This window comes from Hyperoodon ampullatus, assembly GCF_949752795.1.
Source record: "Hyperoodon ampullatus genome assembly, chromosome: 3".
Classification (NCBI taxonomy): domain Eukaryota; kingdom Metazoa; phylum Chordata; class Mammalia; order Artiodactyla; family Ziphiidae; genus Hyperoodon; species Hyperoodon ampullatus.
In genome coordinates this window covers 137,159,836-137,227,640 of record NC_136916.1, presented here as the reverse complement: position 1 = coordinate 137,227,640, position 67,805 = coordinate 137,159,836, and the positions used below count along the sequence as shown (strand labels likewise).

Sequence of the window (67,805 nt, the reverse complement as noted above, 5' to 3'; positions counted from 1 at the left end):
TACATACAGTATTTTCTGTTTTTTTGCACTGTTCTTTTAGGATTGATTTAAAAGGTCATTGTATGAACATTTTTATGACTCTTTGAAATGTTGCCATGTTGGTTCCCAAAAGAGTTATAATTTACACTACCTTCCCTGTGAGTTTAGTTACCAACATTGGGTAGCCTGTAATTATAACTTTTGCTAAGTTACTAGGTACAAAATATGTTGAGCTCTCTTTTTCTCTGTAATATTTTTGTTAACTTGTGAAGTGGGACCTCTTTCCATAATTTCAGTTACTGATTCTTAGTAGTAGACAAGTTGCCTATTCAAGACTTTTGTCTATTTATATATTAAAGTTCTGATATTCCTTAATTTTTTGAGCTTATTATATAATATTTAGTAGTAATTTGCTGCAGATATTTTTCCATAAAGACTTCCCTTTTGATTTTCATTATTTGTGTTGAGGGTTTTTGAATAGACAAAATGTATTCCTGGAAGATTACTTGGAAATAGTGTCCAGTATGACTGAAGAAGTGACACAGGAATTGGAGGTGGGGAGACAATTAAGATACTCTTGCAGTGGTGTCAGCATGAGGTGAAACTAGAGTGAGTAGGGCCTGGAGGGAGGGTTAGGAAGGATAGGTGAGCAAGAGACTATGAGAAAAAAAGAGTTGATAGCATTTGATTTCTAATTGATTATAGAAGTAAAGAAGAAAGAAAACTCAAGATTTTTAAAAATGGGAAATAGATTGTGCCATTAATCAATTTGGAAAGTCAGGAAAGGCTACTGGTTGGTAAGGAAAGTGAAATCAGTTTTAAACATGCTAGTTAGAGCTTGAAATGTCCGGTAAGCATCTGTTCTTACTTTTGTGAAAATTCCTATAAGGTCCCTAATTGGGTTAAGACATATGCTGGACTGTATACTGTTTTCTGTATTCCAGCTTTTGTGGCTGTGCGGCGTGGCATGTGGGATCTTAGTTCCCCGACCAGGGATTGGACCCAGGCCCTTGGCAGTGAAAATGTGGAGTACTAACCACTGGACTGCCAGGGAATTCCTTGTATTCTGACTTTTAATTCCATTCTTCCATTAGACTTTTTGGGGCTTTTATTAGGGCTTTCTTATTTCTTGATTTTAACTTGAAAAGTTAAAGTGGATTATAAAGTAAAATAAATGCAGGAAAACCAGATGATTCCTGAACTAAGTTAAAGAAAGGTTAGTTTTTCATTCTTTTTTTCTTCCAGTTTTATTGAGGTATTAACATATAGTAGTGTATAAGTTTGTGTACAGCATAGTGATTTGACTTACAGCATGAAATGATGACCACAGTTTAGTGAATATCCAGGGAATTATTCAGGGATAGCAAAGAAGATACTTCAGCTTTAGAATGTGTGGGTGTGGCCAGGCTTTTTGTGGGGATGGGTGATTTAGGGCAGATTTAATCTCTGCCTCATCTGTAAAATAGGGATAGTAATAGAACTGACCTGGTTAGGATTAGTATTAAATGAATTAATATATGTAAAGTGCTTAGAATGATTCCAGATATTATGTGGTGTTGTTAGTATGTATCGTGCTGTTTCATAATGTCTGTCATTCAAGAGAGTTTTAAAGAAATGTTATATTTATATACAGAAATAAAGCACCTAGACTCTGCCTCTCCCTTCCTGAAGGTCATATCGACCTCTCTCCAAACTTATTTCATACTTCTGTTCGGGTATTATTTGCTGCAGTCACACTAAAACTATCATGGCTCTACCACACAAGCTCTGTATTTTCCCAGTTCTTTGTTTTTATTCACACTTTTCCCACCATCTGGACTGTTGCCCTATTGCCACATATTCAAAAGCTGCTTTTTAAGTGATGCTTTCCTTGATACCTCTGCAACTATAGGTAATCTGTCCGTATGAATTTCATATATTTCCTTTTATGTGATTTCTGTCACTTTCTGTATTGCATTTTAGCTTTTTGTCCACTAATACGTCCTTCACTAACTTATGACATCTTACAGACAGAGAACTGTACCTTATTCACTTTTGTAGGTTTAGAACCTATCACAGGCCTTGGCACTTAGTACGCACTCATTTGTGGAGTGACAGTTTATAAAAGGTATAGCAAGCTAAAAGGTGACATTTAATGGACAAATGCATGCCAGTAAAAATGTGCTTTGTCAGTTTTTGTACAAGAGGAACGTCTTGCCTGATGAGTTGCTTAAAATGAGATCGCTTGAGGTTTAGGAATTGGGTCAGATTCCCGAATGTGTAGTGGGGATAGATCACTCTGGGGACTATCCACAGGTCAGGAATTTTCATTAGAATGATTTCCTATTGTTTTATAAAGGCTAGTATGTCTAATTAACCACCAGAGGGATTGTTCTTCTATCAGCTGATTTTTCACAGATCTGCCCGCCCTCCAATCTTCTCATCTTCAGTGGTCCAAATTTGTGAAAAGTTGGGCCAGTACTAAGGGTACATCTGCCAATAACAGAATCTACAAACCGCCTGGCTCGACTGGTTATTGAACCCATAATCTCACTCTGTACGTACATTTTTCTTTTCACAATACTGTAATGTCTCTAGGCATGAAAATAGGAGTAGGCTGAAAATAGGAACTGGGTGAAACATTTCATGAGGACACTTACTTGATCTTTAGTTACTGTAAGATTGATGGGGTCTATGCCTCTAGATTTAGAAGAAATGGAAATGTTGGGAAATGGAGAGATAAGTTAAAAAATCAGGCTCATAGTAGGCATTTTTAGAGCTAAAGCAGCAATTATGTACTCTTAGCTCGAAAATTCTCAGAATTTTTACAATAGTTTAATGGGATGTTGATTTGAGTAAGTATCCTACTGTAGAAACACTGAATTTGAAGACCAGGTGTTCTGTGTTCTGATCATAAGCCTGTTCTCATTGGTTGGGATACATTACTCTACATGAGTGTTTGCTTTTAAAGTATAAGGGACATGGGGCTAGGTATTTACAGCTCTTAATACTTAATGGTTCTAATCCAGCACAGTGCTTTTCTAATAAGAATTCCTAAGCATATTTCTAATATTTATGTATCCCTGAAAGGTCAAGTGATACTTAACTTCTGAAAATCAGAAGTATCAGACACTGACTTGATAATTTTAGCACTTACGGAAGTTGCTGCTATTATCAAATTGACAGAAGCTTTAATGTCCTTACCTACCTCACTGTTTCATATAACAAGTGTTCTAGTAAAACAGATATTTGAAATAATAGCTAAGGAAGGTCATTGATTAATTTCTTTATAGTGAAGTTTCTATTCTGTGTATGTGTGTGTACTGCTCATACACACAACAAATGAAAGTACGGTGCCCTCCAGTATTTTCTCCTGTAGTTCACTTTTTAAAAAAATCTGTTGTGACCCACAAATTGATTTTATGACTTACTGTGGGTCTGAACCTGCTTTTTTTTTTTTTTTTTTTTTTTTTTGCGGTACGCGGGCCTCTCACCGCTGTGGCCTCTCCCGCTGCGGAGCGCAGGCTCAGCGGCCATGGCTCACGGGCCCAGCCGCTCCATGGCATGTGGGATCCTCCCGGACCGGGGCACGAACCCATGTCCCCTGCATCGGCAGGCGGACTCCCAACCACTGCGCCACCAGGGAAGCCCTGAACCTGCTTTTGAGGGGTAGAAAAATGGACTAGATAACAGTGCTTTACATTTGTTTGGTAGTTTTTAACATTTACTGGGCACTTTGATATACTGCTGTACCCTTAAGTGTGATAGCTTAAAAGTGAAGATAAAAACTAACTGTTACCTGAAAATGCTTCTAGTTGTTTCAACAACAGTAGAATTGGGGCTGGGGGTGGCAGCTGGAAGGAGTCATGGGGGAGGGATTCTTTTTTTCCTTAGTATGTTTGCTAGTGTGTTACTGACTCTGCTAATCCTAACAGCCCATTTAAGGGTGTATATTTATATTTGTATTTATTTGTAGTTAGGATACTGTATTTATACTCAAATCCTTCAGCAAGCGTAGACCAAAGATTTTCCCCAAGTAGGTTCTCTCAAACAAGACCAGAAATCTTTGTTTTATTTTGTTTTGAATCTTTGTGTTTCTTAGTTTTTATATACAGTCACAAAACTCCTTTCAGTGTTTGTATAATTTTGGTGGCTTAGATCTTGGTCAGACAGGGTAGGGAGAGGGATTCTTACATGAAGTACCATAACAAAAAGAAAAGCCATCTTCCTGTTTCTTATTCCTCTATGTATCATGTGATATACTATCTTTTTAAGGCCTTTAAATTGCCAAGGGAAGCTTGGTAACCAAGGCAAGTTTTTGCTGTTTTCTTCTCAAATTTGTAGTTCTGCATTTTATTACACAGTCACGAAGAACTTAGTCTGTTACTAGTAAATACTTAAGCCGCAAAACTTGCTTCTCTATCCTACCAAGTACTTCCTGTTTTGTCAGATTTCCATTTAGGGAAAAGAATGGATTTAGAGTAGACAAGCTTGAGTTTCATGTTTAAAGCATCTCTTCTGAAATTCTGTTTGGAAGCTGTCCAAATATCTAGATTGGGGGATGGGGGTGGCACGTCATGTCTTCACATGAAGTCATCTGTCAGAAAGTTTCATTTGGCTTCGTATCATGAAAGCCAGGGTTGCCGACAAGGAAGGAAAAACTTAGTTGCCAGAAATAATTACTAATGTATGACTTGCCAACATTGGTGGCTTGCCTTTTAGACTTGCCCTGTCAAACGTGTTTCAGTTTGTGAGTGAATCATTGTATTGCCTCTGAAGGAAGTGTTATCTGTGTTCACTTCTAGTAGACCTTTCCTCTAGAAATACGAAAAAACTGCATTCAGCCACATTTACTCCATTTTCAGTAGGAACAGGTGAAAAGTCAAATGGTGATTAGAATAGAAATGGGCTACCTTGTGAATATTGAGTATCTTTGGGGGAAAGTTTGCAGTAAAATTATGTTACTCTTTTAGTAAAATAGTGAGTAAATACAACAATCTAAACAATGAATTATCTGTCACTTATTTTTATCCTATGAAATGAACTTCGAATTAGGTGTTAGTAGAACGTGTCAGTAGAAGATACTTTCAGTGTAAACCTGAATCCCTTCATATTGCTGGTAAGGGAATCTTATGTTAAGGTTCTTTTGCAGTGGCAGAACTGAGCCCTTAATGTAAAATTTTCTTTGGCCATATTGACCTGGCCTGTCGTAAATCAGAGCTATTTTTCTCTCTCTTAACCTGTCAGTAAAATATAAAAGATGCTTTTTAATCTCTGAATTCATATGCATTCTTTTTATCATCTAGTTATGTGCTCCTATTTCTGAGACATGTATTTCTTTAAAAATCCAATGGAAAAAAAAAGGTTTCCCAAGTACCCATCATGCCCTACAGCTTCATCCTCCATTTTGCTACATATCAGAAATCTCTTTTCTTGAAACCCTTTAATAACCATTCTGTTGCCATATTCTTGTTTTAATAAGCTGTGTCCAAATCAGTGATTCTCAAATTTTAGTGTATTCATAAGCATTACATCAGTTGTTTGTTCAAAATACAGATTCCTGGGCCTCGCTTCAGATCTGGTGAATTCAGATCCATGGAGAATTCTTATGTGGGTGGTCTCTGAACAAGATGGAGAAACAGTTATGTACTTACGTGCACGCCCATCTAAATTCTGTTCTTCATATTTTTATATGGATTAGTCTTTTTACTTTGTTTCAATTATTGACATCTCAGATTTTTTCCTATTAATTATTATCATCCTTAGTTTTTCATCCAGTTCACTGAATTGGAGAGCTTATGCACCAGATATCCAGGAAACTGTCCAAAATTCCTTACTTGTCAGGATTTATCTCCTCCCCTGCTCCCCCCTTCTCAGAGTACACATTTGTAGGTCAGTATATACATACAAGCTATGTATACTTAATAATACATGAACATGTATTTCTTTCTTTTAATGGATATGAAATATAGTATTTTTTAAAATTTTATTATTTATTTTGGTTGCGCCGGGTCTTAGTTGCGGCCAGCAGGCCCCTTAGTTATGGCATGCGAACTCTTAGTTGCAGCATGCATGTGGAATCTAGTTCCCTGACCAGGGATCAAACCCACGTCCCCTGCATTGAAAGGCAGATTCTTAACCACTGTGCCACCAGGGATGTCCCCATGTATTTCTAATATACTTTCCTAGTGATTTTTAAATGTGTCTCTTTTTCCCACTGGGGAAAGAACTGCATATTATTTAACTTTTTTTTTTAATCTTTCCTGGCAGTATGATCCATTGTAGACATCTAAAGTTTTGCATTGAATCTTTACTATCACTTGGTTGCTGCTGACTCTTAAACCAATCGGTCTACTAAAGGTAGGTTATCATGTTTATATGTCACATTCTCCCATATTATATCAGTCTTGAAGCCTATTGGCTTTTCCTAAAAAAATTTAAAAGCTTTAATAAATCCCATATGGATCATATAGTTCAACTTCTTATTTAAATGACTTTTTCCTAAAATTCCACTTCATGGTTCCACATAGTAAAAATCAAATCAAATTCCAAATCATACACTTCAGACACAGACTAAAGGTGTGTGAGGACCCTTGCTCTTCAACATCTTTATAATTACACCAGCATTTACTCTTGTAAAGAATTGTTATTTATTGGCTGGAAGGATATACATAATATGGTGATTACCTCTTGCAGGGTTAGGATGGTTAAAGAAGGAACATTAGTTTTATTTGTAGTGTGAATTATCTGAGTCTTTTGCCCATTTTTAAATATTGGGTTGTTGAAGTTTGAGAGTTCTTTATACATTCTGGACAAATATCCTTTGTCAAATATGTGATTTGCAAATACTTTGTCTAGAGTTTTTTTTCATTCTCTTAAAGGAGAGCAGAAGCTTTTAATTTTGGTGAAATTCACTTTCAGTTTTTTTCATTTATGTATCATGCTTTTGGTGTAGTATCTGAGAGCTCTTTTTTAAACCAGGGTCACAAAGGTTTGCTGTTTTCATCCAGAAGTTTTAGACTTCGAGGTACATTTTTTTTTTTTTTTTTTTTTTTTTTTTTTTGCGGTACACAGGCCTCTCACTGTCGTGGCCTCTCCCATCGCGGAGCACAGGCTCCAAACGCGCAGGCTCAGCGGCTATGGCTCACGGGCCCAGCCGCTCCGCGGCATGTGGGATCTTCCCGGACCGGGGCACGAACCCATGTCCCCTGCATCGGCAGGCGGACTCTCAACCACTGCACCACCAGTGAAGCCCTGAGGTACATTTTGACTTATCACTTTGAGTTAATTTTTGTATATGGTACAAGGTATGGTTTGGTGTTTGGTGTCCAGTTGTTCAAGCACCATTTGTGGAAAAACACTATCTTGGTGCATTGATTTGCCTCTGCATCTTTGTCAGTCAATTAACCATATATTTCTATTTCTAGACTCTATTCTTTTCCATTAATAATATTACATTAATTTTATAGTAAGTCTTGAAATCAGATGGCATAGGCCTTGTAACTTCTTCTCTTTTGAAATTGTTTTGGCTATTCTAATTTCTTTTCCCAAATAAATTTTAGAAATAGCTTGTTGATTTCTTTCCACAAACACACCCCTCCCCCCCCAAAAAAAAACCTTGCAAATTTGATTGGGTTTTACATTGAATCTATAAATCAGTTTAAGGAGAACTGATGACAATACTGAGTCTTCTGATGAGTTTACTTAGTTCATTTTCTCACCAACATTTTATAATTTTCAACACAAAATCTTATACAAATTTAAATTTGTATCTAAGTATTCCTGTTTTTGATGTCATTTTAAGTGGTACATAATCCTCATTTTATAGACGAGGGAATAAGTAACTTGCCCAAAGTGACACAATTATTAAGTGACAAAGCCAGTATGAAATCTACGTTAGCTTATAAACCACTGTCCTGGTTTTAATTATGTTGCTGGTTTTCTTATTCTGAAATTGTGGTTACAATGGTGACAGAGAGGAAGCCCTAACTTTAACAAGAAAAATCCCATTATCATGATGGTATAAAAGAATTGATTCCCCCAAAGTTTATATATTTCCTGAGCTTAGGTTTTCCAGATCTGTTCAAATCATAAACCACGCTTGTCTTAATTTAGAAGCCTCTGATCAATACAGTAGTGAACCAGTGTTTTTAAATATATTGAATATCTTGCCCTGTAGTTAACTAGTATGAGTTATTTTAGTTTTAAAAATACATACCTTTAGCATTTGATTACATACTGTGTGCTCACCAGTAGAGATACAAAGATGATTTCTTGAACAACTCCCATGGGAGGGTGGGGGAGGAGGAATACATTTATATTATTATAGTAAATTTTACTGTAGTAAACACTGTAATAGATATACACATGGTCAGTGGTGGAACAAAAGCTTCTACTTGGTTGGGGCCAAAGAGTAGGCTGCACTCTTATTTCATATTTCGGAGTTCCTTTAAAAAAAAATAGTTTGAAAACTATTAAGTGGGAAACGTGTGAAGAGCTTTGAGAGGGAGAAATCTGTCAATCATTTCAGAAGGCTTGCTTTTGCAGGTGGTGGGAGTCCTTCAGAAAGACCGTTAAGAGATAGCCTACACACAGTAAATACAATATGGATGTGGTAGAGCGCAGGAAAGTAAAAGGTTCAGCCTAGGTTTCATTTCCAAGGTGAGGAACAGCATTAGAATTGTTTTACATTAAGACTTCATTTTTTTCATTTGTGGATTTCTTCTGATTTCTTAGTAGCATTTTGATAATTTTTTAATGAGAAATACTAATTTGTAATCTTAATTTGCTTTTCAAATCGTAATTTGAAGAGTATTTTAAGGTTTCAATCGGTTAAACATATTGAGGACCTACAACTTTATTTTTCTCATTTATTTTTCAGGTTCCTTTGAGAATGATAGTAATGAAAGCAAAGGGATAGTCTTATCAGATAAGTGCATTTTTATCTGAATGTATTCGGTTTTTTCCATAAGATGGCTTTAGTAGCACTTAGTTGTCTTTAACTTCATTCGAAACAATTTTGTTAGAGATTGTATCGTGACAGCTGTTGTATCGTGTACATTTTTTTAAAAAGCATCAAAATTGGTGAATTTTTGTGTAGCCATTTTAATATTGAAGATGGAAGGAAAAAAAGCAACAGCATATTATGCTTTATTATTTCAAGAAAGGTAAAATCACAACTGGGAAGGCAAAAAAAGATTTGTGCAGTGTATGGAAAAGGTGCTGTGACTGAACGTGTCAAAAGTGGTTTGCAAAGTTTTGTGGTAGAGATTTCTGGCTGGACGATGTTCCATGGTCTGGGAGACCAGTTCAAGTTGATGGCAATCAAATCGAGATGTAAATTTCAGAACAATCAACGTTAAACCACGCAGGAGATAAGCCCACACTCAAAATCTCCAAATCAGGTGTTGAAAATCATTTGCACCAGCTTGGTTATGTTAATCGCTTTGATGTTTGGGTTCCACGTTAAGCGAAAGAAACCTTCTTGACCATATTTCTGCACTGCAATTCTCTACTTACGTAACGAAAACATTCCGTTTTTAAAAACAAATTGTGATGGGCAATGAAAATTGGATACTGTACAATAATGTGGAATAGAAGAGATGTTACGGAAGAACCCGAACGAACTTTTTTGGCCAACCCAATATTATTTGTAATCTCTAAACCAAAACTTTATTCTTTAAAACGTTTGTAATTTTCTTTCCTAGGTACCAGTATCGAGGTTTACAGTAATAAGGTATTCAGTCTTTGCTGAAAATAAATTTGTTGTCTTGTCAAAGTAAAATGTGCCGGCCATTTTTTTCCCCCAGAGGCTAATCATGCCTCAGTGGTGCAGTTACGAAGTGCCCCTACAGTTGAACCTAGATTATTTATTAATCCTTTGTATAGTATTTATGAAAATCAATTGCTTTTCTTTTCTAATAGCTGAGAAGCTTAGTTTTATATTTATCTGATAAATGTTTTTGAGGTGGCTTAGCTGCTCAGATTTAAGTTTCTTTAGAACCATTGTCTGTTCTTTTAAAGAGGATTATTAGCTATTCCAATGTGAATTTAAGAACAGAGGTACACACAGTACAATGAAAATAGAAGATTCATGTGCCATTCATACTTTGGAAGTTGGAAAAGTATAGAATGGTCAGATTGGCTTAGGGATACTCAGCTTATTATCCATCCAGCTTAAGTTGTTTAGGTGTCTGCCCAAGGCCACTGGTGTCATTCTGAGTTAAATATATGAGTTGTAAGATGTAGCAGGTAATTTTACATAAAGGCAGCCATGGTAATGAGATACTGGTCTGGAGTTGTTTGTATAGTAGTTAAGTATTCTGGTATAATGATTTGCTGTTTAAACTATACAGATGCTCAAAGTCCGGCAACACCCTGCTGCTAAACTCAGTGACCTCAGGAAAGCATGACAGTTGAAGGGAGTGATACTGGCATGAGGCCAATAAAGGGTGTGTGTATACCTGGCATGCTTGGCCTGAGTTCAGACTGTTTCTTCCAATACTCATTTTTCCACTCAGTATCAGTTCTGTTTCCACATGTATTCTAATTTATTTTTAAGCATAAAATGTGGGTATTTTTATTTCAACTTTACAGATGAAGAAATTCTTTAAGTGACAGGATAGGGACTTTGTGAATCCTTAAATCCACTCCTCAAAGTAAAAAAAAAAAAAAATTCTAAAGGTTAAGTGTCTGATGACCAACAATCATCTCACTAAATACAAAACTGGGCAGTGGCATCAATTGCCTACAAAGTTGTTAGGTACTTTTTGCACAACAGCCCAGCAGGATATGATCTTTAGGTTATAGATGAGTGAAGAAATGGAGTTTTGAATTAATCTGATTCCAACGCATCTGTCTGCAGTATTTTAACTAAGGAATTTTACAACAGGCATAAAGCAACATCCTAATGCTGAATAAATATGTGCTCAGCTACCCCCACCAATTTTGTCAAGCAGATATTAACCAAACTTCAGTCCTTACAAGACAAAAATTTAATGAAAGTTGGTCAGTGGGTATGTATTAATCCAAAGGGCTAAACAGTTATTAAATAGAAGTAAATGAAGTAAATGTTACATGTTATCATCATCTGACTCGTCTTCTTCCTTCAAAGATTCCTGTTAAAGAGAAAAGTGTTTAAACTCAATTTTTAGCATTGCTATAACAGCCTGAATCTAATTATTAAGCACTTGTCATTAAAATTCTTTGTAAGTGAAAATGAACACTGGTTTAGAATAAGACATTCAAGTAAAGAAACGGGTAACTAAGTACATCTTGCTGTAACAATCAATGACTATATTCTTGATAGGATACACACAGTATGAAAGCATTAAATGTCCTGAAAAAACTTTGCCATTTTCACAAGCACACAAAAAAATTTTTTGGAACCAGGGCAACTTTATCCCCATTGAGGATAACCTAGAAAGTTTTCATCCTTTAGTTCAGCTCAACTCTTAAGGGTTATTTAATAGAATTCAACGTATCTCCGTATCTTCAGCTAGAATCGTTTTCATGCTGTGGCTTACCTTGGCATATTTCTCTGCCTCTTCCCTTATATCTTTTGGAACAATTTCATGTCTTCCGTTAGTTACTGTAAATTAAGCCATATATTTAAATGAATTAAAAACGAGGACTGTAATTGTGATTTGCAAATACCATATAATCTAGCCAATCTACAAGTGTAATACCAGATTCTTTGAACTCATCTTTGTGTGTTTTCCCTACATAATATATTAAATCTGCCCAAATTTAGCTCTTATAATAAAGAATACATTATGCTAAGATTTATCCTGATGCTGTTAAGTCCTGAGCATTCATTCACAGCATGGTTAGATTTTAAAAGCTGTCCTTGAAGCCCTACAGTTGCCATACTAGAAAGAAAAATGGTGATTTCCCAGTAATTCTTTTTTAAAATATGCAATGGGGCTTCCCTGGTGTCGCAGTGGTTGAGATTCCGCCTGCCGATGCAGGGGACACGGGTTCGTGCCCCGGTCCGGGAGGATCCCGCATGTCGCGGAGGGGCTGGGCCCGTGAGCCATGGCCGCTGAGCCTGCGCGTCCGGAGCCTGTGCTCCGCAACGGGAGAGGCCACAACAGTGAGAGGCCCGCGTACCGCCAAAAAAAAAAAAAAAAAAAAAAAAGTATGCAATGGATGTTTCAAAAAAAGTAAACGAACTACTCACAACTTTAGTCAATTATTAAGCAGAGCTTTTCCTTCAAAAAGAGAGTACCTCCTAAATTTGTTCTGGCTCTGTTTGTATTAGAAGGGCATCCAGTGGTCAGAACACATTGTGGCCAATATTGCAGTTTAATGTGTGCCTATTTCATGACCCAGCAATTCCACTCTTAACATATATTTCTAAAATGCTACTACATATGTGTACCACAATAGATGTACAAGATGTCCACAGCTGCACTGTTCATTTTACAGTAAACAAACACTGGAAAGTGCCTAACGGTGTAACAATAGAAGATGAGATGAATAAAGTGTTATTTTCAGACAACAGAACACTGTACAGCAAGCCAAATGAACAAAAATACTACTGTACGTAACAACACAACTGATTTACACAAATATAATTTTGTGAAAAGAAATGAACAAAAGAATCCATAATGTCTAATTCCATTTATATAAAATTCAACAACAGGCCAAGAACTATGGTGTTAGAATTCAGGATAGTGGTTACCTCTGGGGAGAAGCCTAAGGGGTGATCTGGGGGGCTGGTCTACTTGTTGACCAAAGCAGTATTTACATGAATGTATCCATGTTGTGACAGTTATCAATTCATTTGTTATTTGTATACTCTTATATGTGTATACACCATTACTAATTTTTTTTGAAAATAAGGCACCCAGTAGTACATTAGGTTTGGTACAGATGACTCTGAGAGCAAATAAATGTAGAAAAATAACTTACTTTCACCAACCCAGCTGAGCTCTAGTTCAAAGGCTTTATCCTTAACTTCATCATGTACTATGTAAATTCTAGAACAGAAAGAGGATGTTAACATTCATTTGGTCATCTACATACATAGTTCATGCGCCCAGCTCAGCAAATTAGAACAGTCATCCCTGATATACGTATCTATAAAATGATACACACACATTATATACAGTCTATTATGAAAATTACACTAGGACTGATTTAAAAAATTAAACACTCACTACAAAGGATTCAATATACCTTACACCTTTACAACCCAAGTTGTTTATTTTGATACATTCTTTAGAGACATACCTGAAGGATACCTCCTAAGGAACATATTCAAATGGGAAAAGGCCAACATTCCCTGTGTGCCATTTAAGTATATATTTGTTTCTATTCATTAACTGATTTTTTAAAAAAACTAATTCATTAGTTTACAATTAGTGGTCTCTTCGTTCTGCACCTTCTTGGCAGGAATATTTTTAAACCCCTTAAGGTATGTCCCTTAACCTGGCCTTCAAACAGTACATGACAAATTGCTGCCAACAAGGAGGCACTGTCACACAACATATTAAGGTAGAAGTAAAAACTAAGAGCAAAACTTTCTTATTTTATACTTTCCACCATCTTACACAACAAAGTAACAAAAGTAATTTGGAGAGTATCCCTAAAGCCTTGCTTTGAGAAAGCACCTTCAAATTGCTAGAACTAAGTAAAAGAAGCATAGTGCTCCATTTTATTAAAAGATAAAGGGATGGCTTTCCTACACGGAACAAAGTAGAGTCTAGTGTTATATCTAAACATAAAAGGTGTGGGAAGAACTGATTTCCAGAAGACTTCTCAGTGAAGGAAATTGAGTTACCATGTTAAATTGCTGTGCAATTCAATAAGGATTATTCACTTTTTAACTAGTTCTATTATATGTTAGTTGCCAGTGTCCCCTAGGTTGTTATTAACTGAAAGTCATAGAATGGAATGGATTCTGCTGCTTCACAACTGGAAAGGGGGGAAGGGTCTCATGGTAAAGGGGGGTGGGGGGTGGGAAGTGAGGGTAGCAGGAGTGGTGGACCATTAGTACAAAATTATAAAACACTTGTGATTTTAATACTTTGCTACAACCATCAGTATAGAGATTAAGGGTACCATTCAAATAGTATATTTATTATCATATAATAGAGCCCTCCAAGACTTTTTTTTCCTTGCATGTGTTATTAGATGTAAAACCTGAGACACGTGCCCAAAATGCTGACTAGACCATGTTCATGTAGTTCTAATGTGGAATAGTTAGAATTCTCTGTGAATTCTCTGGAATATTACATTTATTACTTTTAACTCTGAAAAGTTGGCTGCAACACCAGCATTTTATTAGATTTTTTGAAATACCAAATGCCTGCATTCTTTGATGTAAAAAAAATCATGGACTTTGAAGCATGTTCACTGAGCTTTTTTACTGGCTTTGTTGTTGCTTACTATTACTGTAATATGAACTACTTCAGGCTTTCTTCAGCGATTTCTAGATGTTTTGAAACATGGCTCTTATCTTGTTACAACTTTAGCTGTAGACCTTAAAGTTGTAAGCTAAGGTTAATATTATTGGGACTTCTGAGATTTAAGAAGTCGGGAGCTATCAAATGAAGTCCCTAGAGGTTCACTATATTCTCCTATTCTTGAATTCTGTCACCTGAACAGGAGTATATTTTGTCAAAAGCTATTTTTCCCCATCCTATTCATTGTCTCTTGAAATATGGATATTCTCCTTAATGAGCCTTCTGAGAATGTTGGATTCACCTTCTAAAACTTATGCAACAAGTTATTTCCAAACAAAACGGCCTCTTACGATTAATGTATAAGGTAAGGTCAAGTGAAATATTTCTGTCAATGCTAAGGAAAATTTCAACTTACATTTTTGCAACTTCTTTAACAACATCACAGCAGGTCATTTCTTTCATCTACAGAAAATAAAATATATATTCATTATGTTATGATTCAAAGAAGAGTGCTTTCCACTTGTGTAACTTTTCAGATTCTTTCTACAACTTTTATCAGTAACCCCATGCTCTTGAGATAGATTCTCATATAAAACCAAGGAAAATAACCTGAAATACAAAAAGACCAGAATCAAAAACCTGAAATACAAAAAGACCAGAACCAAAGTTTTTATTCACAGTGTAATGTTTTTTAATGATCATGCCAAAACATACTCTGGACAACCCTTGGGCACCACTAATTTTGGGAAAAATATTAAAGTTTATAGAAATCTAGATTCCTTTATGAATTTATTCACAGGCAGCCCCGACATTTAAAACATTAGCAAAGAAATGTTTTTTCTTTTCTTCTTTATAGCCAATTCAGGATAATAAAATGCAAACAAACCATGAATACCTTCTATATTCTAGAGGGGGATGAAGGAGTGAAATAAATTGTCCCTCATGAAACTGTTCAAGACAAAAATGCAAAATGTCAGGGAAAGCTTTGAAGAACCAAGATCTGAGTGGAGTCTTAGAACATAGTTGGATTTGATTTGATTTTGAGGAAGATAAATGAACTGCACAAAGCAAAAGTGAACATTTGGAAATCAGGGTAGAAAAACAGCCCTTAAATGCCCAGCAGAAAAGTCTGCTGTACTATAGGTACTGGAAGTAACCAATGCAAAAGTTTTTTTAGGTATATGTGTTTCTGAACACAATTGACAAAATCAAACAAAAAAAGAGCAAACTGGTGTTCATATTCTGGATATGTGGAGGAGGATGGAAAATGGCGAAAAATAATGAATAGTCATACAGCAGTCCAGACTTGAGGTGATTCAATTACTGTATATCTAGGCTTATTATTTATTTTTGGTATTTTTTTATATTTAGAAATCTTGATGCCCCAGCTCATACAAATAGGTAAAATATTGGAAAATAACAACTGTTCACTCAATCTAGATGGAGATTTTTGTTGTACAGTATCTTTTCTGATGATTAATTTTTTTCATGTTAAAACTGGGAGCGAAGAAAAGGAAAATACCAATATTCATACTTTTGCCCTTACAAGTTAAGTTCTATATTTAGTATATTAATTGTAACATACAAAGGCAAACAAACTTGAAAAGATACATCTTAAATGTCAAAAATATTTTTACATATGTTGGTAAAGTTTATTTCATAAAATTATATTCTTGGTAAAACAGAACACAAGCAGAAAAGCAGACCAGAGTAATCCAGGGTTGGCAAACTCTTTTTGTAAAGAGCCAAGTAGTAAATATTTTAGTAGACTTATTGGGATATGGTCTTTGGTCCCCTTCACCAACTAAACTCCACTGTTGTACTAGAGCAAAAGCCAGAGACTGAATATGGCTGGGTTTCAATAAAACTTTAAAAAGCAATGCAACTAGAGATTATACAAAGTGAAGTTAAGTCAGAGAAAGACAACCATATGACATCACTTATATGCAATCTAAAATATGACACAAATGAACTTACCTGTGAAACAAAAACAGACTCAGACACAGAGAACAGAGCTGTGGTTACCAAGGGGAAGGGGACTGGGGTAGGGATGGAGTGGGAGGTTGGGGTTGGCAGATGTAACTATTATATACAGAGTGGATAAACAAGGTTCTGCTGTACAGCACAAGGAACTATATTCAATATCCTATGATAAACCATAATAGAAAAGAATATAAAAAAAGAATGTATGTATTTGTATAACTGAATCACTTTGCTGTACAGCAGAAATTAGCACAACATTGTAAATAAACTATACTTCACTTTAAAAAACAAAAAATGCAGGCAGTGGGCCAGTTTGCTAACCTCTGATTTAGAGCATATGTTTTCATCATTAAGTGTACATGTTCCTCAATAGAAGTAATCGTTCTCAATTCTTAGGTACGATTTGTTAGTATTCCCATTCCTTGCTAGGATTTAACCACAGAGGACAAAAGGATAATCGTACTAAACACTCTAGTTTCAAATTTCCATGTAATACTAAGGAGAGATGAAAGCCAAAGAGAAGAGAGTAGAAGACAGGAACTTAGCACAAACCAGGGAGTATATAATGGAAAAGAACACTGGTCTAAGAGTTACTAGGTCTGTGAATTGTTCATAAGCAATATTCTATGACTCTAGCCAGTGTGTTTAACCCAGGGCTGGACTTGGACTAAGTGATCTCTAAAGTCCTTTTGTCAATTTTATCAGTACTAAAATACCAAACATAAATTAGGCTTTTATAGGTCTAGAACTTGGCATTAAATTCCAAGCACTAAAAAAATGTTTTCTAGGACCTAGCCTTAAATAAGCTGAATAAGTTAATTAGTTGAGCAAGGCTCCAGTACAGCATTAATATTTAAATGTATATAAAATTTTTTCTCACTGTAATTTACCAAAATGTTGATGAATCATACGCCTGTCTTTTTTTTTTTTTCTTTTTGCAGTATGCGGGCCTCTCACTGCTGTGGCCTCTCCCGTTGCGGAGCACAGGCTCCGGACGCGCAGGCTCAGCGGCCATGGCTCACGGGCCCAGCCGCTCCACTGCACGTGGGATCTTCCCGGACCTGAGCACGAACCCGCATCCCCTGCATCGGCAGGCGGACTCTCAACCACTGCCCCACCAGGGAAGCCCCCATACACCTGTCTTTTAGGGAAGTTTCTGATAAACAATGAAGAGTTGGTGGGTACTGTTTCAATATTAAGTTGATCATTTATGGCTAAAAGGAAAGCCAGCAAATTTTTAAGAAACTTTTTTCACACTAACAGATGATGGGTTCCCATGCCCTATTTAGCTAGGAACAAAAAGGAAAGAGAAGCAAAGGAGCACAGACTCTTAATGTGTAAGACTTCCACAGACAAAAGCTGTTCTCCAGATGGAAGAAATGATACAGTAAGAGCAAAGTTCTCAGCCTAAGGGTCACAGGGCTCCATGAATGGGCTTCAAGGATTTTGTGACATTATATGAAGATTTGTTTGTATTTTCTTTGGATTAAGCAGCCACCAAAATCATAAAGGGATCCATGACCCAACTCTACAGGTAATATGCTACCAGCTTTCCTACTCAGCCACCTAGCTAGCAGCTTCAGAAAGCTCTACTCAAAATGGCAAACGACACTTGGAGTAAAAGGTTTAGTTTGTGGTGATAAAACTTCACGACGTGAGGATAATGCTATAGCAAAATTTCAAGCAGTAAATATGTATGTATTACCTGAAGCTTTTCGATTTCTGTCTTTGCAGCTTGTCTGGCTTTGCCAATGGCACAGCCCCAATAACCCTATTTAAAAAGAACATACACGAAAAATACATACGTATTATTAAATTAATATACTATCATAAGTCATTAATGACTACTGTTTTTATTTAAAGGTTAATGAAAGGTTGTTAAATGACATTCAAAAGCACATCTGGAGAAATATAGTCAAGAGACATTTTAATGACCACCAAGGGACTCAAAAAAATTAAAATATCTAACTTAAATCTAGAATAATCTGTATTATTTTCAAGAAGTATATCCAAAGAAAAACAAATTACGTCATTATATGTATACACTTCATGAACTAGAAGCATTTCTGAGGACAGGAATAGAAAAAATTTTAGCATTCTGACAATGGAAATGAAGTTATTTGAGAGAAAGAAATAATTCCTAAGAGTTAAATAAGCCTTTTTAAAATATATACATATGAATTATGTGTGTGTGTGTGTGTATATACTTTTTTTTTTTTTTTTTTTTTTTGCCACACCAGCACGACTTGTGGGGTTTTAGTTTCCCAACCAGGGACTGAACCTGGGGCCTCAGCAGTGAGAGCACGGAGTCCTAACCACTGGACAGCCAGGGAATCCCCTAATTTATACTGTAAAGGTTTTTTTTACTTGTGTAACCAGTGTATAATGACAAAACATAAAGAGCCTTCATTTTTTTTAATGAGTATAATAAAAACCATAAAAATCTCAGAAGACACTTAAGAAAAGGTAATTAGAGAAAGGTCCAAGAAATCCCACTTGAAATCCTTTTTAAAAAGGGAATTGGGGAATTCCCTGGTGGTGCAGTGGTTAGGACACAGGCTTTCACTGCCATGGACCTGGGTTAGATCCCCGGGTGGGAAACTAAGATCCCACAAGCCGTGTGGCACAGCCAAAAAAACCCCAACAAAAACAAAACTTCAAAAGGGACGGCATTGGGCTTCCCTGGTGGCGCAGTGGTTGAGAGTCCGCCTGCCGATGTAGGGGACACAGGTTCGTGCCCCAGTCCGGGAAGATCCCACATGCCGCGGAGCGGCTGGGCCCGTGAGCCATGGCCGCTGAGCCTGCGAGTCCGGAGCCTGTGCTCCTCAATGGGAGAGGCCACAACAGTGAGAGGCCCGCGTACCGCAAAAAAAAAAAAGAAAAGGGACAGCATTACATTCATTTTTAAGATACTGCTAATATTGTAGTAATAAAGGAAATAGCACATATTCAATATTTTATGTTCACTATGCAGTTTCTATAATAGCATATTTAAAGCCACAAATCTGGGACTTCCCTGATGGTCCAGTGGTTAAGACTCCACACTCCCAATGCAGGGGGCGATCCCTGCTGGGTGAACTAAGATCCTGCATGTGGCATGGCTCGGCCAGAAAACAAACCAAAAAAAGCCACAGATCTTTGCTCTGCCTCATATCCATAGGTTATTGTCATTAATGTTAAAACAAGAAAAAATGTTACCTTCCTTGAATGAATATTAAAGAAACCTCACATAATCCAAATACATGATTTAAGTGCTAAAGAGAGACCATTAAACCAGAAATAGAATTTCAGATGATTCAAAACTACTCACATATGAAACACCCGATGGGTCAATCATGTAGAGTTGTGCACCATCATTCACACCGTAAGACCCTAACATGAAACTACATAAAAGTAAATTAGTAATTTTAAACCATGGTTCTTAATACCAGAAAAGTATCAAAAAGTACAGTGATAGGGCTTCTCTGGTGGCACAGTGGTTAAGAATCCGCCTGCCAATGCAGGGGACCCAGGTTCAAGCCCTGGTCTGGGAAGATCCCACATGCTGCGGAGCAACTAAGCAACTAAGCCCATGCACCACAACTACTGAGCCTGCACTCTAGAGCCTGCAAGCCACAACTACTTAAGCCCAGGCACCTAGAGCCCGTGCTCTGCAACAAGAGAAGCCACTGCAATAAGAAGCCTGCGAACCGCAACGCAGAGCAGCCCCCGCTCGCCGTAACTACAGAAAGCCCGCACGCAGCAACAAAGACCCAATGCAGCCAAAAATAAATTTATAAAAAATAAATAAAATTTAAAAAATAAAGTACTGTGATAAAAATGCAATTGTACTTTCTAAGACAAACATTTACTAATATCCATATAACTCATAGTAAGCACTTTGATAGTGTGGTTTGGATAAAAACTAGTATATACTTGAAAACTTCTCAAAATTCATGTGCCTTTGTTTAGTATTAAACTTTCTGATGAAACTTTCCTGAGAGGATAGCAGTGGAGAGAAAGGAGTACTGATAGATGGACAAGTAATAAGGGGGCCCAACAGCTAAAGGAATAAACATGAAAAAGCCAAGGGGACAAAATTCCTGATGTGAATACATTGAAACTACCTAAAACTCTTGTTCCACCCTTCATTCTTTTCTGGCTATTCCCCGGTATTCCTCCATTTATTTTCCTGCAATAAAAATTGCAGGAAAATTGGTTCAATGCATTTTTTTATGCTCAGCAAATTAAAATTAGGGTATTAAAAATCATATGAATTACTGATTTTTTGAAATTACAAGTAGAAAAGAAACCAGCCTTATCATTTCATGTGCAGAATATTGTAACAGCCACATCCCATTTAAGAACATCTGACCTATTGCTTAAAGTATATCAGATGGAAACTAATGAGAAAACTGAAGTGTCAGTATAATTGGCTACTAAATAGTAACAACATGGAATATATTTAAAATCAGTTTGCCATTTCCTGAAAATGTTTAGGTTTAGTTCCAGAGAATTTTTCCCCCAGTTTTATTGGGAAATAATTGACATACATCGCTATATAAATGTAAGGTGCACAGCATGATGGTCTGATTTACATACACTGTGAAATGATTAGCACAACAGGTTTAGTTAACATGCATCATCTCATACAGATACAATTAAAAGAAAAATAACTGCCTCCTTTTGTTGAGAACTCTAAGGGATCTACTATATTAAAAATTTTCCTTTTTATCACACATCAGTGTTAACTATAGTCATCATGTTGTACATTATATCCCTAGTACTTACTTATCTTAAACTTTAAAAGTTTATATACCTTTTGGGACTTAACCTGGTGGGGCACTGGTTGGGAATCCGCCTGCCAATGCAGGGGACATGGGTTTGAGTGCTGGTCCTGGAAGATCCCACATGCCACAGAGCAGCAACTAAGCCCGTGCACCACAACTACTGAGCCTGTACTCTAGAGCCTGTGAGCCACAACTACTGAAGCCCACATGCCTAGAGCCCGTGCTCCACAACAAAGACAAGCCACCGCAATGAGAAGCCCGTGCACTGCAACGAAGAGTAGCCCCCTCTCGCTGCAACTAGAGAAAGCCCGTGCACAGCAACGAAGACCCAATGCAGCCAAAAATAAGTTTATTTTTAAAAAAGTTTATATACCTTTTGACCACCTTCCTCCAGAGAATTATAATTAGATTAAAATATTACTATGAGTTCTCTGTTCTATCCTGTCCAAATCTGCATAGTCTTTCATTTTTCAGTTTTTATTTTTATGTACATCATTTTATTTAATCACTGCCCTAATACTTCTTGATGATACTTCATTTTTTAAGGGTATAAAAGGCTAATTAGATTCTGAGAAAACAAATACCTACAGTACAGATATCACTGAATATCTCAATAAATTTCATACCTGCAGCCAAAAGGTCTAACAGCACTGTAGAGTGTATAGGCATGTACATACATGGCCACTCTGTCTGCAAGATGCTGTGGGGAAAAACAGAAGAGCTTATTAATACTCTTCTCTTTCTGTTCCAAAGGCTCTTCAACATGTTATCAGCTTACTTTTAGTGGAATGTTATATCCAAAGTTAGATCTAAAGTTGGAAGCCTCTTCTCTCGCAATGTCTGCTAAAGAACGAGCATCTGCCAACAAACCTGCTACTGCCTGAAAGAAAAAAAAGTACCAATTCAGTAGATAACATTCCTATCACAAATCAAGGAAAGGATGTAATTATTACAGGCTTACTTGATATTTTTAACAAGTATCACCATTAGAATAAATCTGTTTGGCTTAAAGGTCTTTCTTTACAAGGCATTCTGGCATTTTGATGCTTGAGTACGGGATTACAATTTGGAAATTTCCCAAGTGTGACTACGTTGTTTTGTCCATTGATCACATTCAGAAAAACCTCCATGTCTCCCCATTCGCCACTTCATTATAAAGAACAAAACAACAACAGAGAAGAATATAACCATTCGTTTTGGTTAGAACTGATCCTTTATTTAAAGCCATTCTGTGTTCAAAAAGTTATTAAAAGTTTTCATCTAAAAGGCACGACCTCAAATTCCTTTTTCAGCTTACTAATAAATTGTAATGCCAAACCAAAACATGACAAACCACAAATCCGGTGGCTTAGAACTGCAATTACCAAACCACGTGCTGAGACATCCCAGGGCACTATAGTGAACTCAGAGTTGTGGGGCATTTTAAGTTTGGGGGAAACATATGTTGAAGTAGTTAACGGTTTCAACATTAGATCATTCTACATTCCTTTTACTGCCATCCGCTCGTTGAAAAGCTGGGTTGCCGTGATATAAAATAAGTACTGTGCAAAAAACAATGTGGCACAGGAAACGGGGTGGAGGTGGGGGGCGGCATCTAATCCAATTCCAAAGTTTAAGAAGTTGTGCAGTACACATTAGTTAACTGTGACTGTTTAAAAATTAAAATATTTTTCTTTTGCTGTATGTGGTGAGTTTGTTTTTGTTTTGTTTTTACAGCTACTAAGTTTTAAGGACACAACCACTTAGTTGTTTAGACCTACATATATAATAAACAGAACCACTGGGTATTTCTTTTGGTCTAGGGAAGCTATGAAAACAGAAAAAACTACTGAAACACTTATGGGTACTGGGAACCAGTGGCACAGAAGATTTGCAAAATTTAAAAATAAGTACTATCAAAATTTTTAATAGCCGTTTTTTCTACTGCTACCTAGTAGTAGTAATAATGAGGAAAATCCTTAACATATTATTGATCATTCATTACATGCTGATAAGCATTTTACATAATTATACATGAAGGTAGGTACTATTACCACCATAGTTTTGCAGGTTAGAAAACTCTTGCTTAGAATAACATCCACAAGGATACCCAGGTAGTAATTTTCACCATTTAAACAATCTTCCATTGCTTTGGATAAAACCCACTGTAAAGTCTAAAAATTTATCAAATCACTTGGAGACAGAACATTAATCCTTCATTTTTTCCAACCCCGTTCAATGCCTAATGTTTTGCCAATTTCCAGCTATAAGGAATGCCATCAATTTCCTGGCTTTAAATAACAAATGGGATAAATGTGAAAATTCTAGGATGATAAAATTCTTTCCATCACTAAAGTGCTTATAAGCATATATGATTTTTTTCCAAAATATACCTATCTAAAGTTTTTTTAAGTGAAAGAAAGCAGGATTCACTACCTCATACCAGCTAGGTTACAATCTGGCAAGTTTCAAGAAAACACACCAGTTTCACTGGCAATAATAAATTTGTTCAGGAGAGAAAACAAGTTCAAAAAAATATCTGAAGAAGAAAAAAAAAAATTTATCTGTAGCTTTATAGTTTACTGGCTATATTTTGCTAGTCCTTTTTGTGTTTGTAACACATCTCATTTATAAATAACAAAGCTACTGGTATTTCAGCAGAATGAGTGGGTCCTATAGGATCTCACCCTGCAGAATGGTCTCTAGAGTAACACATAGACCATGCAGACCCAAGTGTGAATCCCAGCATATTTCTTTACCACCTGTGAGTCTTTTTCTCATCTGTAAAAATGGGATTAATATTACTTGCACTGGGTTGTCAGGACTAAATGAGATAATTTATGTAAAGAACTAGCATAGTACCTAGCACACAGGTGTTCTCTTTTCTTGACTTTTCAGTAAGCAAAGTTAAAAATCATTTCTTTTCTTTTTTTTTGGATTGTTGCTCTTACTGAAGAAAGTCTGACATCTATATAGGATGACTTCAGTATATACCAGTAATGTATCTATGTCTTGGCCTGCAACTGTGCAAAGCAGTCACTCAAGATACCAGCTGCATGAAATAAATACAGTGATGCTTATGAAGCTACTAGAAAGCATGTGTTCACTTTTCCCTTCATCAGACATCCTTTCCTGATGCTCCACCTTACTATAAAGGTCTTCTCTTTCTGATAACATCTTCAGTGTAACAGTGATCCCCAGAAAGGATACAAAAAGCCAAAGATTCATTGCCTCTCAAGCATGTACCTTCATTGATCTATGCTACCAAGATTTCTTTTTAACCCATACTTCTCACCCCCTCCCCCCTCCCCTCCTTTTCTTAAGGCAACTTGGTTTTTCATATCTATCTCCAATCAGGTTATACAATAAGAATGCTACCTTCCTTTTAGACAGTGAGCTGTTCACAAACCAGTAACTTTCTGATTACTTCTACAGCTGCTCTCTGCTGTTTCTGCCTCAATGCTAAAGTATTAAATGGGTTCTTAACAATCACATTTTCATATATTCCAATTAGTTACTTCACAAGAAACTGGACAAGGCAAAAAGGAACATTTTTAAATGTAACCTTACCATTCCGACATGCCGATCAACATTAAAAAGTCGTTTGTTAGAACCTTCTTCATAAAGTTTAGAAAGGACTAATTTTTCTACCCCAAAGACAACGCCATCTTTACATCTGATTCCAATAGCTGTACTGAAACAAGCAGAAGAAAATCAATTTTTTTAACTGAAAATAAAAGAAACTTTGTAAACCCAAGTTTAAAAAAAAAAACCGGCAAATTTGTTTCTTAAAGCATATCAAGTCTTTAAAATAAATACATTTGAAAACTAGAAAGGGCAAACAGTCTAAAATGTGATGAATTAGATCCATATAGATAATCATGTGACCAAAAAAATCTCATATCATGACATGGAAAGATTAATTCGTAAGTGAAAAAAGATGCCAACAAAATATGTACCAAATGGCACAGTGTCTAGCATATATTAGCCATCTTACAACAAATGCCGACTAAAGTCATGTGCATTAAAAATGGTATTTAAGGGCTTCCCTGGTGGCGCAGTGGCTAAGAATCCGCCTGCCAATGCAGGGGACAGGGGTCCGAGTCCTGGGCGGGGAAGATCCCACATGCCGCGGAACAGCTAAGCCTGTGCGCCACAACTACTGAGCCTGCGCTCTAGAGCTCGCAAGCCACAACTACTGAGCCCGCGTGCCACAACTACTGAAGCCCATGCGCCTAGAGCCGTGCTCCACAACAAATAGAAGCCACGGCAATGAGAAGCCCGCGCACCGCAACAAAGAGGAGCCCCTGCTGACCACACTAGAGAAAGCCTGCATGCAGCAACGAAAACCCAATGCAGCCAAAAAAATTAATTTATTATTTTTTAAAAAATGGTACATTATATGCATACAAAAGACAGGCTACAAACAAACTAAAAAGTTACCAGTGACTATTCTCGGTGGAAAGATTATAATTCTTTTTCTTTCTTTTGCTTTCTCTGCAATAACCATGTGTTGCTTACAATAAGTGTAAAAGAATAAACATTTTGTACAACTGTTTAAAACAAAGTAGATAAAAAAATAATCTGAAGTAAAATGTGGAGAAATTATACATTGCCATTTCAAGATGAAAATACATGAATTACTTTCATCTTCTAATTCTTTTAACAAAGAGAAACAACGAGAAAAATGAGCTGAGCCACATGCACAAATATGTAAAGAATTGCAGACACTCCTTCCCCCACACTTCAGGTATCTTTTCAAGTTTAAACTCCTTGGCCCAGCTTTCAGCACTCCCCAAGAATCTGCAAAGCCCATCTAGCGAATTCAGTTTCTTGTTATAGAGGTCCTGTGCTCTACCAAATTCAACCTCACTGTCACCCCTCAAACACCTTAATGTTCATTTTTGCTTTTCTGTCTTTATTGCGGTTATCCTGGGTACCAGAATACACTTCCTCCTCACCACTGCCCATTTAAATAAATTTCCACAAACTTTTGCAAAGTCACTTGAATAGCCTCAGGTAGCCGTTCCCAATTATTCCAACTCATCATCTTCCTCACCTTTCAGAATCTAAAACATTCTTTTTTCTAAACTAAAAGTTCTAAAAGTGTGGTTTGTGAGGTCAAAATTATTTTCATAAAAATACAAAGACGGGACCTTCCTGGCGGTCCAGTGGTTAAGATTCCATGCTTCCACTGCAGGGGGCACAGGTTCGATCCCTAGTTGGGGAAGTAAAAGATCCTACATGCCACGGCCAAAAAATTAAAAAAAAAAAAATACCAAGATATCATTTGCCTTTTTCCACTGTGTGCATGTTTGCACCAATGGTATAGAAGCACTGGTGGGTAAAACCGCTGGCACTTTAACACAAATAAGGCAGTAACAGCAAATGGTAGCAGTAAACTACTAATCATTGTATTCTTCATTGCTACGCTCTCACAGTTTAAAAAAAGCCATTTTTAGTTAAGAATGTCCTTGATAAAGCAGTAATTAATTTTATTGGGTATCAATCCTTGAGTACCTGTCTTTTTATTATCCTAACAAAATGCAAGGTAGTCAAAGTACTTCTGCTGTACATCAAAATACAATGGTTGCCCAAAGGAAAAAGCACTGATAAAACTGTTTTGAGTTGTGAAGTTTTTCATGGAACATCTGTTTTTATCATCAAAGAATAATAACTATGGTTATTTCCACTTAGGTATGTGGCAGACTTTTTTCTAAAATGAACGAAGTGAGCCTGTTGCTTCAAGATAAACAAATGACAAAATTTTCTTGCCAGTGATAAAATTTGAGTTTTCAAGCATAAATTGGAATTTTAGAAAACATTCACCACTGTGAGTTTGCCTGCTTCCCAAAACTTTAATAAACAGATTGGAGGTGATAGTAAAAAGTGTGATGTTTCTGGGCTTCCCTGGTGGCACAGTGGTTGGCAGTCTCCCTGCCGATGCCGGGGACACGGGTCCGTGTCCCGGTCCGGGAGGATCCCATGTGCCGCGGAGCGGCTGGGCCCGTGGGCCATGGCCGCTGGGCCTGTGCGTCCAGAGCCTGTGCTCCGCAGCAGGAGAGGCCACAACAGTGAGAGGCCCGCGTACCGCAAAAAAAAAAAAAAAAAAAGTGTGATGTTTCTGATAGTTTATAATGAAATATGTCTAATTTGGAAGCTCTGTTATAACTCAGTGAACCAATATTTTCCAAATGACCAACTCACAATGTCGACGGGTAAAACATGCCAAGTGTAAGAGAGCCCAACAGATTTTAATGTAAAAGTAGAAAAAGTTAATTGTTATGTTTTCTGACTCCACACTGCAACTAATCTTTAAGAAACTAACATTTGTCCAGTTTTGGTATAGTATCAAAAAACAACATGAAGCCTGATTTGTTTCACAAGCCCCAACAAAAGTAACAACATATTGAAGCAGAAGGAGATATGAGACTCTCTTTTATAAAGATTCAATTAATTATTGAGATTTACAAAAATGTAAAACAATGCCACTCTTCTCACTACATTTTTTTCTATGTTTTGGAAAAGTAATTTGCATTAAAAATGTTATTAATGGGCTTCCCTGGTGGCACAGTGGTTGAGAATCTGCCTGCTAATGCAGGGGACACGGGTTCGAGCCCTGGTCTGGGAGGATCCCACATGCTGCGGAGCAACTAGGCCCGTGAGCCACAACTACTGAGCCTGCGCGTCTGGAGCCTGTGCTCCGCAACAAGAGAGGACACGATAGTGAGTGGCCCCCGCTTGCCACAACTAGAGAAAGCCCTTGCACAGAAATGAAGACCCAACACAGCAAAAATAAATTAATAAATTAATAAACTCCTACCCCCAACATCTTCTAAAAAAAGTTATTAATGTTACTCAAATATTTTAATAAATGTTAATTAAATTATTTGTTAACATGCAATTGCGTTTATTACTGTTACTTAAATGAATTTATAAGTATTTTTAATTTTTCAGTTTCAATTTCTAATATGGTAAATATTGATGAACCAATAACCTGCATAAATAAATGCTCTTTGGGGTGATGTTAAATATTGATAGAACCGGGCTTCCCTGGTGGCGCAGTGGTTGAGAGTCCGCCTGCCGATGCAGGGGACACGGGTTCGTGCCCCGGTCCGGGAGGATCCCACATGCCGCGGAGCGGCTGGGTCCGTGCGCCAAGGCCGCTGAGCCTGCGCATCCGGAGCCTGTGCTCCGCAACGGGAGAGGCCACAGCAGTGAGAAGCCCGCGTACCACAGAAAAAAAAAAAAAAAAAAAAAAAATATTGATAGAACCTACAGCCTACATAATTAAATGTTCTTCAAGGTCCTCAGTGATTTTTTTTTCCAAGTATAAAGGGGTCCTAAGGCCAAAATTTTGTGTACATTTTTGTTCCAAACAATCCAGCCTTTCAGTTATGTTGCACAATCTTCCTTTCATATCTTGTCTCCTCAATGAGGCTAAAGGGAAAGATTATAATTTTACCCCTTTTTTCCTTTTGCATATTACCTGCTAGGAGCATACTTTTATAAAATAGTTTTGATCATGATATATATTTTTTAATAAAATGTTTTTAAGTATTCACTTATACGTCAATTATTTGTTTTGGTAGTTCCTATGCTTAACGTAACAGGTACTCAAAAGTATTTGCCTTCTAAATTCCCAAGACTGAATTTCTATCTCCAGGACTTCCCTGGCAGTCCAGTGGTTAAGACTCCACGCTTCCATTGTAGGGGGCACGGGTTTGATCCCTGGTTGGAGAACTAAAATCTGACATGCTGTACAGGCACGGCCAAAAAATAATAAAATAAATTAAAATTTTTTTAAAAAAGAATTTATCTCTTTTTAATGCAGGAATATAATCATATCAAATTATTTGGTTAAATGTTTTCTAACTATCAGTTTATATGCCAGACTCGTAAGAAAATTCATATATAATTTTTCTATTTTCTGCTTTCTGTGCCCACAAAACAAACATTTTCAAATTTCATTCTTATGGTAAGGTATGTGAAGTAGTTAGGTTAGATGTCCACATCCCAATTTTACAGACAGAAAAGTAACATTCAGAGGACTGAATAGTGGAAACCTATATAATATTACTATTAGGCAGCAGCTAGGAGAAAAATTCACATCTTCTGATCCTCATCCAGTATTCCATCATACCAAGTTACACAGATCCCTTTAAAAGAGGAACTTTCCTAGTAATTTTTCTTTATGCAGAAAAAAATACATTCATTTTTAAAAATTATATTTCTTCAAGTTTGCTTAAATGTAACTGTTTTAAACCATATTTAGAAATACTTTATAGAAAACAAACTGCTAAGATACACAGACCCTCACAGGCTAGTCTCAATTTTCTGGGTTACAGATGACTTCAAAATGTATCTCCAGTTTTTCTCTTAGTCAAGACATCTCCCACCAGTTTTTTACACCAATGAAAATGCAAGAATGAAAAGGAGGAAGAGAAAAACAATGACTTCCTCAAGTCTTTCTCCAGCTCCTTGGCCTGTGAGCCTACCTTCTTTTACCAACAGGAAAAAAAATGTGTCAACTTCTTTTTTTCTTTTTTTTTTTTTTTAGGTCTTTAATCCATTTTGAGTTTATTTTTCTGTCTGGTGTGAAAAAATGTTTTAGTTTCACTCTTTTACATGTAGCTGTCCAGTTTTCCCAGTACACTTATTTGCTTTCATTTTTTTTTAATTTTTAACTTTTTTTATTATCAACTTTTTTCTTGAATTTGACTCTCTTCTGAACTCTTTCAGGCCTTGTACACAACGACAAATACAGTGCAGCCTAAAATTCTTAACAGCCTTACTTCTATTATATTATCAGATACTGACAGTTTGTAAGTAACAATCTCTATAAAACATTTAAACACAGAATCTACTAGCTTCATTAACAAATCCTGTAAGAAGACTTAAAATATATTTTTGCTCAAAAACCTTAAAATACTATTTCATAAACCATTAGAAATCCACATACCTTCTTTCTACCACCCAGAAAATGGAACAAAAAATGAACATTTATTTATTCAGTAACTACTGAGGGCTACGTGCTAGCACATGCAAAGACCAGTTACAGTCTCTACCCTCATGAAACTTCCATAATCAAATATCGAAGATACTAGTAGAAAGTGAAAAAACTACATCTACATGTGGATTTTTCTAAAATTCTGGAAACATTTCCCTACTACACAGGTTTTCTTTATAATGAAAACACCAAGCTCAAACACCAACACCATTTGTTTAGTAGGCCTAAAAAAATTTTTTTTGAGAGATCTGAATGAGGCGTCATGAACAAAATTTCTTTTAAGTCCTTTATTTCATTCCAAAGCTGCTTTAGACTCAAAAATACACTTATTATTTATATATATATATATAACTGAATCACTGAGCTGTACACTTGAAACTAACACAACATTGTAAACTAACTATGCCTCAATAAAAAAAATTAAAGGGGCTTGCCTGGTGGCTCAGTGGTTAAGAATCTGCCTGCCAATGCAGGGGATACGGGTTCGAGCCCTGGCGTGGGAAGATCCCACATGCCGCGGAGCAACTAAGCAACTCAGCCCATGCACCACAACTACTGAGCCCGTGAGCAACAGCTACTGAAGCCCCTGTGCCACAACTACTGAAGCCTGCACGCCTAGAGCCTGTGCTCCGCAACAAGAGAAGCCACCGCAATGAGAAGCCCAGGCACCGCAATGAAGAGTAGCCCCCGCTCGCCACAACTAGAGAAAGCCTGTGCGCAGCAACAGAGACCCAACGCAGCCATAAATAAATAAATAAACAAACTCTATTAAAAAAAATTAAAAATGAAACCAGTTTGTGCAGACTATGTTCAATTAGAAATGATTTTTTTAAAATGATCATATATGAGACACAGATGTAGAGAACAAACATACGGACACCAAGGGGGGAAAGCGGCAGGGGGTGGTGCTGGTGGTGGGATGAATTGGGAGATTGGGATTGACATGTATACACTGTTGTGTATAAAATGGATGACTAATAAGAACCTGCTGTATTAAAAAAAAATTAAATTAAAAAAATAAAAAAATGATCATATAAGTATAACTGATTGCAAAAATTCTTCAATATAAGACTCAGAGAATTTGTCAATAAGCCAGTAATTCTACTAAGATGTTATAGTGGTGGCAAGGAATCATTTTAGTGAATTACTCTAAACAAAAAAAGACAGAGTGAAGGAAATAAGTCCAACAGGAAAATATCTTAGTGATCCTACACCTTTTGGAGTATGGCAGCAGAAGAGAAAAATAAAAAACATCCCTGCTGAGAGGATCATGTGACCAACTGCACAGGACATTTAAAACACAAGTAAATAAAAGATGAGACAATAAAGTCACAATCCTAATGGCCACGGAAAACAATGATAGGTATCAGGAATTTGAAAAAGGAAAAAAGGTGTAGCAAAGATGTTGACGAATTTGGTTTTGTACACTTCATTTGAGACTTGGCAGAATGTCTAAGTGGATAATTCTGGAGTCAACTGGAAATATACGCACATGGAAAGATGTGGCCTAAAGAGAGATCTGAAAATGACTAATAAATTGAGATTATTTTAGGGCATATATTATTCTGTGCCAAAGTAACATAACAAACCCTAATTACCAAAAATATAGAAAAGAAGACATTTAATACCTGGTTAAAACATGCTAATTTCAAGTAAAACAATGTTTCTTACCTACTATTTTCCACAGCCTTCATAGCATACTCAACTTGAAAAACTCTTCCATCGGGAGAGAATGTAGAGGCTGACAGGTCATACTAGGAGGAAAAGGCAATAATAAGCTTAAAATGATGTATCTTTGGCAGTAATAACCTTACACTTTTTTTTTTCCTAAATGGCTTACACATCAGAAATGTGTGTTAAATCTCAACAAAGATTTTTCTTTAAAGAGAAAGGGGAAGCATGTCAGAGCAGCAACAGAAGCTAAGACAAAGTTATACACTTTAGATTTCTGCTACAAAAGCAATGGATACAAGTCCTGCATCAAGTCAGAACTTTTCCCACACAGGACATGGCTCATTTCTGAAAAAACTGCTATGGTAAAAACAGCATTGGAGCATTTTAATTCATAGCTGTGGCACTAAGAAACTGAGGGACCTTGGGGCTTCCCTGGTGGTGCAGTGGTTGAGAGTCCGCCTGCCAATGCAGGGGACGCGGGTTCGTGCCCCGGTCTGGGAAGATCCCACATGCCGCAGAGCGGCTGGGCCCATGAGCCATGGCCGCTGAGCCTGCGCGTCCGGAGCCTGTGCTCCGCAACGGGAGAGGCCACAATAATGAGAGGCCCGCGTACCGCAAAAAAAAAAAGAAAAAAGAAACTAAGGGACCTTGGACACATCATTTAGCATTCAGACATTTAATAAGCATCTATTATATGTTAGTCACTATAAGGAAATACAAAGACTACTCATTCTAGAAGTCCTTCATCTTCAAAAATCAGACCACAAACAAATCTAGGAGCTGAAGATACAGCAGTAAATCAGAAAAGGTACTATGATGAAAATAAGACAGGGTGAAGTGATAGGCTCAGGGACTACCACAGACTACCTGATCAAGTAAGGCATTGCTGGGGCAATTACATTTAGTTATTTAGGCTAAGCTAGAATTAATAACAAGTAATTAGTCATTTAGGATATGGAGGAGGAGCGTCCTGGTATTTGGCATAAAAGACCTTAGGGTAGAAATAAGCTGAGCACAATAAGAAAAAGAAATAAGGCCACTGTATCTTGAGCACCATAAGTGGTAAACAGAAGAGTAAACTATATCAGAGGCATATAAGGGCCAAACTATGTTAAGTCTTTTAGGCTGGAGTAGGAAGTTTACATTTCTATTCTAAATCCAACAGAAAGTCATTGGAGTTTGTGGGGGGAAAGGGGGAGAGGTTGTGTCTAATTTTTTTAAAACGTTGTTCATCTGGAAAATTAATTAGAGAGGGAACAAGGGTGGAAGCAGAGATTAATTATTCCAAAGGTAGTGTCTTAGACTAGAGAAAAAGAGATGGAAGGTGTTATCGTTGGAGGGTCCAATCAAAAAAACCTTGCTAATGGATTGGCTCTAGGAGTAGAGTAAAAAAGAAATTAGGGGCTTCCCTGGTGGCGCAGCGGTTGAGAGTCCGCCTGCCGATGCAGGGGACACGGGTTCGTGCCCCGGTCCGGGAGGATCCCACATGCCGCGGAGCGGCTGGGCCCGTGAGCCATGGCCACTGAGCCTGCGCGTCCGGAGCCTGTGCTCCGCAACGGGAGAGGCCGCAACAGTGAGAGGCCCACGTACCGCAAAAAAAAAGAAAAAGAAAAAGAAATTAAAAGTGCATCATAGGTTATTTTTCATTTGCGCAACTAGAACTCGCCCATTCACTGAAATGAAAATTGCAGGAGATGCAAAATGGCAAGGGAAAAAGAAAACCCAGAGATCTACTTTGGACATGTCATTTGAAATGGCTATTAATCAAGTGGAGAGAAATGTCAAGAAGACAGGTCTTCATATCCGGAGTTCTTGGGACAAGTAAAGACAGGAGATAAGTCTTCAACAGTGGTGCTTCCTGGTCTCAGTTTGTTGATTTGTTAAATGAAGATCCTTAACTCTACCACTGTAATACCGAAATATCTCACCTGGTTATATTATCAAATATTTTTAAAGGGTTTGTAGAACCCTTTAGAACACTATTAATCTAGGGTAATATTAATGTAGTTGCAAAGTCAATTTGCTACAACAGGCATTACTGAGCATCAACTAATCCAAAAACGGTATGACAATCTTAGCATCTCATAACCGAATGGATTAAACCATTCCAAGTATAAGTTGCGTATTATCAAACTCGGAAAACCAGTATTTGGGCCTAATGGTGAGTATAAAAAGTCTTGTGCACAGTAGGAGTATAAAATGAACTGAGAACCCATTATTCAATGCCTCTAGTGGAAACCACCAATAAATATTTCTAAACAAAAACTGTATTTTCTACATGGAGAAATACATAAAAGGAGTATGCAGAAGATTGCATATATGCAGTACGTTTGACAAAGGAAAGTAATAGGCCGAAAAAGTTAACAAATCCAACTCCAAATTCCTGAACTGTCTCTTCAAAGTCAGAAGCGGTTAAGTCCGTAGCTAACCATTTAAACGCTTAACGGTATGGACACCTCATAGTGCTGTTAAGTAATTTGTACAGGAAAAGCCGAGACAAAGGAAAAATGAAAAGGATTCTTCCGATTCCGCTTTTTAGACTATTTTTCTTATCAGTTCTGAGAAGGCTCCAGGGACTCATACAGAGCGGTCCATCACTACACTCGAAGGAAAGACAGAGAATCCCCGTGAGGCAGCAGCACCCCAGGAACTGCAAAGGGGTTCCTTGGAAAGCGGCGTCTCAGCCCTTGGACTCTCAAGCCGCCTTGCCTCAGTGGTTCTCAAGAGGCTGTCGCCCAAACCCTTCACTCACACACAATTTCAGGCCCCACGAGTTTCCACTTTCGGTTTCCCTAAGCGACCAAAGAAAAGTGACTCAGCAACCCAAAGCGGTTCCAAATCTAACTGCTGCGCGGCAAGCCCGCCACACCTGAGTTGAGAAGCTTCAAGCCACGGTCACTGCAGACGCGCGCGGGCCTAGCAATCAGAGTCGGAAAGACCGCCGGTCCACCACGCAACTGGAAGCGGCCCACCTGCCTCCAGGAAGTACCAGCGCACCCCGAGTCAGCGCACCCCTCGCAGTCCGTCCGCGTTCCCTTCCCACGCTAATCCTTATGCTAGACCATCACGCCGAGAGACAACGAACTCACCCCGGTGCCGATTGAGCTCATCGCGCTAAAACCCACTGGAAAGCCTAGTTCTTCAGGGTCTAAAGCGATCCCCTTACACTGCAGCACGCAGACTAGTAACAGGCTCTCTCATTGGCTGTTCTTTCCACCAACAGCCTTCTCTGTGGCTCGTTCCTGGGGCCTTAGCCCAGGAACAGAGGATTGTGGGAAAAGGAAGGGGATGTGCGTGTGGGGCAACGCGCATGTGCAGAAGCAAAAGTGGGGTTAGGATCCTGCTTCTTACTTCTGACAGTCAGGTTTTGGTGTTGAGGGTCGTTGAGAAACTTTAAGTTTTCGTGTGGCTTGAGGAGCTGCGCCATTCCTTTTCCTAGGAATTATTATTTATCTTTTATCCCTCTCTTTCGCTGCCTAATTCTTTGTTAGAGCAAAGCAGAGAGATGTTCTTATACTCTTACAAAGACCAGAGAAAACGGTAGGGGAGAGGGTTTCCCTCCACCCTTGGCGGCCTGGTTCTAAACCAGTATATTGATGGCATCCCCTTCATCCACCTATTCTAACAAAAGAGAAGGAACTTTTCTCTTTTGGGTATCACCTTTAAGCTCAGGTCGGAATTTTACAGAAGCATTAGTACTCTTTTTGAGTGTGACTCTATTTAGTAGAATTAAGGACAAGACTGATTAACTATTATTTGTTGAGCTCTATATGTCTCAAGTACTCAGTTAAATACTGCTGGCTGATAAAACGGTGAAGGAGACATTTACATTCAGTGGGAAGAAATAGGCAACAAAGAGTAAATAGGCAAATAGTTGCATCTTGCGGTTAAAAAAAAGAGAATGGAAGTTTGAATTTTAGACCTATTATTGATACTTAAGGAATGACTTTCTGAATGGGTGATATTTAAACTGAAACTTGGGATTGTTATTGGAATTTAAACTTGGCTTGTTATGGGAACTGTCAGATCAGTGTGGCCTGTCATGGAGATTAAGTGGGGGAGAGTGACAGGAAGTGAAATCAGAGAGGTGGAAGTGGGATCAGACCTTGTAGTGGTTTGGATTTTAATCTGATTTTAAATGGAAAGCCATCAGCGTTTTTTTTTTTTTTTTTAAACTGCTAAATACTTCAGTGTGTATTTCCCCAAAATCAAGAATACCATTTTACATATCCACAGTAAAACTATGAAAATCAGAAAATTAACAATACTTTTTTCTGATCTGCAGACTTCATTTAGATTTTGGCAAATCTCTCAGTAATGCCCTTCATAGCAAAAGAAAATCCAAGATCACACATTGCATTCAGTTGTCATGTCTCTAGTCTCCTTTAATCTGGAAAATTGTTTCTTAATATTTCTTTAGGTTTCATAGCATTAACACTTTTGAAGAATACAAAACATTTACTTTGTAGAATATTCTGCAGTTTAGGTTTGTGTGACTTTTTTCATGATTAGATTCGGGTGATGTATTTTTTGTCAGGAATGCCACAAAAGTAACCTTGTATTCATATTAGAATCTTATATTAGGAGGCACATGATGTCAGTTTGTTCCACTACAGATGATGTTAACTTTGATCACTTACTTAAGATTTCTCCACTAGAGTTTCAATTTTGTCCTTTGTAATTAATAAATATCTTGTGAATAAACACCTTGAAACTATGTAAATATCCTGCAACTCCTTCACCTTTCACCCACTAATTATAGTATCCCCTGATTTATATTTGAATCAATTATTATGATGATGGTTGCCAAATGGTGATTTTCTAATTCCGTCATTCCTTCCACAGTTAATGATTGGCTTTCTACCATGAGGTCATCAGCAGTTTTTTAAGCAGAATGATATGATCTAATTTATTTATTAAATGATCTCTCTTGCTTCTGTGTGAAGAATGATAAATACAGGGAAGAACAGAAGCATAGAGACTAGTTGGAAACCTATTGCAGTCCGGTGGGCAAGCAGTAATGGAGAATGAGCAGAGTGGGGGCAGTGGAGGTGGAAATACGTGGATGGATTTTAGAAGTGTAGGGCTTGCTGAAAAATTAGATGTAGAAACTGAGAGAGAAAGAGGGAATTCAATTGCTTCTTTCTGCTAATGAAGCATTATAATTAAAGGTTAGTTTTTATTCTTGAACAAATGGATAAAGAAAGGATTTGGATATACTTGGAAGACTAGCCATTTAATTTGCCTAACCCTCACTGAAATATTCTACTTGCAATTTTTTCTTGAAGGGTCCTGAGTTAGTCCAGGGTAGGCCAAGAAAGTGCTGAAGAAAGCTGAAGAGTATAGTCCTAGGAGGGTTCACCTTGAAGGTAAACTGCAAGTACTCCAAACTTGTTTAGGGATCCAGTTAAACTCTTAATTAACTTTCCTGCTTGTGTGTGATAAACACAATTTGAGTGACTAATGCCTACTGTGTATTCATTAATAATTATGAATTTGGAGCTCTTTCTGAACTCGATGAACTGCCTATTTTGGGGCTGGATTGTTGATATATCTCGTATCTTGGAAGAATACATTGAATTGTGGTCTAAGGTTCGTGATTGTTTGCCTGATTCATTAGAAGACTTAAAATGTGTGAGTATGGATGTGTTTGTTTTAATTACTTTAAATTATTTTGGAAGTAGTGCATATAAAATCGGTATGTAATCTACATGTCTTTCTTATAGGGTGATAAGGTTTTTCTGGTTATCAGAGTCTGGTTTATACTTCCATCTATTAGAATGTATAACACAGTGCTTTGCACATGATAGGTACTTAATAAATGTGTTCAAAATGCAAATAAATACAAGTTCACTTCCCAGTTACATTCTGCCAAGTTATAAAATTGTCAAAATAAGCCAGAATTTGCAACTGCAGGAATAAATTGTTGGTGAATAATTGCATTAATATTTCAAGCTTGGAAATTTTAAATATTCTACTTAAATCCTAGGTGCACTTCGAGGAATCTAAACATATTTTATGCCATACCTTATTATTATGTGTTAATTAAGTAGCTCGGAAATGTGATGCCCAATGTGTTTAACTTCTAAATACTGTGTTTTAGGGTTTCAGGGATAGTATCCTAAGGATTCTGTTACTCCCAGGTTTACAATTAGGCTTTAGCTTGCTGTTCTGAGCAGTAGGATAGACACCACTCCCATCACAGAAATTTGCAGAGTTCCTTATCTAGAGAACTTCACTAGTATCTCAGAATATATATATTTCCATAGATTATTCCATTGTCTCAGCTTGTCATAATTTGGTCAGAATCAGTTCTTCTCCTTTTCTTCTAGAATTAACTTTCTTTGCCAGAAGACTCACAGTCTCTACAATCCTTTCCTCTCAGCTTGTCTCTTGAGATGGATGGTAATGACAACCTCTCAGGGTCCTATCTTTCAATTGCCAGGCAGTTACCGGAAAGAGGGCTTATTTTAACTGAACCAGTATCCCCTTCCTCAATTTAACTTTCCTTGACTAGATCCTATTAAAGGAAAATAGCTAAGCTCCATTTTTCTTCCGTGTGTGTAACTAACTTCATTAAAAACTTTGTTTTTTAATGCCGCGCCCAAAATTGTAGGAATCCATTATGCCATTTGATAGAAAGTGAACAGTCTTGATACGTGTTTATGTAAAGAAGATAACGTATCGGGCAGTAAATATTTTAAAACACTTCAGAAAAAGAGATTCAGTGATTCTGTAATGAGAAATGCGTGTTTTCAGTGCCCTTGGGATACACACGCACTACAAATGATTAAATCTAAGTACAATTTCAAAGAATTTAAGAAACGAATTTGGAGGTTATAGTATGACAAATTTTTTAATGTAAATAAAGAATTATAGGGAAACAAAAATCAAATGTAATTGAACACTTCAAGGGAAGGAAAAAGAAGGTAGCTAACCAACCGCCCGGCTAGCTCAGTCGGTAGAGCATGGGACTCTTAATCCCAGGGTCGTGGGTTCGAGCCCCACGTTGGGCGTAGTGCGCTTTTTGTTACAGCACTTCATTTCCCTTAAATATTTTGAGGTCTCTCCACAGCACTGTAATTAAGAACACTTTTTTTTTTTTAACCGGATTAATTTAGATAGTGTCAATATTAACCAGATCTTCGGAAAAAAGACCAGTTTGCAAACGAAACAGTTCTCAAAGTGCGCTTGCGCACTTAAAAGCGCAAGTTTTTCTTCCTTTCCCGGATCCCTCGCCTACCTCCTCCGTGAAGCACAGAAGAAACTGAAAAGGCCACTGTTTAAAGTTGAATTTGATTTTCTGTGTTACTGTGCATACCTGCATTACTGCTGATAGAGGGCAGTGTTTTATTTTATCGGAACAAAATTATGAGCCTCAATATTGGCAGCTTTACTAAAACAAGCGATCCTATGTAAAAGCAGTTAGAGAGTCGGAGGACTTCGAAGAAAGTCCTTTCTTGTTTATTTTACTTTTTTTCTTCTCAATATAGGGCTTGTCCTGTGGTGGAGGTGGGGGAATGTCTTGTGGAGAAATACACGGTGAGAAATGTTTCCTTCTGTTGTGAGATCTAGACAACCAGGGCACAATCAGGTTTTCTCCCATTGTTCGTGGGACTGTATTTGGAATCTAACCATACAATTGGATAGATAATAGGGAAATTAATATTCCGGTAGAGGGGAGGCTCTTTGAAACAGAAGCACAAAATAACTGAGACGTGAAATTTCGAATAGGCAATTAGATATTGTGGGAGGCAGGACTTCCGCCTTTTTCGCCTCTTCACTGAGAACTTTGAAGTAATCAGGAAGAGAATGTCCACACCACATCCAGGCACATTCCAAGATCTCACTCACCCGACCCTGCAGGTGAACGACGCATGCTCCTACCTGAAGCACTAGTTACTGTACTCGGCGTGTTACCCACTAGCTTTTCTCCTACTAAACGACCCATTTCTCTCTCTCGGTTTTTCCCTTCAACGTACAAACATGGTGTTAATTCTCTATCTTAAAACAAAACGAATACTTTGACCTAGTTTCCCTGAAGGCTACCGTTCTACAGTATTTCTCTGTTCCTCTTTGGGGCAAGTTACCCCACAGTCGCCTAAGGTCACATTCCTCTCCTCCCATCTCTTAAACCTGACAATGCCCTTCAGCCAAAAAAAAAAAAAAAACCTTGCAGCGAGGGAGACCTGTGGGGTGTCTCAGTAAGAGAGAGTTAGAAAGAACCTATTATAGGATTGGGGCTATAGTTGTGGAATTTTGCGGAGGGTTCCTTCTGGATTGGGTGTTCTCAGAAAGCAAGGGCAATTCTATCATCTAAATAAATCTTACCTATAGGGAAAGCAGACTAAAGGAGGGATAACGCTGAAACTGGTAAAGTCACTCATTTAGCAGGAGAGGATGATGTTTGGTGTTTTGAGTTGGACAGGGACCAACTTGTCTAAAGTGAATGGTTCTGTGAGATGCCAATTCCAAGTCCAGGCCTCCCCACTTGTGACAAACCCACTATAAATCAGGGGTTCCCACAATCTCTCCTGAGGTTTGTTAATTTCCTAGAATGGCTCACAGAACTCCGGAAAACAGTTTACTTATTCCTGCTTTATTATAAAGGATACAACTCGGGAGCAGCCAAATGGGAGAGATGCATAGGGCAAGGTATGGGGAAGGAGCATGGAACTCCCACATCCTCTCCTTGGCATGGCACTCTCCCAGCACCTGAATATGTTCCCCATCCTGGAAGCTCTGTGAACCCTGTATTTTAGGGATTTTTATGGAGGCTTCATCACACAGGCATGATCAGTTATTGATCAATTTCCAAGTTCTGTTTCTAATCATGACTTAGACTTTCTGGCGACCAGACCTCATCCATAAGTCATCCAGGAGCCCTCCAAGAGTTGCCTCATTAGAACAAGACACTCCTATTACTCAGGAAATTCCAAGGGATTTAGAAGCTCTGTGTAAGATGCTCCTAACACCCCCATCACACAGGAATTGACAAGGATTTTAGGAGCTCTGTGTCAGAAACTAGGGGCAGACACCAAATATATATTTATTATGTCACACTTGCCTAATTTGTCTTTGAGTCTCTATAAGCCCAACCACAATCACCCTAATTGGCAACTACCCCACCATCCACTTTATCCTACACTACTTTTTCTATAGAAGGTATCATCTTCTTTTATTATTACCTCTCTTCACTTTCACCCACACCCTTGGAATGTTGGTCCACAAAGGCAGGATTTTTGTCTTCACTCACAAATGTATCTCAAGCACCTAAATTAGTATCTGGCAGATGTTCAGTAAGTATGTGTTGAATTAGTGAATTAAGAAGGGTGTATTAGTTTCCTAGGGCTGCCATAAACCAAGTACCCCAAACTGAGTTACTTAAAAGAAATGTATTGTCTCACAATTCTGGAGGCTAGAAGCTTGAAATCAAGGTGTTGGCAGAGTCATGCTCTCAGTTTCTCGAAGAATCTGTTCTTTGCTTCTGTTAGCTTTCTGCTGTCATCAGCAACCCTTGGTGTTCCTTGGTTTGCAAGTGCCTAACTCCAATCTCTGCCTCCGTTGTTACATGCTTTCTCCTTGTGTTTCTGTCTCACATGGCATTTTCCTTTTTGTATAAGGACACCAGTCATAGTGCCTGATTAGGGCTCACCCTAATAACCCCATCTTAATTTGATTACATCTGCAAAGACTTTATTTCCAAGTAAGGCCACATTCACAGGTGTTAGGAGTTAGGACTTCAACATATCTCTCTGGGGCATACAATTCAACCCTTAAAAGAGGTCTCCATTCCTTAACCTCAGCCACTGGGTGTCTGCCGCTTTATAGCTTTCTATAAAGCTATGTTTCAGCTTATATTTTGTATTATTCAATAATGAAAATCTTCTAATAAATAATCTGAATTCTACAAAAGACAATTTTATGTTTACTACAAGAGATGTTAATAAAATACTGAATCCATAAAACTGACAATGAGTACACCTATTCCTGGCCATCCCACTGGTTGGTTTCAAAGTTAAGAAATGGAGCTTTGTTCTTATGGAACTTATATTCCAGAAAGGAAGATAAAACCTGTATAGAAACAAATACAAGGTGAAATTGTAAGTGCCTCAGTTACAGATAATGTGCTTATGGGAAAGATCACTACCTTGGGGGAAAGGGTGCTGTGGAAAGCAGTAAGTCCCAGAGGACAGAGGGGTCTCACTTTAGGAATGAATATATTGGGAAACTGGATGGTAAAACTGAATTTTCATAGTTTTACTCATTGGTTTAATATGGCTTTCAAGTTGTGATTTAATCCTAAATTATAATTTGCAATGCCTAATCTCAATGCAATGCTTTAAGATTTTTTGTCGAGAATTCAGTTCACATAGCCTGGAGTAACCCCCCGTTATTGAAATTCTCCTCATCCTTCAGGAACAAGGTCAAAAGCCTCCTCTATGAAGGCTTCCTTGGCTCCCTGGTTAGAACTACATCAGCAGTAAGCAATTGATCCCTTTATGGCACACACCACACTGTTTTGTATCGTCACCTGTGTACACATCCACTTCTGCTAACCTGTAACCCCTCTAAGGGCAAAGGTCCATGTCTTCCTGTTGCAGCAGTTATAGAATCTAAAACTATACTAGGTACACAGCAGAGAGTCAATAAATACTGAATGAATCCTAGTTTGGGGCTACTAAAGTAGTACTACATGGTGACAAAGTAGAGCTAGAAGTATTTTAAAAAGTCACACACACACACACAAATGAATCCTATTTTTTTAATATATTTATTTTATTTTTAGCTGCGTTGGGTCTTCGTTGCTGCACGCGGGCGTTCTCTAATTGTTGCAAGTGGGGACTACTCTTTGTTGCGGTGCCTGGGCTTCTCATTGCGGTGGTTTCTCTTATTGTGGAGCACGGGCTCTAGGTGCACAGGCTTCAGTAGTTGTGGCTCGCGGGTTCTAGAGTGCAGGCTCAGTAGTTGTGGCGCACAGGCTTAGTTGCTCCGCAGCATGTGGGATCTTCCTAGACCAGGGCTCAAACCCATGTCCCCTGAATTGGCAGGCAGATTCTCAACCACTGTGCCACCAGGGAAGCCCCAATCCTTTCCTGTTCTTAATGCCAGGAACCAGCTCTTTCAAGTGTGACTTGGTGTTGGTATCTTCATACATAAAGCATATAGCAAAAGTAGGAAGGATCCAGAAAAAGGACAATCAAAATGATTAAACTATGAGTAAAAGTGGACTTGGGATATATAGTCTAGAAAATGTATAAATTCATACTCGGTCTTCAGGACTATGAGCATACATATGCATATATTCCCCATCTTCACAGGTACTTAGAAAGAATGAAACCAGCAAAATTCTAGTAAGAGGCAGTTCATTAAAAACAAAGGAAGAAAAACAAACAAAAATAAAAATTAAATGACTGAATACATATTTCAAAGAACCCCTGCCTTAGAAGATAAAAAGCACAAAAGAGAAGATTAAAGACATTATGAATACATGTTTATAAAGCAGTTTCATAAAAATGCATAAAATGAGTATCTGTGCATAAAAATGAGATGTTTTTTCTTAGAAATTCATAAAATAAACTGTAAAGTTAAAAAGTGAACATTTCCCCATTTTACTTACCAAATGCTTAACTATGCTACCCAACATTCTCAGCCCAAAAGTAGCATTATTATAACATGGACACAAACATCAAAACAAAAGGATTTTAAGACACAAACCCATGTTAATATTTGAAATAACTGGAAATGGTAACATTATTCTTTAAATAATTATTGAACACAATGAAATTAATGAAGTCTCCAATGCCCAGGACAGATGATGTGAATTGTGGAGGGACAATGTTTTTATTCTTTTTGAAAAATGAACTATGTAACAAACTTCCAAAATTAACTGCTTTACTATAGTTTATTGATATAAATACAACTAATTTCAATAAGCATCAGCTACCATTACACCAAAGGCAAAATGATTAAATACTAATGTGAAGTATAATTACAGAAACGCTTTCACTTCTACTAAAGTCGTCTCTAACACCATCCTATATACTTTGTACAGTTTGCTTGTAATTGATGAGATATTTGAAATGAAGCAAAGCTGAATTTTAATCAAACTTTCATTTCTCAGTGGAAAATGCTCTCTTCATCAGAGGTGGTTGAGCCTTCCCGACATCAAACATCATTTCCAAAGGTGGGTTATTAAGAGAACACCAATCAGGTATACGGCCTGTCTGGTTATAATATTCCTTTGAGACTGAACGGCTCCCAAGTATGTCTTGCAGTGCTCCAAAAATAGCTCCTGTGTGGTAAACATATTTTTATAGCTGCTATGAAAACTTTTACTGGAAAATTTTATGTACACATACATCCACTTCATTATATGACAAGAGAGAATAGGTAAAATTCAGTAATGCATATTCACAGTCTTCCAATTAATTCCGGTTAAGTTGTTCTATATCCTGTATTTTGAAAAACAGGGTAAGCCATAACTCCTGTGTTGAAAATAACTTAAATGGCCTAAACTAGATTATAGTGAAAATGATAAGTATTACTGTGTTTAAATGCAGGTAGAGTGAGGTAGAGTAAGGTGGAAAGTATTTTCAACTCTGTGTAAACACAATAAATAATAATCTTAGTTTTCTTTGCCACACTCTAAGATTATATGTCAGTAAAAAAACAGCAGTGCAAAACTCAATAAGCCAACCATAATATCCTAAGAAGCTATGCTGAAGACCTTATAAAGACCCACAAGGCAGTTTCAAAAAAATAACTTAGTGACTAAATCCACTCTTGCTAGATCAAAATTACATTTTGACCAAATTCTACTTTACAAGAAATATAATACGTGTCAATTTAAAATCTCAAGACTTGGTTTTTCTCTCTAAATGATCCTGATACCTGTGAGCTGTAACTGCATCATAAGACACATACCAGAACTTACACAAATATACACATCCATGATTGTTCTCTCTTCCAAGTACTCTCTTTATTAGGCTATTTCCATATTTCAATAAAACTATCATTTCCTAAAACATTCAATAAACTCAGTCACATAATATAGTGTAATTATAAAATAAAGAGATCAATTTTCATATATGACGTACAAATTAGCTTTGTAAGGAATTAAAACAAGTGTTTTAAGCAATGGTAGCATAATTAAAATAAATGCATAGCTATCACTATCATTATGTGGGATGACTTTAATTGGACAGAGTTCACTGAAAAAATAGAAGTGCAAATGATGAGAAATAAGTATATAATTCTGAAAACTAATAATTAAAAAAAAACATAATTTAAGGAAAAGTAAATGTTCAAAGAAAATTATTTAATAGTTCTATTAGTTTACTAAGTACACAATTTCGAACAATGAATCATCTATTCTAATATAACCATTAGTAATGTCATTCAGGAACCAATTACTATATAATCATTATTTTTAAAAGTGAAATTCGTGGGAATTCCCTGGTGGTCCAGTGTTAGGATTCCACACTTCCACTGCTGGGATGCCTGGATTTGATCCCTTTTTGGGGAACTAAGATCCCGCAAGCCACGTGGTATGGACAAAACAAAAACATAAACAAAAACAAAAAACAAAAAAGAAAAAAAAGAAATTCTTACCTCCCAACCAGGCTACACAATTAGCCTTTGCAGGTGGAGTATGAATTCGGAACGTCTTGGTGCCAAGTGTTTTTTTATATTTTGGTTTTTCTACCAAATACCTTATCTCTGCAAGTAGTCTGTGGAGGAATCCTGGCAACATAGACGTGCCACCTATGACTACCAAATTCTCCGCTAGTTGCTTCCTAGTGTCTATTGGGCACTGTTATTAAATAGAAAGAAAAAAAAGAATTAACTATAAATAATGCTTGATTGAATTTAAGAAAACAAACAGATTATTAGGTGATCATTTGTATTACAAAAAAGGGCCACAGCAAGGTTTCTTTTTTTAATTAATTATTTATTTATCTTATTTATTTATCTACCTATCTATCTATCTTTGGCTGCACTGGGTCCTCGCTGCTGTGTGTGGGCTTTCTCTAGTTGTGGCAAGTGGGGGCTACTCTTCGTTGCAGTGTGTGGTCTTCTCATTGCAATGGCTTCTCTTGCTGCGAAGCACAGGCTCTAGGCGTGTGGGCTTCAGTAGTTGTGGCACGCAGGCTCAGTAGTTGTGATGCATGGGCTTAGTTGCTCCGCGGCATGTGGGATCTTCCCAGACCAGGGCTTGAACCTGTGTGCCCTGCATTGGCAGGAGGATTCTTAACCACTGCGCCACCAGGGAAGCCCTTTTATTTTTTTTCTTTGTGTTTTTTTAATTGGGGTATAATTGTTGTACAATGTTGTGTTAGTTTCTGCTGTACAGCTAAGTGGAGTTCCCTGTGCTACACAGCAGGTTCTTATTAGTTATCTATTTTATAATATTAGTGTATATATGTCAATCCCAATCTCCTAATTCATCCCACCCCCCAAAAAGGGCCACAGCAAGGTTTCTTTAACAAGAGTTTTTCAGGTGGCAAATAAACCCCATGAGGGCTTCCCTGGTGGCGCAGTGGTTGAGAGTCCACCTGCTGATGCAGGGGACACGGGTTCGTGCCCTGGTCTGGGAAGATCCCACATGCCGTGGAGCGGCTGGGCCCGTGAGCCATGGCCGCTGAGCCTGCGCATCCGGAGCCTGTGCTCTGCAACGGGAGAGGCCACAACAGTGAGAGGCCTGCGTACCACAAAAATATAAAATAAAATAAAATAAACCCCATGATAATATTACCATGTACTTATATAAATCCTTAAAGATTTAAAAAGCTAATAGTGTAGACTTTTAAATTCCACAGGGAATACAGTAGTAATATGGGAGTATTCTCAGTTTCAGGGTAGAATGACTGAGCTGAGCAAAGAACATGAGAAGAAATAACTTCTCGTTTCTTTTTTAGTAAGGAAAACATGTGGAAACCTAATTTTTCTAAGGTACTATATCCACTATATCCAGAGCCAGTTATCGAGTGGGAAGATAACATTCTTAGAAAAATTATGTTTCCACATCAGTTCTCTCTAAGCATCAGGAATGTTACAGTCCTTCAATGACGTTATGTTTTTCATAAAGTCCCCAAGTAGAGCCATAGACGTAGACAATATCTCTCAAAGTGATAGTATTTCACAGGAGTTCTATGGTCCCACAGTCATTAAACAAAAGAGACATATACCTTGTGGAATGAAAAACTTAATACTACACAAACCTGCATTCGAAGAAACTACAAGCCATACTAGGTACAAAATAAAAATCTGTTATCGTTGTCATGGAAAAAATGCATTATGTGTCTATACAACATATTACCCTGGGTTTGAAATGTTGAGGGTACCATATATAAGTGCCAAAGTAAAACTAATTAACTATAAAACTTCACATAAAAGCTAAAAAATGTAACTAATGGCTAAAAGTAAAAATACAGACAATATGATTTTTAAAATTTCTCTAAAAAGGGCTGTATTCATAAATTGAAACATTTTACAAAATAAAAGTACCTGCATAAGGGAATCCAATATTAAAGTGGCAACTGATTTCTCTTCATTATCTTGTTCAAAAAGGATTTCCACAACCGAATCTCTAATGAGATTAAAAAGAGAGTGTTTTGTTGGCATCATATAATATGACATAGTACATACCATTAGTTCTACTGACATATTTTTAGGTACCAGTACTATATTAATGTAGAGTAATGGTTAAAACACAAGGTGTTTGCATTTGTAAATGAGAAAAATAATAGCACTTGCCTCACAGGTGTTGCGATAGAGATTCAATGAGTTAATAGAACAGTGCCTGGCACATAGGAGGTACTCCCTAAGTACTAGCTATAACTATTATTATGTATAGATTTACAAATATTTTGTCCACCTTAAACCTAATAACAGAAAAGGAGCGGAATTCTGTAATAGTTGGTAGAATTCAACAAGCAGATCAGTAGTGATACAACAGATTTAAAATCAAACAACACCCTCCCCCACCCAGCCCAAAGTATTTCTTTGTTTTTAAAAACAATACATGGCAAAGATGGCTAGTTGCCTAATAAAATATTCATGTGCCTGTTCATTTTCAAATTAAAAGATATAGAACTATTAGGGTTATTTTTGGTAGCACAAGGAAGATCTTTGTTGTGATGGAATAGTTCTATATCTTGATTGTGGTGGTGCTGATTATGGAAATCTACATGTGATACAATTACACAGAACAATAATATACATATTGCACCAATGCCAATTTACTGGTTTTGATATTGTATTATAGTTACGTAAGATGTATCCATTGGGAGAAACTGGGTGAAGAGTACATGGGACCTCTCTATATTACCTTAGCAACTTCCTGTGAATCTGTAATTATTTGAAAATAAAAAAAAGATAAAACTCCTATAAGCTGGATGCAATGCCCCTCCCCAGTTGAAACACTGTATTTATCAGCCTCCCTTGCAGCTAGATATAGCTAAGTACCAGACAATGAGATGGAGGCAAAAGTAGTATGTAGGACTACTAGAAAGTCTCCTTTAAAAGGAGAGGAAGCATTTTTCTCTTTTCCTTCCTAGGACTGCATGCTTGAAACACAGATGCAGTAGCTAACTCCACCAACCACCCTGGAACCCAAGGACAAGGGCTACACCTCAAAGATGACAGGTGGAAGGAAGCTTGGGTCACTGCTGGCAGTTATCATACCATCCTTGGACTATCTACTTCTGAACTTCTTTTAAATGATAGACAAATTTTATCTTGTTGAAGCCACTATTTTCAGGTTTGTGTAACTGGTAACCAAACTGAACCCTAACTAATGCAATATAAAACTATACGTATAAATATACATATACATACAATATCTTTTAAAGTAAAACTGGGACCATACTATGCATACTACTTTTAAGTTTTTTTGAACCTTTTTCAAAACATAAAATTCTCTTCCTGATATTCAACCTACTTCCTAACTGTCGATTTCATTAGTACAGTATACTGAGGTCTACAGTATGCTGAACACTCACTCACTCATAGTTAGTTAGCCACTTGCCTCTATGCCTGCATACTTTTGCTTCTATCAGTTGAGCTAAATATTCACAAAGCATCAGTTTTCTTTTTCCAAATCTTTGTCAGTTAATTCGATATTGAAATGACATAATTTAACAATTATCACTTAAGCAATGAAATATTATAGTAGAAAATAAATACTTATTTTCTTCTTCTCTTATTCTAGGCTCCACTAAACAATCAGGAGAAATTTTTACACAGTAAATTAGTGAATATAACTTAAATAAAAGGTAAAACGATAAAAACTTACTACCAAAAAGTGTTACATTCTCACTTTTTTGTTTCCCCAACCTACTATCTTTAACATCCATATATTTATGTTCATCCTTCTAGTATCTCAACCTCTATGTTAATTATCTCAAAATCTAACAGGATATTCTATATTTATATAATTCTTCTCTGGGCATCTTCTGACCTAATATTTTACAGATGAAACTTTTATAATACAAATTTTATATAGCTTGGGTATAAACAAAAATTACATTGTTACCAATATAATCATGTAAGTCCTTGACAACTTATATTGCATCATCAGACGGAATAATGAATAATAAAAAGGTGAATTACTAACTGGTCCTAAAGATTTAGTATATTTGGAAGAATGCATTCTTTCTAACAAGACAATGTTTTAAAGCAGCAAACTATGGCCTGCAAGCCAAATCCAACCCACTGTCTGTTTTTGCAAATAAAGTTTTATTGGAACACAAGTCATGCTCACTCATTTACACATTGCCTATGGCTGATTCTGCACTCCAACTGTAGAGCTGAGTAGCTGCAACAGAGACCATATGGCCCACCAATCCTAAGGTATTTACCATTTGGTCCTTTACAGAAAAAGTTTGATGAATCCTGTTTTAAAGTATCATACTTTATTCTCCATCTCAAAGAATGGTTGATTCTGAATTACTTTGAAGAACAGAAAAAAATTTTTTTTTAAGTTTAAAAACATTAAAAAGTTGAATAATAATAATCATGAATGATGAGGCTTAATGAAAAACACATAATTATTAAATCAACGATACTAAAGGCTTATACAAATATTAAGGCCAAAAATTTATTTTAGTTCATTATTTTGCTCATAAAAATTAAGGTCTAACCTGATTGATCCAAGGACATGTAAAATCTTCTCTCCATCTAATGGGTAGTCAACATTTGGGGGTGGTGAGGGACGCTGAAATATAAATATCATAAGCATAAGTATACAAATTACAACCTCTGAAAAAAAGAATATACATTTATTTTTAGCTTACCTCAGTATTCCCATCAATATTAAATTTTGCTGCTTGGATTTTTAGTCCACGCTTCAGATCACTAACAAAGCAAGTGCGCACTTAAAAGAAAAGGAGACATTCTTATGGTTTGTGATTGAATCAATGTCCCAGTTAAAACAATTCTATTCAAGTGAACATGTTAATCACCTTGTTCCTTCCAATTTTATAAACTATCTCTGTCTTTAGTTAGTTTATGACAATTTATACACATACAAAAAACTTTTCATTCACTGAGGAATCATAGACATGTTCCATGTTCATCTTCCACAAAGCCACATTAAAAAAAAAAAACCACATTTGAGGAAACTTAGGTTCTTTGATATTCCTTGTATAAAGAGTACCATAAAAAAATAAATTTTAGCATCATGAAAATGTAGCCATTCTAATTGAACAGCATATCTCTTTGAACCAGATTGATTTATATCTTATTTATCTATCCTATTCTTTTTTAAAAATGTTGGTTGGTCAGAACACAAAGCTAAATTTTGGTCTTAGTTACAGTAACACTCCTTAGTTTAGGGTTTTCTGGCATGATTATTTTCTCCCTCTTGCACACTATATCTTCTTTTTTTTCACTTTGAACATTTATTCTTTTTTTAAATATTTATTTATTTATTTGGTTGCACTGGGTCTTAGTTGTGGCAGGTGGGCTCCTTAGCTGTGGCATGTGAACTCTTAGTTGTGGCATGCATGTGGGATCCAGTTCCCTGACCAGGGATCGAACCCAGGCCCCCTGCATTGGGAGCGCGAAGTCCTACCCACTGTGCCACCAGGGAAGTCCCTGAACATTTATTCTTTTAAAGATTATTTCTGTTGCAAAGTACTTTTTATAATAAGCGGGTGCAAATTATTTTCAGAAATAGGTAAGGAATAAAAATTTTCAAGTAGAGACAAAATTGATGTTGAGGGACTTCCCTGGTGGGTCAGTGGTTAAGAATCCGCCTGCCATTGCAGGGGACATGGGTTCCAGCCCTGGTCCGGGAAGATCCCACATGCCACGGAGCAACTAAGCCCGTGCACCATAACTACTGAGCCTGCACTCTAAGAGTCCGCATGCCACAACTACTGAAGCCTGTGCACCTAGAGCCCGTGCTCCACCACAAGAGAAGGCACTGCAGAGAAGCCAGAGCACTGCAATGAAGAGTAGCCCCCGATCACCGCAAATAGAGAAAGCCCATGCACAGCAATGAAGACCCAACACAGCCAAATAAATAAAATAAATATATTAATTAATTAGTTAATTTTAAAAAATTGATGTTGAGAGCAAGAAATCTAATGATTTGGTTAATGACTTGCAAAACATGCTGACATAAACTTATACAAAATTCTTTTCGTTTACTAATTCAAAATATATTTGTTAAGAATCTACAATATGCCAAGAACTGTATAGTGCAGGAAACTATATTCAATAAAATCCTGTAATAACCTATAATGGAAAAGATTCTGAAAAAGAATATATATAACTGGGGACTTCCCTGGCAGTCCAGTGGTTAAGACTCTGTGCTCCCAATGCATGGGTTTGATCCCTGGTTGGGGAACTAAGATCCCATAGACCACATGGCACGGCCGAAAAAAAAAAAAGAATATACATAACTGAATCAGTTTGCTGTACCCTGAGACACTGTAAATCAACTATACTTCAATTAAAAAAAAAGAGTTTACAATATGCTAATATGCTAGACAGTAAGCTACGTGCTCAAGTTACTTACATATTTTATACTTTAAGTTCTCATAACTAAGCAATGTAAATACTTAGACTTCAACATCTTACATACTTGGCATATGAAGGTGTTCTTCTTTAAGGAAACCAAATTCACTGAATTAAAAATCCAAGAACAGATAAATTACACTTAAGGATTTTAAAATAATTGAAAAAAATGTAGGTACTACATAAGTAACTAATATAAATGAGCGTGCAAGAGTATGTGTACGTATTGCATATTTGTTTTTAATAGAAACGGGCTCCTACTGTACATATTATTCAGCAACATGCTTTTTCCCTTAATACATTATGGATATCCTTCCAAATCAATACATCTAGCTTCTCCTTTTAAAAAGCTATATGGTGGGACTTCGCTGGTGGTCCAGTGGTTAAGAATCCACCTTGCAATGCAGGGGCAACTAAGCCTGTGCACCACAACTAGAGAGAACCCACACGCCGCAACAAAAGATCCTGTGTGCCGCAACTAAGACCCGACGCAGCCAAAAATTAAATAAATATTTTATAAAACAAATAAATAAATAAAAGCTATATGATACTCCTTATTATGAAGTCGCCAAACTTCATTCAACATACCCTCTTGATAGGATGCACACTTTTCAACTTTTATATATATGCCAGAATGCTTTCCAAAAAGGTTAGTTTTCAATTCTTACTAATAGCAATATATTAATTTCCCCATAATCTCATGAATACTAAATGTTTATCTTTCAAATTTTTGCCAATCTGATGTTTCCCTGGGTAATGGGAAAGTTAAACATCTTTTCACAAGATGGAAGCTATATGGAAAGAAACATTCCAAGGAATTATCAACTGTTACATCATGGGGGATAGGACTGGAAGAACGAAAGGGAAACTATTTATTTCACTTGAGATATTTCTGTATTATTTGAGCTTTTGCAATAAGCGTGTACAAATGACTGAAATTTCATAATAACTGAAGAGATTTTAGGGAATTATACAACATTAAGTAAGCAATATAATGAAAAACAAGATCCATTTTGCAGCCCTAGGTCTAACCCTACCTATTGTGTGACACTGAACAAATCATTTAATATTTCAAGGGCCCAATTGTACCAGATTATCTCCAGGTCCCATTTAACTCTAAAATCCATTATTGTCTAATTATCTATTAAATATTCTAGAGTATTAATTTTACATGACACTTTCAGTAATAAAGAACATTACATTATAGTTTAACTGCTTTTCCTTTTAGTGAATCGAAATACCAGAAAACTCAATTTAAACATTATCATAAAAATACACTCTAGCAAAGGAGAAGTAATATATCTTATTAAAATGAATCTAATATACTTCATCCAACTGTAGAATTTCTGAAGTCAGTAAAATGACTGACCTTATAAAAATGACCTTTAAAATACGAGAGTTTAAAAAAATGCTAAACAACATAAAATCAGTGGCTTTCATAAGCAATGTAACTGTTAATTCATACTGTGAAAACTACTAATTCCCTAGTAACTCTCTATACTCTATCTATCATTGAGAAGTTTCTTCAATAATACATCAAAAGTAATGCCAAAAGGGAATTCTCTGGTGGTCGAGTGGTTAAGACTCTGTACTTTCACTGCCGAGGGCCTGGGTTCAGTGCCTGGTTGGGGAACTAAGATCTCACAAGCCACATGGTGTGGCCAAAAAAAAAAAAAAAAAAAAGTAACACCAAAAGCTTCCATAAATCTGAAGAAAAACCAAAATTTTATTTACATTATTCCATAGCCTAAATGTTAAATATTTTTAGGATATTACATTATGAATTTAATATATTTTATACCTGTGTAAATACTTAGAAACACTTGCCATCCAAATGAATATTTAATGATGAAGGGGACAAAAATGGGAACTTAGTTTACCTTTAACGTCCTCCAAGATACCTTCTGGAATTGAACCTAAAACAGAAATTTTTATTTAGAACTACAGAACTTTATAAGCAGAAACAGTCTGTAAAATTGCATTCACATTTCCATTTTCCATTTCAGCAACCTAAAAAAAATTTAAAAGTACCATGATTTTTTAAAAGCCAAATAAAAAAATCAGCTTTGCTTTTAGGGAAGCAACTTCAGCATTGGAAGCCAAGCCAAAGCACAGAAGTTGAAGCCAGATGTGCACAAGGTGCTGAAGAATGTCACTAATACTCATAAATTTGATAAAAATAAGACCTTAAAAATATCATAGAATAATTGGCAGTAGATAGGAACTGACCAAGAAAATATTTTCTACCATAAAAAAATTTGCTGGTTATCTGTGTTAAAGTACCTAGAAGAAATGGTAGGGCTTAAACATGAGCTATTTACTTTTCTTTTACAAAAAGTGAAGTTTCAAGTTTGCTTATCTTTTCTGTGATAATAAATGACTGTCAGTGATATGCTAACCTAATACATATTTGTAAAAAGGATCACACACAGACTTTTTTTTCAAGGTAAATGTGACATTTTTAAAAATGAGTGAGAAAAGTACCTATTCAAAGAAACCTATATAATACAGGATGACTTTAGAAGATAATATTTGCATATGTTACCACTGTTAGTGATTTTGTTGCCAATAAATCTAGTTTTCCAAGTCAGACTCAGAAACAAAGTTTTCTAAGTTTAGAATCTTCTAAACTCAGAATTTTAAACTCATTGTTAAGTATGTAAAAATATTCTGATTGATCTGTAAGAACAAATTATTTATATTAATGAAGATAGAAATTTATAGCTACAAAAGGAATCATGATTTAATAAGGGTAATCAGGCACTTCTTCCATCTGGAGCTACATATCTTGTTAGCTACGTCTTTACGTTATGACAGCTACTGAAGCTAAGAATTAAGATAAAATTAAAACCACACTTTCAAAATGTTAAGCCATAACATTTAAAAAATAAGAAACAATATTTAATCACATTGCTTTTCTGAGAGGGAGCAAAAAAAATTTACCATTAGTAAGTATGACTTGAGAATTATTATTTTACCTTTATTATATTGTCCTTTCCAAATTCTTACCTTTGTGTTTTGTAATACAGTAATAATGATACACAAATAGTTTATAAATAAATATAGACATAATATGTATTGCAGGTACATGCTCAAAATTTTTTTACTGATGCGGCCAGTGTGTGATCAAAAAGTTTGAAGACTCCTATTGTTAAATGTTAAAATTTATCTCACAGGGGGATAAAGATTTCCAAAATGATTTAAACCTGGCTATGAACAGATAAGAGAAATGTAACTAGATTGTAAGAACCTACAAATTTAAGAATAAGTGCTAAAAACCATAACTTTTCACATGTGCTACACTCTCTCTAGGAATATTCAAATAAATTCCAACATGTGCCAGAGACATTTGGTAATATGAAAAACAGTTTTCTTTAGGCAACATGGAAGGCAGGCTTCAAAACAAAGGGCTTATTTTAGCTGGGCGTAGATGGTGCTTTGGGAAGGGGCTTTTCAATCTTAGGAAATAATCACAGCCATTTAAACTTTGCAAAAGGGGAGTAGAAATAAGAGGCATTCACTGGCTCTGGCTTTGAAAAATCATATTTAAATTTCAGCTAATTTAGGAGAAGAAGTAGTATAATATTTTATATATAATTTACTTTTCAACTGTACACTTTTCAAATCAATGTACTTAGGTTAGTCTTTGTAAGTTTTAAGGTAGTATATTCATTCTTTTTTGAACTAGGTTCTAAATACTAAATGAAAGAGGCTCATTCAAAGTTCACTTAAGGATATCCCAGTATATGTAAGACTTATATCTAATCTTTGCTAAGGACCTCGACAAGAGATATTTAAAATACATTTGCATTTCTGATCCTCCTAAGTGGATCCTTCAGCAAACAGGGATATGATTTAATTCCTCAATTATTAGGATTGCAGACTCAAGACTTTTGGGGCATATGAGAGGGAAAGATTAGAATCAGAGTCCAAGACAGTTGGTTAAAGAAAGGGGTGTCCGAGAACATACAGTTTAGAATTTTAAGGAAATGTCATAGTTTTAGTGAAGAGCTTTATTAAAAACATCTGGGAGACTTCCCTGATGGTCCAGTGGTTAAGACTCCACGCTTCCATTGCAGGGGACATGGGTTCGATCCCTGGTCAGGGAACTAAGATCCCGCATGCTGTGGTGTGGCCACAAAAAAAAAAAAAAAAGAAAACAAACTTGGGATGCTACACTAAACTTATTATCTTTGGATATCTTTTATTAACTAACTGTCATCATGATATACTAAAAAGGTAACAAAGTTTATCTGGAATAGAAAAATAATAATCTGATCTACAGGATGAAGAATGTGCTATTATCTTAACTACCTAAAGAACAACAGGAAAACAACATATGCAAAGATAAATGTCCTAACAACCCAGCTTTCTCTCTCCAACATTTATTCAGTGCCCAGGCACTTGAAAAATAAGTAAGACAGGGATTCTCAAAGTCTATTGAGGGAAACAGTTATCAGGTAAATAAGGCTGTGATATGTACTATAATAAACACTGCTGAGGGTGTAACAGAGAGGGGAGTGATTTATTCTGCTTAGGGAAAATGAGGAAGGTTTCACAATTAAGATGACCTTTCAGTTGAGTCATGTAGGGGGATCAAAAACCCAAATAGGTAAAGAAAAACATCCCAGGTAAAGAAATAGTATAAATGAAGGCACAGGGTTGTCGAAGAACAATGGTGCCAGGAAGATGTATGAAATTTACTGTAGCTGAAATAAGGTGCAAAGGGTTGAGTTTAGTAGTTAAAGCTAAGAGGTAGAATGAAGTCGGATTGTGAAGAAACATACATATCAAACAGATAATTTGGATTTTAACCTGTGGGGGCCAGCAAAAATTCTCAAGCAAAAGAGCAATGTAATCAGATTAATTTTGTGAAAGTTATTCCTGCCAACAGTGTGAAATAGACTAAATGGGTCCAAAAAGTAGGCTCCTGTAATAATCCAAGCAAGAAGCAATGAGGGCCTAGTTGACGTCTTTGTTTTCAGATGTTCTGTGTTGTGGAGGACAGAAAAAAAGAGATGAAAAAGAGATTTCTGAGGGAGAATTGAAAGGACTGATAAACTCCCAGTTATCTAAAATGGGAGCTCAGTAAGATATTAGCTTTATCTAACCATGATTTGTTAAAATGAATTTAGGGAAAGAGATCATCTATTTACTTCTGAAAGTCTTAAGTTTGAGGTGCTGAGAGGGATGCCTAGTTTATATCTAATAATCAATTGGAAATATGAATATGAAGTTTAGAAGAAGGATTGGGCCCAGTGATACACTTAAGAATCAACAGCATACTGATGTAGCTGAAGTTATGGGAACACATAAGATCACTTTTAAAAAGACAGTAGGAGGAAAAAAAGGAACAAAAAATAAATCCCTAGAAGAATATCAGCAGAGAAAGCAAGAGCAGAGGAAATTAAGAAGGAATACTTGGAGAAATAAGAGAAAACCATAAAGGAAGAAAAGTCCTGAAACCCAAGGGAAGAGATAATATCAAGAGTATATGATAATCCAAATGCAAACTATTATATATAGGATGGATAAACAACAAGGTCCTACTGTAGAGCACAGGGAACTACATTCAATATCCTGTGATAAACCATAATGGAAAAGAATATAAAAAAAGTATAGATATGTATAACTGAGTCACTTTGCCATGCAGCAGAAATTAACATTGTAATTCAACTATACTTCAATAAAATTTTTTTAAAAAGAGTATATGATAATCCATAATGTCAAAAGTTCTGGAAAGAATGAGTAAAATTCAACTACTGGATTTGGTGATTAACAGCTCAATGATGACCTTATAATTGGAGCCATGTCATCTGAGTGATGTGAGAAAAAGAGAATAGCTATGCAATGGGGGGGCGGGGAATGAGTTGAACGAAAAGGGAATGTAAACCACTCAAAGTTTATAATGATTTTACCCATCACAGAGGGAAGGCTCTGTTCTTTAGCAGCACCTGTGTCAACAGTACATTGTTCCAATAGTTGAGTTTCCAACTCCCTGAAGATTTAAAAAAAAAAAAAAAAAGTTACTGGAATTACAATAATGCAACTGATATCCTTTTCTTATTTAATACTTTTACTTCATAACAGATCATGATGCTTTAAATAAAAGTGGTTTTACCCTTAAAAGATGATTATACTCAAGGCTAGTAAAGAATGGAATAAATAACATTAAATGTCCATATTACAAGTCCTCTATTGATCACTGTAAAAAAAATGTGCATGTTTTTTTTGGTACAGGTGAAGCAAATGTGCTAAATGCCAAGAAACTTACTTGTGAAGAGCTTTTCCTCCTAGGGGGAGTGCTCCCCAACAATTTAGTACTGGGATTCCTTCATATATCTATAAGGTAGTCAAGGGTATTACTATTTTAGGAGGTAAAATGTGTTTCCCTCAGTATTTTCCTCACCTCTGCATTATTGTTCTAAATAAGCTTGGCGGGCAAATTCTTATTTCCTTTTTTAAAAAGAGTTACAGAAAAATCAAAGAGTCTTTTTCCTTCTCCAAAGAAAACAGTTAAACCTATACATACACACATATATACACACATACACACACACAGAATTCATTTGTTAGAGCTTGGGTGTCCAACAATGTAGCCACTGACCACATGTGGCTATTGAGCACTTGAAATATGGCTGGTCCGAATTGAGATGTGCTGTAAGAATAACCTCCACAGCAAACACAGAAAACTCAGTAATAAAAAAAAAAACCTGTAAAATATCTCATTATAATTTATTATATTGACTATATATTGAAATGATAGTATTTTAAATACATTGGCTAAATAAAATACACTACTAATTTCATCTCTTTCATCTGAACTTTTAACATGTGTAGCTCTTAGAAAAATTTCAAATTACATATGTCTCACACTGTATTTCTATCAGAGCTGAGAGGACAGTGGACAATACTGTACTGTGGGTTTGCTACTTTATTTTACATATTGCTTTTGCTGATGTTTCATAAGTACATTATTTATGAAAAAGAAAAAAGTATATTTTAAGAGCACTGGCTTTGGAGACAAACATGGGTTTATATCTTGGCTATACACTTCTATTAACTTGGGTCAACTACCATCTCAACTTTCAATCATCTTATTCATATAATGAAGAGAATAATACTTTTGTTGCAGGGCTGTTTTGAGGCTAACACACAAAATACTTTATATTTAAAAAAGCTATTGCCTAATTTAGTTCTTTAGGAGCTAATGATTCTTGATTTCCTTCCCATGAGTACTTCTTCTAATAAATACACACATAGGTCTCAAAATTGCAAGAGTCTTGCATTTATGTACTTCAAACTCCTTTTCAAATGTAGCAAATGTCTACTGTAACATTTCTAAGAGATGTTTACCTATACTCTACTTAAATTCTTCTAATGATGGGAAATGGACCAGTTTATAGTCAGTAATTTCATTTTGGAACAGCTTAAATTACTAGTGAGTTCTTCCTAATGGCAAATGATAAAAAAACTACAGCACTTACTGTGCAATTTATGTGCTAGGTCTTATGCTAAATAGTTTACATACATTATCTCACTCAAGCCACACAATGCCCCTATGAGGCGGAATTATTATAATTCCCATTTTACAGATGAGGAAACTAAGCCCAAAAGAGATTAAACTACTTGACCAAAATCATACAACTAGAAAGAAGCTTAGCTGTCATACTGCCCCCATCATAGCCTCAGGAAATAGAGAGAAAAAAAAAATCTATTTACTTTTCCACAGTGAGCCCTTCAGCTATTTGAAGGCAGATTTCACGTTGCCATTTAAGTTTTAACTTTTCTTGATTTAACTTTCTCATTTATTTTTTTAAATTTTAAATTTTTATTTATTTATTTTTCATTCCCCTATTCTACACTCCCTCTAGCCCCTGGTAACCACTAATCTACATCTGCCTTTTTTTTTTTTTTTTGACATGGACCATTTTTAAAGTCTTTATTGAATATGTTACAATATTGCTTCTGTTTTATGTTTTGGCTTTTTGGCCGTGAGGCATGTCAGATCTTAGCTCCCCAACCAGGGGTCGATCCCGCACCCTCTGCACTGGAAGGCAAAGTCTCAACCACTGGACTGCCAAGGAAGTCCCTAACTTTCTCATTTCTGTTTCCAGTTATTCTTCATATGATCTTTTCTTAGAACTTGACTATCCTATCCATCTTCTTTGACACATCCTAATTAGCTGATGTTCCTCTTAAAAACTGAACGTGATAGGTCTGATCTCTGGAGTTTATACTGGAACCAAGTCATAATGACAATTTCTACAAAAAGTAAATTTAAGTCTCACCATCTTGTGAATTTTTTCCACATATGTCATATTTGTACACGATAACCCAAAATAGCTTGATGCAATAAAAACAATTTGTAATAAGCCTAATTATTCTAAAGTAGAGTAAAAACTGCAAAATTAGCTGGTTTACAAAAAAGATACAGGTAACACCAGGCTTTCCCTATATCCACAATCCAGGACCATGGCAGAGTTTATCCCAAGTGTAAGAAGAGCCATTAGATGACTTGGAGCAAGCAAGACAGATGGAACCTAGAAAACAGCAAATCCAAAACAACAACAACAAAACCAGAATGAATGTCAGCAGTTGAAGGTGTTTCCCTTACATTTCAAATATATTTGAAAAAATTCATAATTATGATACCTACTCAACCATTTTATGGCACTAAATTAAGAATTAGTTGATTTATTTGAATTTACACAATAAACAAAATACACTGTAATAAACAGAAACACTCTTTAAGTTCTCTAAGTCTTTTCATTCTGAAATGACAATTATGACGCATTTTTATTAATTCAGTTCTCTCTCTTTTGGAGGGAAAACTGAGAAGGATAAAAGAAGAGGTCCAGAAACATACATTCAAAGGAAGATGCTAAATTTAAAAAATAAAGAGATGCCTTTATCATCAAAATAGAAATAGAGAAAAAGAATTCTTGATTGTCCTCATTCACAAAGTCCACAATATGAACTATATTCTAAAAATATTATAATATAGCAGTTAAAATTAAGTTGAAGAACTACAAAAATCCTTAGCTCTAAGTGACATTTTTCAGTGAAAATTTGCCAGATCTGGTGACATCCCAAATATCAGGTAAATATTCAATCAAAATATGGAAGTCCATAATAACCAAGTGGCAAACAAAATAATGACTATATTTCCTTTACCCCTAAGTACAGCAGGTATTCTGGTTATATACCAGATAAGCATACTAACATAAATATAACTAAAATGCTAAGTTCAAGTAAAAATACAGAAAATCATCTATTTTATTCAGATAAGAGCTAAAGTGACTTCCTGCTGTGTTTTGTGTTCTCCCTATTGCAAACCAAATTCCTGAATTAGTGACATCAGTAAGTACAGGAGGGTATGTAACGTGTTTCTCTGTGCCTGTCTTACTAAATTATAACTTAAAAATATTAACTGCCCTTATCTCATAAAGACATTGTGATTTTTGATACATTTTGTGTTCAGTAGAATGTATAAAAATTACATTTACATGTGCTTAATTTCTTATATACTATACACATTTTATACACTGTTCTAAATTGCTGAAAAACTCTAAATTCCTAAGGCAGAGATTTTTTTAAAAAGTTAAATAATAAAGATTCTGGCCTACTATGAAATGTAATCATTTAAGTCATAATTTTGGTCTTTAAAGTAATCTTGACTCCTATAAAATGAAAGCTACAAGTAATATTACTAATATCAAGATGTAAGAGTCACTCCTGGCATTGCCCACTTACTCTATGGGAGACATTATTTGAATACTCCATTTAATGGGAACTTAAAGCCTAAAATGAAAGAATTGGAGAATTTAGAACAGTCAGCATAACTAAACAATGAAAACTAGAAAAGACCTGGACGAAAAACATCATTAACTTCACAGCACAGAATATAACTTTTTATTTCAGAAAAAAAGTCCCAAAACTTAAAACCTGTACTAAAATAAACAAACAAGGGAAACAGCAATAAAAAGAAACCTTCAATTATCTAAGTATTAGATGAAATGCTTATTACGCATGAAATAACCACACAAAGAAAGAAAATAAACGGTCAATTTGTAAATGATTCAGTTTATTTTGTCATCCAATTCCTCTTTCCAATGAAGGAAATAAAATGAGGACCTTTTAGTTTAAGCTTTGAGTACCTACTAAAAATAACAACATAAAAAACAGGTACCTCAAAATACTTGAAAAGAACACGAGTGAGTGTCTCTCTGAAGTGGGAAGGACATAATACCGACTCAATAACCACAACTCTGCGGTCTCTGGGATTCACCAATAGATGCCTGAAAAGTGATAGTTTTGTTTTTAAAAGTAAATAAAAGTTTGTATTTATTTTGGTACATAATGCAATTTGTTAAGATTAGAGAAATCGTACTACCTTCACTTTAGAAGCTTTACAACAAAAAGACATCTTCATTTTATTATCCGTGAAAGATAACGTTTTCATTTTTTAAATTTTTTAATGTTTTTAAATTTTTAATTCAATTTTGAAAGGTTATTTTCCATTTACAGTTATTACAAAATATTGGCTCTATCCCTGTGTTGTACAATACAGCCCCGAGCCTATCATACACCCAGTAGTTTGTGCCTCCCACTCCCTCACCCCTATGTTGCCCCTGGTAGCCCTTAGTTTGCTCTCTATATCTGTGAGTCTGCTTCTTCTTTGTTATATTCACGAGTTTGTAGTATTTTTTTAGATTCCACAAAGAAGTGATATCATATAGTGTTTGTCTGTCTCTGTCTGACTTGTTTCACTTAGCATAATGCCCTCCAAATCCATCCATGTTGCTGCAAATGGCAAAATTTCATTTTTTATGGCTGAGTAGTACTCCATGGTATATATCAATATATATGCCACAGAAAGATAACATTTTTGAACTCTTACTACGTGCCATGTACTGTGTCAGGAAATTTACATCTATTAACTCATTTATCTCAGAAAACAAAAACTATAGCCTATTATGAATACTGACTTGAGCCATTAAAAAGATATTTTCTTTTTTTAAGCTACAGAAGTAGTATATGCTCACAAGACTCCAAATATTATAGAAGTTTATAACTTGGAAAATACAAAAATACCATATACCTCTACTACCCAGAAACTTTCACTTACAGCAGTTTATAGATTTTCATTATTGTGTATGTATATGCATATATTTTAACAGAAATATTCATTCCATAGATGTTGTTCTGCAACATGCTTTTTTCAATTATCAGAATATCTAAGACATCTTTCTGTATCAGTACATATAGATACAGAACTTTTTAAATGACAATATAGTGTTTCACTATATGGATGTACGATAATTAAATTATCCAATTCCCTTTATTAATGGACATTTGACATTTTCAATATTTCCTTATGCTTGCTAGTTTCCTTGTCTTCAAATATATTTTTGAAAAAATTGAAAATAAGAAAGTTAAAATGGCAATGGAAATTAACCTTTTTTTTGCATTAGAAATAATACAACCAAATATCAGTATGATGGGCACTAGGAAAAGCTGGGGGGAGGGGAAACACAATTGCATTTTACCTGAAATACAGTATGTGGATGAATTCCTTTAAGTAGGAATATAATTCTTCTGTATTGATATTATATTGTACAACTTTGATAGGCTATAAAAAATTAAAATGAGTTATTAATTTATAATAATAAAATAATCTCAAACTAAAACATGCTTATTTATTTTTCTAATGGATTTTCTGGTAATAAGTCAAAAGCAATTTGTATTGAGAATAGATACAAACATCAAAAATAGATTAATCACTTAAATTAGAAATGTTTAAGAACTGGCATGTCCAAGATGACAAAGTGTTTTGGTTTATGGAATAAAAATCTGTGTCCACAGTAAGTAAAGAGCTGTGCTCATCACATTTTTCTTCCATCTGACATTATTTTGGCATCACCGATAAAAAGCAGCATTAATTAAAAAGCATCAAAGGCTTCCTCAAATACTCCAGACTTGGTTCAGTCCCTGTTATTTACTCCCAAAGCATTGACACTTTTCCTTTTGTAGTATCACCCCACTTAATTACTTATAAAATGTCTACCTTCCCATTAGACTACAAACTCCACGGGGCAAGAACTACTTCTGGCTTGCTTATGATATACCCTCCTTCAACTGATACAGTCCCAGGAACAAAGTAAACAGCTCATAAATATGTGTGGCAAAAATGAAAACATGCACCATTAGCACTAAAGTAAACACTACCAAACTATGGGTGCTAAGTCAACACTAACACATCACAAGGGCTCCATTTACTGTATCCTGCTCCAACATGTGCTTTTATGAAAACAAATATGCTCATATTTGTTAAATAAGGGAATAATGTCTATATGATGTGAAGGTTGTACAGTTCGTATTAGGCAAGGGGAGCTGAAATGACGACAGCAGAGTTATAACCTTCATCAAGGTAAAGAAAGTCATCAACTCAGTGGTCACACAAATCAGCATTCTTTCAGATCTATTTTTAAAAAGTTTAAATGATCCCATGTACCAGGGGCTCCCGTAACAGAGTGGACCCCTTCAAGACTCTTTATTGGGCTACATTTCTTCCTGGTCCCACCTTAACAATAGCCAGAGAGGCTCAGAGCTCACTTTTATATCTGCATTGTCTCAGCACCCACCAACCAACAGTTTCAAATATTTCATTTTATTTTAAATATCCCCAAGAGAGCTTCCAGCCACACGCAATAGCAACTCAAAGCTATTCCAATTTTTTCCTGAGGTATTAATTTTTGTTTTTGCTAATGCTCGGATTACAAAGTTTCATGGGTTTTAAATAATCTACCCCAACCTATTTTCCCCCAAAACTTGTTTTTGTTTGCTATCAAGGAGAAGTTTTTCAGGAATGCAAATATTAAGTTATGGTAGAAAAATCTGTATTTGATTTTAACAGGCAAATTTTATGGCATGTAAAATTATTCTTTCTATTGTTCTACAATTCCTACTATGCAAAATTAACTTTGGCAAGACTTTCTTTTAAAAAATGTGTTTTTCACAGGTCTTTTGAATTACAGATAAAGAAATGAGGACCTGGCTCATATTCTGAACAGGGTAAGAATAAAATGATTCTATAATTACATTACAAGGCTCAGGAAATTATTTTATTGAGCTCAAAAACTTTCTCTTAATGTTATATAATTTCATTTATATAAATTAAATAGAAAAAGCAAATCTATAGAGACAAAGAACATCCATAGTGGGCTTGGGGTGGGAATGGGGATTAACTATAAGCAGGCATTAGTGATGTTACTGGAATGACAAAAATGTTCTAAAACTGAACTGTGGTGATGGCTGCACAACTTGATATATTTACTAAAAATCACTGAATCACACACTTAAAATAGGTGAATTTTATGGTATGCAAAATTAAACCTAAATAAAGAATCAAAAAAGTTTTCTTGGAATACAGTCTAAGCTATACATTTAGCACTGTTCTAATCAATCTTATTTAAAGTCACATTTAAAAATACTTTACAGTACAGCATTTATTTTGCTAATTTGTTATAAAAAAATACCTTAGGCATGCCAGCTTTTTTTATCACACTAGGAATTATGCATCTTGGACCAGTTTCTCCAGCAAATCCACACCTACAAATAAATAGAAAATTGAAACAATTCAACTTATTATAACATTCCTTTTACATATTTGTCACAGAAACAAGTTTTTCTGTATTTTTTTCAAAGCAGTGGTCACAAAAACATCTAGAAGCATCTCTGATGTATTCAAAGGGACAAAAAAACTAAGGAAAAGTTAATACCATCTATTCATAATTATGTATTAAAGGTAAAAAAATAAAATTGTTTCAAATTAGTGACAGTGAAATAAACCAGTGTATTATTTTAGGGTCGCATTTACTTTTTTTTTGTTTTTAATTTTACTTGAATTTTAGGTAACACATCTCTACAGTCCTGAATCTGTACTCCATTATCTGACTTCATGCCTATAATTCATGTTACTCATAATCCCATCATTCTAATATCAGCTTCCATATTGATGCAGTTCCTTTGGTCTAGTTTTTAAACTATGCATATGTGACATAATTATAATCACACTGTTCACACATCATGAATTCACAAAATAAGATTCTGCCCATATTGTTAGTCTTCACTGCTATCATTTTTTAAATTGCAAAAAATATTTCATCCTTTTTAAAAAACTATTCTCCTTTCTAGAGTATTTAAGTATTTCCATTTCTGTTTCACGTAAAACAAAACTGCTAAAAATGCTGTTAAAAAGGATTGCCATGTAAGTTTAGTCTTAATATTATCTTTTCTTGTCCTGTCTGGTTTTCAGTACTGCTCTCCTCCTATTCCCAAATAGCTCTCTCCATCTTCTTTTAGTCACATCCCCATGTTTACTTGACTTGTACCAGTGCTCCTCAAATTCCCCAGGATGCATAAACTCATCTTATCACCCTCCTGTTGTCTTTGTAAATAACCGTCCTCCTATATAGTAGTTCCATTTCTCATTTCCGCAGCATACCTAAAATAATTATCTTTGGGTGTCAGCCTCAAGGTACTTACTATGGTATTTAAATAAACCTTTAAAAATAAATAAAAAAATATAATTATGGGAGCATCTTGTTTAGAACAGTAAGAGAATATTATGAACCAAGGACTATGTTTAATCCAATTCTGGAGCACCTGAAGTCCAATTTTCCTGTTTTTTTTTTTTGTTGTTGTTGTTGTTTTTCCTGTGGCAGCACTGGGCGTCTTGTGGGATCTTAGTTCCCCAACCAGGGATTGAACCTGGCCCTCGGCAGTGAAAATGCTCAGTCATAACCACTGGAGCGCCAGGGAATTCCCTCCAATTCTTAAATAGGCTCTTTTGACCACTTGTTCAACAAATAGTTATTAAATACATATTACATGTCAGGCACTGTTAAGAGATATAAAAATTTTTTCAAATGTTTCCATTTCAGATAGAAGATGCAATTGTGGCTGTCACGTTCCTTTTTCTTGAGCGCAGTACAAGGGCTCTCAATCTGGAGTCCAAGGACCACTGCGATGGTCCACCAACCCCTGAAATTGCGTGCAAATATTTTAAGGTTTGTGTATTTGTGGCTTTCTTTCGGTCGTCAAAGGGATCTATGCCATCCAAAAGGTTGAGAACCACTACTCTAGTGTTTACAAGTTGCCTTTTAAAAAGTTAAATTTCCTAATCTAAGAGTTGGTGGGTGGGAGCAACGAAGACTCTCTAGAGCATTATCTATAGGGTTTCAGTTTTTCATGCATTCAGCCTTCCTAATTCGCCTTCCTACTCTTGGGAAGCAGTAGCCCTGCCACCTCCCAAAGCAGATAAAGCCAGATAAGCGGGGCCTAGGTCATCGCTGTCATCCCCTGCATAGATGACCCCCAAAGGGTCCGTTCAGTTTGGGGTGACGACCGGGGCGGCAATGAAGGCAATTTTCCCGAAGCCTCCTGGGCCTCTCTAGGAGTCAGAACCTGACCGCTCCACCGGATTCCCGGGATCTGCATCGCCCACGGTGCAAGTAACAAGGGCCGTCGTTTGCGGAGGTCCTGGGGGAAGAAGTGGAGACGGAACACGCCGCCTCTGGAGCCTAAGGCGAGGACCCGGGATGGGCCTGGGGCTCGGCTATCCGCCCTCCCCTCGGGACGAAGGCAGCTGGCGCCGCGGCCACTCACTTGGTAAAAGCCTCTCCCAGGTCTATCACGACCGCCGTTTTCTCTCCGCCGCTCCCCAGGCCCTCGTACAGCGGCATGGTAGTAAACAAGCCGGTAAGGAAACGCGCCCTGACAAACCTCCGCAGCCGACAGCCCTCGGCTTTCGGGGGGCGGGGCCGGGGCGACGGCGCGCGGGCAGTGGCGAAGGCGGGGGCCTCGCGTGGCCGCGGCGCACGGGGCCCGGGCTGTCCCTGGCTGTGCCTCACTCCAGTCGGGCCTTGAATCCTCGCAGGAGCCCGCGTCCCGGGGACTAGGAAGGTACGGGTGCATGCAGCTGCTGAT

The 67,805-nt window shown here is 36.4% G+C and overlaps 2 protein-coding genes across 2 annotated transcripts; both read right to left on the bottom strand.

Annotated features, from left to right (window-relative positions):
- Positions 1–10,934: 10,934 nt before the first annotated feature.
- PSMA3 (proteasome 20S subunit alpha 3) lies at positions 10,935–34,967 on the bottom strand. Its single transcript, XM_079701240.1, has 11 exons — positions 34,874–34,967; positions 31,782–31,864; positions 24,671–24,794; positions 21,900–22,001; positions 21,748–21,821; positions 19,663–19,735; positions 18,058–18,123; positions 14,785–14,831; positions 12,874–12,941; positions 11,484–11,548; positions 10,935–11,075 (listed from the first exon to the last, which is right to left on the bottom strand). Exons 1-11 carry the CDS (start codon positions 34,892–34,894, stop codon positions 11,031–11,033), a joined length of 768 nt encoding a protein of 255 aa, XP_079557366.1. The 5' UTR covers positions 34,895–34,967; the 3' UTR covers positions 10,935–11,030.
- Positions 34,968–43,670: 8,703 nt separating this feature from the next.
- Positions 43,671–67,569, bottom strand: ACTR10 (actin related protein 10). Its single transcript, XM_079700414.1, has 13 exons — positions 67,485–67,569; positions 65,354–65,426; positions 63,365–63,447; positions 62,005–62,113; positions 60,248–60,355; positions 58,087–58,154; positions 57,731–57,810; positions 53,693–53,728; positions 50,084–50,163; positions 49,931–50,004; positions 47,295–47,376; positions 45,399–45,600; positions 43,671–44,079 (listed from the first exon to the last, which is right to left on the bottom strand). Exons 1-13 carry the CDS (start codon positions 67,559–67,561, stop codon positions 43,898–43,900), a joined length of 1,254 nt encoding a protein of 417 aa, XP_079556540.1. The 5' UTR covers positions 67,562–67,569; the 3' UTR covers positions 43,671–43,897.
- Between the last annotated feature and the right edge of the window lie 236 nt (positions 67,570–67,805).

Bases quoted from the DNA above. Each gene is read 5' to 3' on its own strand.
- PSMA3 (XM_079701240.1), bottom strand. From the start codon at position 34,894: ATGAGCTCAATCGGCACCGGG. The intron at 22,002-24,670 runs GTAAGGTTACAT...TTTTTCTTTCAG, and splicing joins TTGATCGGCATGTCGGAATG to GCAGTAGCAGGTTTGTTGGC. The intron at 14,832-18,057 runs GTAATACATACA...TATTTTCTGTAG, and splicing joins CAGAAATCGAAAAGCTTCAG to ATGAAAGAAATGACCTGCTG.
- ACTR10 (XM_079700414.1), bottom strand. From the start codon at position 67,561: ATGCCGCTGTACGAGGGCCTGGGGAGCGGCGGAGAGAAAACGGCGGTC. The intron at 58,155-60,247 runs GTATCTTTTTTG...ACTACCTTATAG, and splicing joins GGGAAAGCCTGGTGTTACCT to ATATATGAAGGAATCCCAGT. The intron at 47,377-49,930 runs GTTAGACCTTAA...TAATCTCATTAG, and splicing joins CATGTCCTTGGATCAATCAG to AGATTCGGTTGTGGAAATCC.